Source organism: Lygodium microphyllum, chromosome 6 (genome assembly GCF_053477565.2).
Source record: "Lygodium microphyllum isolate KBCC chromosome 6, Lygodium_microphyllum_v1.1.10, whole genome shotgun sequence".
In the NCBI taxonomy this organism is placed as follows: domain Eukaryota; kingdom Viridiplantae; phylum Streptophyta; class Polypodiopsida; order Schizaeales; family Lygodiaceae; genus Lygodium; species Lygodium microphyllum.
The window spans coordinates 126,073,857-126,145,945 of record NC_141140.1 but is presented as its reverse complement, the minus strand read 5'-3'; the positions used below and the strand labels follow the sequence as shown (position 1 = coordinate 126,145,945).

The 72,089-nt window shown below is 39.9% G+C and overlaps 1 protein-coding gene across 1 annotated transcript; it reads left to right on the top strand.

The window, feature by feature from the left end:
• The first annotated feature begins 15,172 nt into the window (after positions 1 to 15,172).
• Positions 15,173 to 53,997, top strand: LOC148035093 (glycine-rich protein). The gene is made up of 4 exons (XM_087680048.1): positions 15,173 to 16,222; positions 16,976 to 17,181; positions 52,962 to 53,123; positions 53,210 to 53,997. Exons 1-4 carry the CDS (start codon positions 15,403 to 15,405, stop codon positions 53,633 to 53,635), a joined length of 1,614 nt encoding a protein of 537 aa, XP_087536174.1. The 5' UTR covers positions 15,173 to 15,402; the 3' UTR covers positions 53,636 to 53,997.
• The last annotated feature ends 18,092 nt before the right edge of the window (positions 53,998 to 72,089 follow it).

Here is a 72,089-nt window from a genome sequence, read left to right as displayed (position 1 = left end):
AGGAAGATAACAAAATAACACTCACTAGATTTAGTAAATACCCAGCAAGTAAATGATTAGATGATTAATGATTAGTGTTTAGAAACACTAATGTCAAGCTTAGTGAAATGCTTGAATGAAAGCAGGTTAGAAGTGGGCTTCCCAATGCACTTAGTGATGTCCATCGAGCATGTCCGAGAGCTTTTAGATTTCAAATAAGCTTCAGAGAAGATGCTTTAGTGATTAGAATCACTATTTGATAAAGCTCAGAGTAAAAAATTTGAAAAATGCCAAGCTTAGAGCTTACTGGCTATGGATACCATAGGATACACAGTTAGGGTTTGTCAGAGATCTCTCTCTGTAGAGAAAATTTCTAGGAACCCTTGTAGATGAGGATAGCCCACTAGGGAGCTATCAAAGTCCCAAGGTGGTTGCTGGGATCGCGTCACCTGATGCATGCACAGTAGTATGAATGCTGCGCTGACAGAAAACTGCGCATGTTTTGGAAAACACGCAATGTCGGGCTCAGTCGTGGACAATGTTGGGGGAAGACTTGAAGAGGAGTTGCGCCCTAATGTGGGGAAGAAATCTCCAAAAGAAAGCAGGAGCTGATATGGCCTCCTTTGTCCTCCCCAAGTCCTCCATCAGAGGTGGGTCTGGTTTGGCTATGGAGGCAAGAGGTAAAAGATGAAGATGATGGACAATCATGTGCACTTAGTGAGGCTGAGGGTATAAGAAGCTGAGGGGATCAGAGGAGGCTCTGATACCATGTTTGAAAGCAGAGTTGCAGCATTGGAATGTGTGCACAAGAGGGAGAAAGAGGCTCAAAGTACAAGAACAAATTCTTGTTTAATAAGTTGCTCAAGGTACAACTTGGGTACACTCTATCTCACACTTGATAGTGACCCATAGGCTGTTTATATAGCCTCTGCCAAGCTAGGGTTAGGGTTTCCCTTGCCCCTAAGGCTATTCACACCCATCTGCCCTCATACTCCCTTGCTTATAGTGGGTTCCTATGCCTATCTTTTAACATGCATGGACTAAATCTATCATTGAGTACTAGAAACATTGATGTATGCATAGCTTGGAAAGCATGTACAATGTTGTAACAATTAGGAACGAATTCATCAAAGGCATTACTTGTTTGTGAAATGAAGCTTCCCAAAAGAAATATAAATAGAGTGAGAAAAGCCAAATTTGTTGCATGTATCACTGTTAGACACCTCAAGTCTCTCCTTTCTTTTTAGATCCCTCAAGTTAATTGCAAGTCCCCTTGGCTCCTCTAAAGGCCCCTCCACCAAAACGACTTCTTTGACCTTCACTTTTTTCTTAGGTCTTTCCCATTGCAATTCTTGGGATTCATGGGAAGTATCATAGTGTATATGTTGAAGTAGTGGGTGCTCTTTTAAGGTACAAGAGTGCAATGTGTATGGTTAAGTAGTGGATACTCTTCCATCTGACGTAGCACCTAGATATGAGGGTGCAATGTATCGTTTTCACTTGGAAGTGAGATCTTGCAACTACATCACAAAGTATCACGTGAATCACTTGTGGACATGAGATGCACTAGTGAGGGGTCTAATTAAAATTGCATTACTTTTTGGATGGAAGTTTATATGGTTTTGATTGTTACTTGTATGCACATGGAAAATTGGCACATGCTTTTGTGAGAGTGCACAATGGAAAGGAAAACTCGTTTAGATGATGCCGCAAAGGCATGTGTATGTGCATTGGCTCTGCTTGAATTTTTCTCCCTGTGACATGCATCCTATGCAAGCACTAGTGGGACTAGCTCCTCCCAAGTGGCAATGTTTCTCTAAGGGACATGCATGCTTATGGTCTAGGATTTATGAAGCTTTGATGGAATCAGGTAGCAAGAGGGATAGTGGTAAAGTCCTTTAGATTTTTCCAAAGCTAGTCATAAAGCAACGAATGCGTATGATATATGTGATGTGATTTTAGTTGATTTATGGGTAGCATTATCACAAGGTAGGAGAACTTCTAGATTTCTTGGCCACATTTAATGATAGACATAAACCAAGCAAACTCATGGATAGCCTATAAGTATCCTACTCAACTTGCAAAAGGAAAACCTAGGTGATATGATTCGAATGGCAACCTAATATGGTGCACTTGTGGATAAAGACAAGATGAAGGTCATCATCAACTCTTTTAAATCATTATACTTACTTTCTCAAAAGTTGGAGGGTGCAAAAACTCACTTGTCACTTTCTTTCTCTATCCTCTTCCTATCATAAGGAGACTATGTCATTTATGGCTTGAAATGATGTTAAAGGGGCAAATCCACTATCTTATTTCTTTGAGAATAAAGTAAGATTAAATCTCTAACATGTATGTCAATGTGGAAGATGCACTTGTCACCTTTTGGCTTGAGCAATATAGGGGGACATAGTAAGCACATTTTTCTTACACTGATTACTTGGGGCACTATGGCCTAATTTAGGGCCTTTTTGGGGGGGGGAGAGAGAGAGAGAGAGAGAGAGAGAGAGAGAGAGAGAGAGAGAGAGAGAGAGAGAGAGAGAGAGAGAGAGAGAAGGGAGAGATGCCAAATTTTGCAAGCTAGAGAGAGTCAATTTTCATCAAATGCAACTTAATCTATATATTTCAATGTGAGACACACACACACACACACACACACACACACACTCTCTCTCTCTCTCTCTCTCTCTCTCTCTCTCTCTCTCTCTCTCTCTCTCTCTCTCTCTCTCTCTCTCTCTCTCTCTCTCTCTCTCTCTCTCTCTCTCTCTCACACACACACACACACACATTTATCTAGACTTACACATGGATTCATGTTATGCATTCATTTTTTACAATTCTTTTGATTTTGCAAGGGTCAAGGGTTAGCATGTGATCCATTCTCTCGAACACTTTTAGTAGTTAATATTTGGATGATGAGAATATCACATTGTTACTCGTTTAAGTGTGCACATGTAATCTAGCATGCACATATACATTCACATTCCTCTATGCTCTTATATGCATGTTTTGCAATTACATCCTGATATATTAGAACTTCAATTGTGCACACATGAGTGAAATTATAATATAAATATTCTTGCTACATTCAATTGTACATTATTGCGTGAACTTACTACAAGAGGGTATGGTATCAAACAAGTTGGTACACTAATAGATTTTTCATATTGTGTGAACTCACTACAACAAGGTGCAATATCTATTGTTTTTCAAACTATTCAAATAGTTAATATCAGTACATCGGTATTGTTTCACTATTACTCAATAAATTGCATACACACACACATGCACATATGCATTCACATTCCACCCCTCCCTTAGAGTCGATAATCAAAGAGATTTATGGAATGTTAAGGATTGAGGTGGTAAGCGAGATATGGAAAGGCATGTAGAGAGAATGTCATGTAGAGTCATTTGGGTTTTTTATAGAGGGGATGGAAGAATGTGTGTGTGTGGGTTTGGGATTATTTTGTTGCCAAAGAAGGGACCACCAATACCCTCATATTTGGTGAAGAAAAAATATATCCAATGCTCCTCTTCCCTCGGCTCTCTTCATACCTTTTATATATATATATATATGGCATGCATTTAATGCTCCAATATCACAGAATGGTTATATAAAGCTACATACCTCCAATGCCGCCCCACCACTCCCCTTCCAAGTTGTGGAATATCTATAGTGGGACACAAGATCTCTTGCCCCCTGGTAGCTTAATCATTCTTGTAGGTACGTACGTTGCTCTCTCTCTCTCTCTCTCTCTCTCTCTCTCTCTCTCTCTCTCTCTCTCTCTCTCTCTCTCTCTCTCTCTCTCTCTCTCTCTAAGTCTTTCTCTGTCACCCATATATGACATGCATATCCATACATGTGTAGATTGCTAGGGAAATGGACCCATCGTTAAGAGCTATGCCAAACCCAAGCAGGACTGAGATCCACATATATGTGGCCTCTCTCTTTGCCAACCCTAATCTGCACTACACAAATAACCAATTCTGAATGTCGAAGGAGAAAGACATTTACAATGGCAATGACAAATGTATTATTGTATCACCCATGTGAATGGCCAAATACAAAGCACACTAGTCCATTGCAGTAATCACCATGAGGCCAGCTAGGTATCTATTCTAGTCACCTTGGTCTCACAAGACTATCTTTACAAGGAAATATGCCTATGTCACATCCTTCCCCCACAGTTGATGTCACCTTGAGCCCTTGTAGCATTGAGAAAACAACAATCATTGTGGAAGCCTCACCAAACCCCCTTGGACATGGCAAAAAAAATACCATCCTAATCATACTTGATGTGGAAGAGGAGGGGATAGGGCCATCCTCTTATGTTATAAGTATCATTGAGTACATAATGTCTTCAGGAGGGAAACATCGAGTTTTCCATTGATTGCTTCAAAATACAAGTGTTCTAGAGAGTGGAGCAGATCTCGATTTTGTGTGATGGCAATGTGGCGTATGAGCTTCCATCAGTAACAGATAACATGCATCCTATGGAGGTTATGGAGTAAATTTACAATGGCCATTGTTGACAAAGCCCATATCAACATTAACAGCATTCCCTAGTATTGTTTGCCAAAGCAAATGCATTGGAGAACTAGAGAGTCCAAATACAAATTGCATTGGTCGCTCAATTTTTGGATCACCAAACCAGGAGGCATGGACAAGTATAAGACTCTTCATCTACAAAGTCTTTAAAAGCATTGCGGGATAGCATGTCCTGCCTTTTGTACCCTATTACGAGTAAATTACACAAATTAAGTTTCATAATATGCCATGTAGAAAAACTTAATACCAACACATCGACTACTAAAATGTTTGCTAATGTTTGCTAATGTATCAACAAAATGCCATGTACACCTTAAGCAGTAGTAAGGATGATGGAGGAGATGGCAACTAGAACTGAAATGTATCAACAACTTGAGTTTAGAGGGACAATGTGACTATAGCAAGGAAATGAAAGGTTGATAGGAAAGTGGGGTTAGAGGAAGCAAACACCTCTCAACGACTTGAGTATATGACAAAAAATATACCTAGAAGAAAGGGTTTAAGAAAACTAAACTTTGAGGATCCTTTTCCTTCCAACTAATCAAGGGTTTTGTCTCCAAATTCTTCAAAGGAAATGGTAGTGGAGATAGTCATTTGTGATATCATTTGGGCTATAAGAAGGATTCCCGCTTGTAGCGTGTGTGATGTCAAGGCTAGTTGGGAGCTAGACAAGGAAAATGCAAAAAAAGTAATAAAAAGCATGATGCATGGGATGCTTGTACCTTTGTTTGGGGCATCATGGAGTGGTCCGGCTCAAGAGAAGAAGCTAGTAATCAACATGGAATGAGGTGCCAATTCATGTGGTTTTGCAATGATAGTGTGGACCATACATGGAACATTTGATCTTCCATTCATCATGCACCACCTAGAGTTTCACAAGTATGGCTAGTGGCACAAGGCCCAAATTTGATTGTAGAAGAAATCCACATGTTAGAGAGGGGTGGGTTTGTTTAACAAAAGGTAACATAACAAGTGGACGCTAACGAGGGCTCACACAGATATCGGTGTAGTATTTCATAGGCTATAGGGAAAAGGATAGATTAGACATTAGCTCTAGATGCAACTATAAAGGGCCACCCAATGGTGAAGCCCTTGAAGCATGAGCTTTTCAAACTAGAGACACCTAACACAAGTGTCTTGTAGGAGTATTATGATGTGCATATTGCAAAAAAACCCACTAGGTAATTGCCAGGATTTCATGGACCGTGTAGCAGAAGAGAATGCATATTTGGCATGCAAGCACTTGCACTATGTGTACCTCTAAATGTTTGGAATGGATGCAAATGTAAACATGTTTATACACCAACCCATGCATATGGAAGAGAACTTGCACCTCATATTTGGAAGCAAAATAACTTTTCCAGTAGTGGCCATAGTGTGACTAGCAAAGCAATAAATATACTACCTTTTAGCACAAATCTATTTTATTTTGTTGAGAAAATAGAGTCATATCTCACTTGGCTAGAGCTAGAGATGGAGATGGAGAGAGAGGGAGGTACTTACGAGTAAAGAGAAGTATTTATTACAATGCATGTCATAATTTGATGTGAGGCATTATCTATCAATGTGGACTAATTGAATGAATGTTTCCATATTGCGAGAGAGAGAGAGAGAGAGAGAGAGAGAGAGGATAACAAACTGTTTATATGTAAAGGGAGAAATGGTCAAAGCAACTATGTCCGAGTAGACAGAGGGAGGGAGAAAGCGAGGGGCATAGAGCATAGATATATATTAGGTCTTTCCTTAGGATTTTTCAAGGTAGTTTTACCAAGGAAGAGGGATGTACTACGAGTGTGTAGAAAAGGAGTCGCATAATAGATTCTCTAAATTATCATACTTTGCCAGGAGCCCTCCCAATTGGCATTTTGACTTTTGATGTGCACGTTGACTTGCGTAACCACAAAGGAGGTGCATGTGTTATTTGACTAGGCTTTAGGCAAGTCTTAGCAAAGTAACAACTCAAGCATTTTTCAATCGAGGTAATGTTCACATGCATGTTGCAAAGAAGCAGGTACCTCAAAATCCTAATAACGATAAGGACTTTTATAATAGGCTACAAGAAGCCTTTGTTTGGGCCTATGCTCAGTATGCTTGGGCTAAGAAAGTTTGAGCAATCTTATAACTAGCAAGTAACTAACCATTCTACATGTTTGAAAATTGCATTTGTTGTACTGAGAGTCATAGCACACCCATTGGGCATGCGGGTTATAGTATACTTTGTTGAGACAAATGATGCTTAGATTTGCATCCTTGATTCCCTAGCAAGACATGTATTTTCTAACGTGAACCAGATGATTTGTCATGATTCCCTAGACAAGATGGCCTCAAGATTTATATTAAAACGTTAGACTTGCTTGATTGTATGAATATCAAATATGGAATTCCTTTATCTAAGCTATTTCTCCCTTTGGTTTAGTTGTTGATGTGGAAGGGCTTTTCATGGTTTGTTATAGGCTTCATTGTTTTGATATCATTGTTATTGTTATCGATAGATTATCTTATACTATAAGTTTTGCAATCTCAAACACTTTGGGTTGACATTGCTTTGTACTCTAATTTACTAAACCATCCTTGCCTTCTTCTATTCTTATGGATTATTTTAGTTTAGAGGATGCTTCTCTCTATTATTGGATCCATTATCCACCATGGAAAGCTCTTCAATAGCAACAACTAATCTCTCGACTTTTTCTTGTTTCTCACTAATCAATACACTAGTGTTACTAGGGACAATGAACCCATCTTATGGCAATGTGTAACAAACGCTCAAGCAAGGACATGGTTCAAATGCAAGCTGGGACAAGCCCTAGTTCCACAAAGTTTCTAGAAGATTCTAAAACATTCTAGAAGATATTTGCATCATCTCTTATGTCATTGTTGGTGTTAGCATGCCATATGTTAGTATGCAAGTCATGTTATGTGTCAATGTGCATGTCATGCTGTGTGGCATCCTCTTGTAATGACACGTGTCTCCCTTAACCCCCCTAGGCTATAGTATAAATAGGGGATCATGGGCTACAAGCCATTTAGTCTTGCCAACACCAGTTGTGAGGCTTCTCCGAGGGAAGTCCTCTTCCAGTTCTTATCTTATATCAGTCTTGCCTTGTAATTAACCCACACTCTCATGAGCATTCTCCTGTAATCGAGTTATCTCGCAATCAAGTTCTAGTTCAATATCTTTCGAGTTTTTCTCTTGTAAGTTGTGAGAGCAATCTCCTCACTCTTGAAGAGCACTTGGCATGCCATAATAGTTCACCAGAACTCTCCTATCTTGCCTAGTTGTGATGGAGTTTGTGATGGAAGGTATTGTTGCTTCTTTATGAAGCATCGAACAAATCTAAGAGCTTCAAAAAAGTAATGCAAGGCTACAAGCAAAGCAACCACAAGCTTTGGGCTTAGTTCTGTAAGGCCTACAATGACAACTTTAGGGAATTCAAGAGACAAGTCTACATTAAATAAAAGGTCCATTTGCTAACTATTAGCAACCTTCATGACCAACATAAAAAAGAACCAAAGGCCAATCTTCTAGAGAAATTTGATGCCACAAGGTCAAAATTTAGAGGTTTCCTCCAATAGGTACAATTGTTTATATGTATGCAACCAAATCGTTATCTGAATGATGCTTCTCGGGTTGGCCTCATAGGAACTCCTCTCAAGTATATCTCTCTCTTAGTTTGCCCCCTCGCTTAAGTAGGAATTCCCATTACTATATAAATTTGAGGCCTTTGTACAAGAGTTATTTGCCACATTTGGAGAAGTAAATAGAGCAAGAGTAGCTAGAATAAAGATTAGAAATCTATGCCAAGGGTTGAGACCCATCTCAGTATATGCATAACAATTTTGGCAATTCACATGCGATTTTATATGGCATAAGGATTATTTTATTAGTCAATTATTTCGGGGATTAAAAGATGATGTTAAAAATATTTTGCTTGCTATGCCAAAGGTGCATACACAACAAAATTTTATCTCAAGCCATTAAATGTAACAACTGCCTATTTGAGAGAAGACAAGAAAGATGTCCAGGAGCTGCCTTTAATTCAAGCAGATGAAGACTTTTGAAGACCCAACCAACCAAGAAGACCAAGTATTCAAGGCAAAACCTATGCAAAATCAAGCCATTGATAGTCCAAGAAAAATAAAGGTGGTGCATTAATGGATTACGCATGTATTGCGGCCAGTCAAAACACATAGTTAAATATCGTCCTAACAAAGGAAGGATGGAAATTCATGTGCCACTACTCCATCGCTATCAAGAAATCTCAACATCTAGCCTCAATAGAGACCATAAGACTAGACAAAGCTTCAAGAAACCCAATAGAAGGCCTCTTTCTATTTGTAGATCCAACATTTAGCTTTTTGTTACCAATAAAGATTTACTTGGAGGGAAGACTGATAGATGGACTTTGTTATACTCTAGAGCCACAAGATGCTTCATGGATGATAAATTTGCAGAGCAACATGGTATAAAACTTCTAAGGAAAACAAAGTTGGTATGTGCAGAAATAATTGACAATCAACCTTTTACTTTAGAGATGTCAGGTATGATACTCAACCCATAAAAGTTGCCCTAAGGAGTCTTGCATTAGATAGAGCCCTCAACATCATCGTTATTGGGATATCCTAGCTAGAATTACATCAGCTCGACATTAGTTGCAAGTTTAGAAAGGTTGAGCCAAGGCCAGTGTAAAATAATAAAAGGAAGAATTCTCCATCGATATACATTGGGGCAAAGGTGTTCATGCATTAAGAATAGAAGAATCCATCATTTTTTATTTATGCAATTCCAATGGAGAAGCCAAAGGGTGAAAGCTTGGACATACTTCTAGCTCAATATGCAAAGTTCAAGGATGTGCTTGAAAAGAAGAATGCAAATATGCTACTGGAACATCGACCTTATGTTTGTCCAATAGATTTACAAGAAAGAGCTCAACCTCCTTTCTACCACTGTCTATAAGCTATCTCAATATGAATTAGCTAAGCTTAGGAAATATGTTGATGAGAATCTTGCCAAGGGATTCATATGCCATTCAAAATCTCCAGCAAATTCTCCAATCCTATTTGTTAAGAAAAAAGATGGACCCTTTTGTATATGTATGGATTATAAAGGGCTCAATAAGATTACTATCAAGAATTGCTATCCTCTTTCCTTGAAGAGGAGCATGAGAATAATGTCAAAATAGTCTGAAATAAATTGCAAGAAGTTAGCTTGTATGCAGATCTAAAAAAGTGTTCTTTCCATCAAACTGAAGTTGAGTTATTGGGGTACATAATTTCCAAGAAGGGAATTTCTATGGACCCTAAGAAGGTACAAAATATTCTAGAATGGAGATACCTTCATTTATGGAAGATGTTCAATGCTTTTGGGAATTTGAATTTTTTTATTGAATCTTTGCTAAGGATTACTCTAATATTGTTGTCTCTCTAACCAACCTAACTGAAAAGGGCAATTTTGTATGGGGATCAAAAGGTTGAACAAGCTTTTCAAAGATTAAAGCAAGCCTTCATCTCAACACCTATTCTTGTCCATGTAGATCCATTGAAGCCCTTTATCATGGAGAAATATGTATCTGATTTTGCACATGGAGTTGTTTTGTCCCAAGTTGAGTTCATCTAGTACCTTTCTACCAGAGAAAGTTCTCTGTTGTAGAAATCAACTATGAAATTCATGATAAATAACCTCTAGCTATTGTGGACTCCTTCGAGACCTAATGACACATACTTAAAGGCACCCCTCATAAGATCACTATCCATATGGATCACAATAATTTTGAATATTTTTGACTTCTCATGTCTTGAATTGTCAACAAGCAAGATGAAATGGCTTCCTATCTAGATTTGACTTTGTCATTATCTATAGGCCTAGCAACTGATAAGGAAAGTGAGATGCTTTGTCTCGAAGATCATACCTAGCACCAAAAGAAGGCAATGAAGCCCATGACCAACAAAATTCAGTAATCTAGAAACTTGAGCAAGTGAAGTTAAGGGCAGTTTATCGGCAAAGCCCCATAAGACTTTGGATTTTTATCAAAGGTCAAGAAGAAAATTACAAAGGACTCATTTGCTAACGATATAATGAGGCAATTACATGAAGACCAATAACAAAATCAAAGGGATTTTTAGGACATTGATGGGCTGCTCTATTATAAAGGACTCCTCTACATTCCTCCTAGTCCTTTGTAAGTAGATATACTCAAGAAGAGACATGATCTCCCCTTAGTAGGGTACTTTGGGGTTAACAAGACAATGGAGTTGGTTTTAAGGGATTTTTGGTGGCCGTAAATCTAAAAACTAGTCAAGGGCCTTGTGCTTTCTTGTGACACACGCAATCAAGCTAAAGTCCCTCATTAGCAACCTAATGGGCTTCTTCAACCATTACCTATATGAAGCAAGCCATGGTGATCCTCATTCATGTAGTTCATTGTTGAAATACCTTCTTCCAGAGGGTATGATTCTATCTTGGTGGTGGTTGATCGATTCACAAAACTGGCACACTTTATCCCAACAACCAAGAGTATCGATGGAGAAGGGATATCAAGGCTCTTCCTAGACCATGTATATCGACACCATAGGTTACTTGATGATATTATCTATGGTCGTGGCCCCTAGTTTATATTTGGGTTTTGGAGAAGCGTCTTCAAACTTCTGGGAGTACGAGTGAATCTTTATTTAGCCAATCATCCATAGAGCAATGGACAAACAAAAAGAGTGAATCAAGTCTTGGAGCAATACCTTGGATGCACAATCAACTATCATCAAGAACAATTGGATGGATCTATTACCCCTTGCTAAGTTTGCATAGAATAATTCCTCCCGTGAGTCCACTCAATTCATACCATTCTTTGCTAATTGTGGTCAATACCCAAGGATAAACAATCATGTAAGATCAAAGGAGAATAATCTATCTACTATAGACTTAGCTCAACACCTCTTTGATATTCATAAAGAGTTTGAAGCATAGATCAAATAAGCTCAAGAGAAACATAAGCGAAATGCAGATAAGATTCACATATGCGACATCCATCATACATAATTGGAAGCCAAGTTTGGAATCTTCAACGTGATCTATGTTCTTCTTGCCCCTCCTAGAAATGGGATTATCACCAAAAGATTTTTGGCCAAGTAAATCAAGTCACCTATCATCTTCAGCTTTCCCAATCCATGAAAATCCATCCTATATTCCATGTTCCAGTCTTGGAGCTATGTCATACATCCAATATCCCTAGAAGAATTCCAAAGCTATTGCCTCCAATCATAATGAAAGATCACCAAGATTATGAAGTAGACAAAATCCCATATTCGGGAAATTCAAGAAGCAAATGATAGTATATTGTCCGTTGGAAGGGCTATGATGCAAGCGAGTGAACACGGGAACCGACTTCACATCTTCAAAGAGCTCCTCTTAAGGTTCTCAAATTTCATCTTCAACACCCAACCAAGCCAAGGATATATTCAAAAGCACACCATTGCCCCTTGTGGAACTCGATGCTAGAAGGGGGGGGGGGTAATATAACAGTCACTCAAGCAAGGAGAGCGGTTGGTTCCATGAAGTTTCTAGAAGATTCTAGAATATATCTACATCATTGCTTTATATCATCGTTGATGTCAACATGTCATGTGTCAATATCCATGTCATGCCACATGGCATCCTCTTGTACTAACATGTGTCCCTCTTAACATCTTTAGGCTATAGTATAAATAGGGGTCATGGGCTACAAGCCCTTTAGACTTCCCAATGCTATTTGTCAGGAGGCTCTTGCAAGGCAAGTCCTCTTCCAATTTTTGTCTTGTTTTGGTATTGTCTTGTATCGAGTCTTGTCTTGTAATCAAGCCATGCTCTTGTGAGCATTCTCTTGTAATCGAAATATTTTGCAATCAAGTTCTAGCTCAATTTCTCTTTCAAGTTCTTCTCTTGTAAGTTGTGAGAGTAGTCTCCTTCCTCTCGAAGAGCACTTGTTGAACCCATAACACAATGCACAAGAAGCATTAGTACATCTCTATAAGAAGGAGAGGATTTTGAATAAGATGTTGCTATAAGTGTTCCCTATTGTCCATGTGCTTGAAAAAAATTTGATGAGAAAGCGATAGAATAGCAATTTTAGACTGGCCAACATTGCTACTAGATGTTTCTTATTGTATCCTTGCCATACATATGCCCAAAAAGGCATTTGATAAGAAAATGTGAAAATTTATCTCTTGATAGCATGCCCCCCCCCCCCCCCCCCCCCCCCCCCCCCCCAAACCCAAAAAAAAAAGAAGAGGTAGAAAGGGTTATCGAATGTATACCTAATCCTCATGTGCTCTTTGCATCTAACTCTCTTTAAAAAAAAGGGACTTTGAAATGAGGGTAGGATGCCATGCCACCTAACCTAGGAGTTCTTGTAGAGAGAGAGAGAGAGAGAGAGAGAGAGAGAGAGAGAGAGAGAGAGAGAGAGAGAGAGAGAGAGAGAGAGAGAGAGAGAGAGAGAGAGAGAGAGAGAGAGAGAGAGAGAGAGAGAACTTGGCACGAGTTCTATTGTGCCACCATTGCCTCGTCCATCTCCACAAGTTGCTTACTTTGTTGCATAAATATAAATCAATGAATGAAGAGTGTCTAGTTGTATTGCACTTGGCCATGTACCATGACATTTAGCCTTGACATGCCATTTTGCTAGATATATCGTAGGTTACACCGATATAGGGGGTATGCAAGGCATGGAGCCAAGCTCTATGGTGGGAGTGCTTTGCGTAGATAGTAAGCATCTCTACTGCTTGACTATTAATAATGTAAGGGAGGAAGGGGATGAGTGGTTGGTGATGGGGTGCATGACTAAGGTGTCAATAGTATTGTGTCTTAGCTCATGCTCCAAACATATTATTACTACATATGAATGAATGATGGCACCATGCTAGCATGGCCAGTGGCTTTAATGCTAATATTGTCCTTGGTGACATTGTGCTTCCCTTGTGTTGATTGCCATGTCTATGCAAGTGGTGCATCAGTGATGACTTGCACTATAACATAGAGAAAGACCACAACCTTGGTCCTACTCTTTTGAATTTTATATGAATCTATCTCATTAAGGAAAAGATTGAGAGCATTAGGACCTAAGAAAACAATACTTTCATCTAACTTTGTCTTGATTTTGTAAATGAAAGTTACACCTAACTAATATGATATCGGACCTTAGATTAAAATGATAATGTCACATTACATACAATTTCAATCGTAAACATTCTCTTCTAAACCAAGTAGGAGTTTACAATTCAAATTGTTGTATAGTACAATTATAAATATGCACAAGAAAGTAGTCAAACCTTAACTAAGAAGAGTTTTTAATTTACATTAGTTGGACGAGGAATTATTTGCATCTACCTAAACATATATGTCACTTAGACGATGGTGAGGATTAATGGTTCTCGTTGTGAGCACCTATTGCTTTAAGGGGGGGCTCCTCTGAGAGGTGGTTATTATTACCATGCAACTATTGTTGATGGCATTGCACCACCATTGACTAGAGGAAAAGGTAGATGTTTTCCCTCACAACTTGGTTCGGTATTATAGGAGGAACCTAAGTGCATCAAATTATTTGTTGTGATGGTTTATTAATAGAGGATATATGGTATATTAGCTAGAGGGATAGGATTGCATCAAATTATTTGGTGTATTAGCTAGAGGGATAGGATTTCATCAAATTATTTGTTGGATGGTTTAGTAATAAAGGATACATGGTATATTAGCCTCACGAGATACTATTCCAATAATTGCATCTCCATCTTTTTGCACCACCAGGATGATGACTAAGCACTCTACATGGCACAAACATATCTAGCAGCAAAATCATAAACATATCTAGCAACAAAATCTATATTGGAGATATTGAAATTATCATCAAAGTAAAATTTATCTATTTGAAGGTTGGTTTAGTTTGACAAAAGCTTGCCAACATTGCTTATTTTTAGAGGGATTCACTCAAGTTTTCATTCTCTTGAAAAATCCTACTCAAAGAAAAAGGATAGCTAAGTCTTGGGATCTTATTGATAGATAAGTTTCTTGGGTTGTAATTCCTTAACGATACCTTGCTTGAGGTTTGAATTCTAAATTGATAGCTTAGCTTTTTAGATCCTAATTCTCCTAGGAAGGCCCTCCTTGAAGCATGTATGTGCATCTATTGAATATGCCATGTTCACGCACCAAATTAGCTAGATTCAACTTTGGTCCATCTTTTTAATGATCAGAGTGCTAGGGTTGACAACCAATGTTGGATCCCACCTTGATTAAAAGAAAAGCACGACTCATGTTCGAGTAGACTCACATGCTTCCAAATGAGTCTTTTTAGCACCTTCCAACCTAGCTTGTGATGGAATGGTTGATCAAAGCTAAGCCTATTTTTATTGGTTTTGCTATTATAGATTTTATTGCGGGCTCTACGATTAGATATTTTTTCCCTTGCTCTACGATTAGGAAATTTTTCCCCTTTGGCCTTTACTAAGTAGGGGTTTAGTGATTTACACGTTCACGTCCATGGTTTAGGATAATAAGCAAATAAAGCCCGGTAGATTAATTACATATGAGGACTTGGGAGATATATTAGAATAATCAAATAAAACCTTTTTCTAAATTTCAAGTAATTGGGAAATTGAATTACTATTGATTTTGTGCAGGGTTTAACGTGCTGCGATAGGGCTTCCTCAAGTGAGCTGCGTGTTTTTCATCCTCGACTGCCCTTAGGGTTTTCCGCAGACCTCCCTCCCTGCTCTCTGGACATCGCCATGGCCTTGTAGAGCTTCGCCTGCGCTCTCTATCGGTGTATTACAATCATCTACTGGTTGGCTGGCATCGATCTCCTGCCTGCTAACAGGCTAGGGTTTTTACTTCCCATCTTTTCAGGAGAATGGCGGGGAACGATGGTTCTGGTTCAGAGACATGCGTCAAAGAAGGACCTGTGCTCACCATGATGAACAAGCGACTCAGAGCTCTGAAAAAGAAGTACAACCGTATTCTCCAGATCGAGGAGAGCAAGGCCCAAGGGAAGACCATCAACAAAGAGCAGGAAGAGGTTCTGAAAACTAAGATTCCTGTCGCGACACTCATCGATGAGTACGAGAAGCTTCGGCAGCCCCTGCTGGTCGCAGTAAAAGAGGAGGTTGCAGAAAGGGAGAAGGAACTGATGGCAGCAGTAGTGGTTAACCGAGAAGAGGATGAACACGAGAGTACGCCAGAAGAGAAGCAAGTAGTGGATGACAGTGGGAAAGAGACTCTTGAAGAGGTACGGCAGGATATGGAGGGGCAAACTTCAGCCGCATGCAATGGCGATTCCGAGCCTGCACTCCTCAAGGACAAAGATCAAGCTCAGAAGCCGGCATTGTCCGATAACACGCATGACACTTCTGAAAGTGCAGTAGCAGACTTGCTGAGACTTCTATATTTCGCCCAACTGTTTGATCTAACGCCCCAAAGTGACCCGTCCTCACTTGTTGTGAAGGTCCATGAACGAAGCTCGTGCCTCTCTTACGATTTTGTGACAGAGGATTCAACTAGCCCATTAAGGGAGTCCGACCTTGATGCCATTTCTATTTTTGGCTCCATGGTCACATCTCGACCTCCGAATGGCACTTTATCTCACAGGGATGCCTTGCAACAGTGCATAGGACATGCCATTCTTTGGCTGCAGGCTTCTGACAGTACCATCAGGGATGATCTGAGATTCAGCTGTATCCTGGCATCTCCCTAGAGTTTTTTGATCGTTGTCTTCTTAACAAGTTTGAGTTTATGTCTAGTCTACTTGGTCAGAATTTCATCACATTATGCTCACTAGCCACCGTGAAGGAATTTGATTCAGGACCTAATAGTTTCATATTGAGGAACAACAGCGATGTTTATTATTTTAGCTCTTGATTGTTTGCCCACTCTTATGATTTATTCCATCCAGATAATGCAGTAATATTGTATTCTCATTTTCTACTTTCTTATAATGTCTCTTAAATTGCTTCAGGTTATCCAAGTTCAACCTGGAGTTGAGGCAGCAGAAGTGGGTAGTTAATCATCTAGTCTTTCTGTTTGTTGTGCATGCAGTAGTGTCATACCTTGTCTTTGTGTCAAACACAGAATTGGATTAATAGAGTTAACAAATTTCATGGAAACTCTGCGAGTCTAGCATGAATGACATAGCATATGTGTTTGGGCCCTGGGATCTATGTTTTTACTACTGCCGTTGTTAAAGCCTCTGATGGAAGACCATTGTAGCAAAATGTCTGCTCTCTATCTGACTGTGGTTTCTAGAATGTCTTTGTCTTAGGTTATGTGCCAAATTACTGTTCCAATGTTAGTGCCATTTTTTGTTTGCTGCTTGAAGAAAAGTTTATTTTGGAGGTTCTCCTTAGAGTCACAACATTGTAATTGATTTTCGTTTTATTAGTCTATAATGTATTGGGAACTACAGCTGATTCTTTGACTCATAGATTTAGATTCAGATTTGAGGGAAAGGCTCAACAGGATTTTAACTTCAGAGTATTTTGCAATGATACCCGAGCTAAAGAATGTTAGTGAGCAGGTAGCAGTCGCTGCTGCCACAGCAGCAGGACAGTATCCTCCACAATTACTACTACGGGAGACACTTGCGAGTGCTGGTACATTGGAGACTGAAGGGTCTGCAATGTATTTCGCTCATCAGGTACTTCTAGTTGAACTGTGTGTTGCACTTTTGTTATGGATAAGCTAAGCAATTTACACCATGTTCTAGTGTCAGCACATGTACTACCAGTTTTTAATACATACACATCTGTGGTCAAATATAATTATATACTCCTGTTATGAAAGGTTTTTGTCACGATCTGTAACTAGACAGTCTAGTAACAATTGGATTGGGTTTTAATATCTCAAATATTGGTGCATATGCATTTAGAGTGATCGAATGCTTTCATTTTAAATGTTTTTTGCATTTATTATACAAAGCTTACTTGCTATTAATTTGTAAGGGGTGATATATTATGCTATCAACGAGCTTTAAGTATATTCGGAATAGTTTTGAGCCAGCGTTGCCACAAAAAACAGTTGTCATTGGAGAAGTGCTACTTTCCTATTACCCATGTTGATTGTTGTTGAGAATAAATTTTATTCGTTAGTTCTATCACGAAACGATGCAAGAAGCATCACAAGCAAATAGATTATGGTGCGCATCATTGGATTCATACTCTAGGAATCCATGTGAAGAGATCCATTATTTTTAGACACAAATGGATGTTGTAAGGTTTAGTTAAATTGCGTTCCCTTGTTTGATCCATTGCTCTTGCATTTTTCTTCCCCCCTCAGTATTTTTACTCGAGTGGTTTTCCTCCTTGTTTACTTATTGTATTTTTCATCTTGGATTTATGCAAGAGAATTCAAATAAGACACAAGCTTAGGTCTAATTGGGGAAGAAAAATAGTTTTGATAGTTTGGAAGTTTGACTTTAGGCCATAATCCATCCAAAATCCAAGCTTAGGTACATTGAGCATTCAAGCAAATAGCAAATATTGAAACTTTGATATAGTTATTCAACTCTTGGTCTAGATGTTGATACCTCTATGTAAGGCACCCTCACCAATGAGGGTATAGAGAAGAAGCAAGGTTTTGGGTTGCTTGCCTTGTAGATTCAAGATGCTTTGTGAGGGTGTTATGCTATATGCTGAGGGCATGATGTTGATGATTTTAAGGATGCATATCTTATGCACAAATGCAAGAGTAGTTTGAGAAAGTGAAGGAGAATGCGGTTCTATGGTAGAATTATTTGAGAATGTGGCTTAAAGTTACCAAAATATTCTTTGCAAGCTACAATGTAGGCTGAAATTTTAGAGAGAGAGAGATGGAAGTTGGTGTAGACTTATATATATAAAAGCATATAAATGAGGGGTTTACTCAATATTTGCATGTTTTCATGTCTTTATAATAAGAGTCAATTTGCACCTGCACAAATAGGGCTATTATAAATTTAGGTGCAAGCAAGGGAGTATTATGTGGTCAAGGGTAATAACGAAACACAATTTTCATCAACTTAAAACTCTCTTATTTTATTATTGTGGATTCATCACTTTAGATGGAGAAGCTTAGAGGGGCTTTGAGCGAGTGGCTTTATTGTTGGCCTATGATATGGACATAGGACATTGTGATTTTGATTTCCTAGATAGGGATGGATGATGTTGAATACTAGTCAAGAGGCGGAACAAGTTTGAGGATCAGGAATCCTTGCAATAGAAATCGTGTTTCTTGCAAGGATGGTAAAAAAATAATTAAATTATAATTAAATAAACATTTTCTAAAGTTTGATTGTTTTATATGTTGTGCCTAGTGAACGTGTAATGAACCTTTGTAACGGGATAATAAAAGGAAGCTACTTTGATGCCTAATAGTATGGTAGTTTGACTATGATAGTAGGCACAATCAATCTTGAAATATGAACTTTGCAATGTTCTCGCACATGCTAAAATGTAGTTGAAAACCACTAATCATATCAAGCCCTAATGATAATAGTAATAATAAAGGGATGACTAAAGGAAGCTTGAGTAGCAAAACACTTCTGGGTTTGTTGATATGACAAAAAAATAGGAATATGCTCAAATCTTGAGATGAATCATTACCATTTGAAGGATCGCATCTTTTTGGAAGAATTTCATCTATTTAGTAAGCTGTTATATGAGTTGGATGCATGACCTCAAAAGACACATTTTTCAACCAATCAAAGTAAGGGCAAGGTTCCAAAATAACCAATGTATACAAGGTATTACTTTCAAAATGAAGATGCTTAAGATGTGAAGTTGGCCATATATAGGGATGGTAGCGCCACATGCACACTATTGTATGCCATTGGACATGTCAAAACTAGCTTTGAAAGGGAGCATACGAAAATTGGAGATAAATATGCAAGAATATGTTGTTTAAAAAAAGTTGACATTTTGACAAAGTACCATTGACGAAACAAAAGCAATGACTATATGATGTGTTTTTTGCAGTAAAAAATGTGGTTAATTATATTACTTGTAAGTATCTACAATCAAGTATATGTGCTGAATAGCCTAGTCAGAGTTGACTAAAAAACTCAAAACAATCATATATACAAACCTCTCAGGGCGGTTTTGGGGGAAAGGGATGGGGGAAAGAAGCTGTGGAGGAGTACATTGCCACCTAGGTTTGGTGGCTTGCATTGTGAAGAATAGGTTGTGGCCACCCCATGTAAGCAAAAAGTGATATCGGAGCTTCTAATGGGCCTAGGAATTGCCATGCACCTAATGCTAGTGGTTGTGGAGTGAGCGGATGACGGTGTCTAAAGTGTTGCCCTGGTGTTGTATATGGATAGACACGCACCTTGAGGCGCTCGATAATTTCCTACCCCTTTGAAAGGGATGTCGTGGCCTTTGGTACTTGACGGATGGGCAATGTGTCAAGGCTGACCGTAGTGCAAGAACTTACCTCAATGATGAAGATCGTCATGCATCTTAGCGTTGTGTAGTCGGTGATAGCCTTGGCTAAGTGCTTGCGAATAGAATGCCCTTGAGGAAGTGCCACATGATGGAGAATACAATAGGCTCCACATCAATTGGGTTGCCTGGCATGACCAAAGGCCATTGGAGTTTCCAAATAGAGTTGTGGAGAATGCTTGTAGACTTCATCCTACTACATTTGGGCCTCCTACTACATTTGGGCCAATGAGCTCCCTATTGCTTGGCCCCCCATGTGCAAGGAGTGAAATGTAGTAGGACACCCTCTACGGCCTCCAACTACCCCACAGGTGTTGCTAGGTCTAGTGAAAGGCATTTGTGATACTATGCTCCACCTAGTACCTTCGTCCTAAGTGTGTCCAATCCATCTTCTCTTGCAAGGTGCACTGTCTCTCTAATGGGAAGGATCTAGCCACTCCATAGATACTTCAATTTGTGGTGATGCTAGCCTTGCTCAGCTCTTGGCGATCAGTCTATATCACTTGGACCCTTGTATTTGCAGCTGATGGCAAATTTCAACATGTTGGCAGTGTCTTTCAGTCATCGCCTATAGTATTCAGGCCTTAGACACTTGCATTTCTATTGCCAGCACCTTTTGTGGCTGCATTTGCAGTTCTTAGCAGTCGTTGTCCTTCTAGGGGCTGCCTATTGGCTGCGCTTTGCAGCCCAACTGTTGCCATCATCTTCCTTTATCATTGCCATATTTAGCGCGATCCACACACATAGATTTGTGTTTGCAATTGCTGATCACATTCAAAGGCGGCTTCTTGCGTTTTGGAATTTGTACAAAGTACAATACACTCTCCCATCTCTCGTCTCTTTGACCCGGTCCTTGAGAGACATTGGAGTTTAGGGTTTTATATTCACTTTGCATAATGTGTTTACTACATTGAGCATCGTATTGATTCATTATTCAATCTTCAGTCTTCATTGTCTTTGAGATACTTTTGTCTTGGGTGAAGCTTGTTTGTGTGTAATGAATGATATTTGGGAGGATGGGGCAGAATTTGATACCAATCATCTTGGCCAGTGACTTACAAGCGATTGACAACAAGTTGGTTGATCGGCCTCCACTAGGACAACTTTAATAGTGGATATTGTCAGTTCATGTGTGAGTCTATTAGTTGGTTGTGTACTTTTCCAATGGTGAGGTGGTTGCCACATTTTGGGCATCTGGTTTTTGGCCATCCTAGCATTATTTATCTTGTCCAATTGCATTAATGAGGCCTCACTAATGCTGGTTGGTATGATCACATTTATGTTCTATTTGTAGGTGGTTGCTTTCTCCAAACTATCTTCAACATACATCATTATTGTAGGTCTTGTCGAAGAGAGAGAGCTAGTGCCAATGCCCACATATCCAATGACTCATTGTTGACTTTGTATCGTCTCTTATCTTGGTATATAGATTCTATTTCTTGAGCATCTTTGTCTTCAGTTCTTTTGCAGTGCTCTTTTTTTTATGTTTGTGCATTCTATTTCAATAGATGCTCACACTTCCATCATTTCACCCTATTTTAACAAGCTCCAAGTGGTCTCCCCCTTTGGTGAGGAAACTAGTAACATTCGTTTAGAATCAAAGATGTCTTGAAAAACATGTAGCAAGAGGCCCTTCACCACCTTTCAACATGGAAAGAAGAAAGCCTTGGACAATTTGGCTTCTCCAAGGTATTTTTATCCATCTTGTGAGTGGAAAGTCTAGGTTAACTCCTTAATGAAAGGGAAAAGGAGAGATCATCCTTTATCAAGGGATGGGATGGAGTCCCGAACTTCTTGTTCGCAATGTGTTACTTGAATTGAGATTGCCTCCTATTGTTTGTAGACGTCAATGGCGAGCTTCATCACCTGCTTTGGGTTGTAACAAATCCTCCCATATTGGTTGTGGAGGTTGTGCATTTGATCCCTTGAGGTGCATGGCTAGTGTAGCCGAAAGAATTGTTGGCACATCGTGTCCCATTTTCGTGTCCAAAAAGTACATGAGGTGTGGAAGAATGCTGATCTTCTATCCTCTAAGCCCACAAGAGCCATCTATGCTTGCAATCTTGAGTATGGAGTGTAGGATCTCTAGGTGACTTTTATTGCAACTTCTGAATGGTTGCGGGATCCCTTGGAAGGGCCCTCTACTCTCAGCACTGCTAAAATGAGCTTGGAGGGTTCTCTTGGCAAATCTTGCTCAATTGCCCTAGGGCTTGTACAATCTCCTTTGCAATTCATCAAGCATGCATCCACTAAGCTGCTCAATCTATCTCCTCACCTCCTCATGTCTTTAGGTCAAATTTGGAGTTTGATACGAGTAGGAATCTATGGCTGAAGCAAGGCCATCAAGTGTGAGGAGAATTGAACTATAGTTTGATAAGGTGGTTCTTGCATGCTGCCCTATTTGCCTTCCTTGAGTGCAGGGGGGGTGGATGTGTGGATTTTGAGGGAAGAGTGGGATGTGTGGATTTTGAGAGAAGAGTGGAATGTTGGGAAGAATCCCTTGGTGGGGGTGTGTTGACTTAGGTCAATGGCATGATATGTTGGGTCAGGGTGGTTTTTTATGTTTAGTACGATATGTTCAACATGCGAATATGTATGATATGAAATGCATCCAAAAATTTTAAGAATAAAATACATTGTTTTGTATGTTCATTAAAAAATACATATAAAACTCTATATGAAATCAGACTACACATATAAAATGTGCAACTTAAAGATAGATCATGAAGGGGCCTAGGCATTGTGGAGAAGAATGAGGAGAAAGGAGAGGGGGAGGAAGAGGGATTTGGGAAAAGGAGAGGGTGTAATATGTATGAATGAAACTTGAAAGTGAGAGAGAGAGGGAGAGGGAGAGGAGGGGGAAGGAAGAGAAGGTGAGAAAGGGATGGGGAGAGGGAGAGGGAGAGGGAGAGGTAGAGGGATAAGGATAGGAGGAAGAGAAGGGGAGGGAAAGGGAGAGGAAGAGGGTAAGGGAGACAGAGAGTAGGGTGATTGAAGAAGATAGTGGCTTGAAAGTTGAGCTCAAGAGAGGGAGATTGATGAAGATGGACATTGATTCGTGTGGTGAGATAGGGAGAGGGGGCTACCCTTTTATTAGGGTTGAGGTGAGAGAGGCCAGAAGAGGAAGGAGTATGAAAGAGGGAGGAGCGTGAAAGAAGAGAAGTTTGAATTTATAATAGGCTTGAAAAAGGGGAAAATGTCAAAAAAATGCACCAATGGACATTTTGAATGGTCATTTTTTTGGTATAGTTCGAATGCACGCAAACTATACAATATCATGCAAAACGAACGTATGGTGCGGTACCATACAAAATGTACCATACGCGCACAGAATGCAAGCCTTTGTCGGGTCAAGGGGTGGTGTTGGGGATGTCACAAGTGGTGCAGCAATGAAAGCATAAACAAGTGCTGTAATAAATTGCTGAACACAAGACAAGGAAAAGAAAACAAAACACAGAAGACTGCAAAAGAAGAGAACTCAGATATGTGATACTAGTTTGTTGGATCTTGACGGATCTGGATTGAGTGAGTTGAGGGTGAGCACGTCAGATATCACATAGAGAGTAGAGAATAGTAGAGACGAACGTATGGTGCGATATCGTACAAAATGTACCATACGCGCACAGAATGCAAGCCTCTGTCGGGTCAAGGGGTGGTGTTGGGGATGTTACAAGTGGTGCAGCAATGAAAGCATAAACAAGTGCTGTAATAAATTGCTGAACACAAGACAAGGGAAAGAAAACAAAACATAGAAGACTGCAAAAGAAAAGAACTCAGATATGTGATACTAGTTTGTTGGATCTTGACGGATTTGGATTGAGTGAGTTGAGGGTGAGCACGTCAGATATCACATAGAGAGTAGAGAATAGTAGAGAGGAGAGTGAGCACGACACACTTGATGTTAGGTACAAAGACGAGTGTACCACTTTTTAGGTTTTGATAATATATATAAAGTACAAGAGTGTGAGGGTGTGTTCACACCCAAACATTGTAAAAGGCACAGTGAGCCTTTATTCCCAACAACCTCCCACTTAAAGGCAACGTGCTTGAACGTAGAGAAAAGACTCAACTAAGGCTATGTATACACAAAGTTGAAAGACACATATACTATGTAACCCCCATCATCTAGCGGCAATGAGCAAACCACTCGCCTGGAAGACCCTTCGTGAAAAGGTTTGCAGGGTTATCATATGTATGTACCTTGTACCTTGACAAGCTCAATGCCTTTGGTGTCAAGTACATCCTTGATAAAGTAATACTTCACCTGTATGTGCTTTGTCTTTGCATAAAAGACAAGATTCCGAGCTAACATGATAGCACTCTGACTGTCACAGTGGAGGATAGGAACCTCTATAATATCAAGCTCTCTCACCAGACGTGAAAGCCATAAAGCCTCTTTGCATGCCTCAGTGGCAGCCATATATTTTGCCTCTGTAGTAGACAATGGGACACACTTTTGTAGCCTAGATATCCAAGAGACTGCTTGTCACCAGGTGGTGATACTTTTTGCAGTCGCTTTCCTTATTTATTTATATAAATATTTTATTATTCTTTCCTTTAGTTGCTGTCGCTTTTTACCCCCAGAGTTCTCTTGGATTAAGCCGGGATCTTTGCATGGCCTGAATCGGCATCCATTGGGACAAATTGGACTAATGGTTTGTCTGAGCCTTGGGATTGGTTCCATATTGAATGGGCACTGAAGAATAGAATGCTAGTGGTTTGGGACTGTGTGCTTAGCCATTGGAGATGGTGCAGGACAATGAGCTTGGCCAAGATAGAAGATGCATATGTGAGAATGCTCATGGAATAAAAGTCACCGTAACTGAGCCACATTACACTTTTTGATGTGGTTGCAATGATAAAAGTGCTCAGAACAACTTGAGGAATGCAAGGGTCACCATCCCTAAAATTTAGGGAGTTACTATTTTTGGATCCCATAATCTGTTCCTGTCATTATCTTTGTTTTTGCACGAGGATTAATTCTCTGGTTTGTGTCAAGGTCAAATTTTGCATCGATCATGGAGAATTTTAGACGAGAAGGTTTAATGGAAAAATTGTTAGTGGCACAAACGCGAGAGAGAGAGAGAGAGAGAGAGAGAGAGAGAGAGAGAGAGAGAGAGAGAGAGAGCATTTAAAAAAAACGTAATAGGCATAAGGGGCAGATCTGAGAATGAAGTTTTGAGGAGCCGAGGGTAGATTGTTGCAAGAACATCAGCCATGGAGAGTACTTCTTCGACTTTGACTTATGCACGGAGGTAGAGCTTGCTCCCTCTAGTGAACTCTCTCTCTATTCTCAAAGGAAATACTCTGTATGATGGGTTGATTCCATTGAAGGGTTTTTCAGCTTTGATTTAGTGCTGTTTGTGGGACTGTTCTAATGCTGAAATAATGCTAGGCTAAAAGGGATGTTGTTTTGGACATATTGGACAGTAAGAACAGTGAATTCAGAGATCTGGACAGTAAGAACAGTGAATTCAGAGATCTGCAGACTGCAATTCTGCACATGAATCATTGAGTTTTAGTCACAATTTGGACATGTTGGATAGTAAGAACAGTGAATTCAGAGATGTGGACAGTAAGAACAGTGAATTCAGAGATCTGCAGACTGCAATTCTGCACTCGAATTATTGAGTTTTTGGTCACAGAAAATGCTTTCCTAAAAGGGATGTTTTTTTGGACATGCTGAATAGTAAAGAATAGTGAATTCAGAGTTTTGCAGACTGCAATTCTGCACATGAATCATTGAGTTATGGTTATAAAAAATGCTTTCTTAAAAGGGATGTTGATTTGGTCATGTTGAACTGTCCTTATGCAGCTGGGATTTACTTAGAAAAGATGAAAACCAAATGTTCACAGGTTGTGTATTTTGGAACATTTCATTTTTGTAATTTTCCATCTTTTAATTGATAAAGAAATACTGAGAGGGGCGTCGGTCTTTGGGGCCAATCTGGTGTTGAGCGAGGGAGTGAGGTCTTTGTGTTTGTGTGTGTGAGAAAAGACCAAATATTAATTGAAGGAACTATCGCTTTATGTGAGTCATAGACCAGTTTCACTGCTATTCCTGTGAACATGAATACATATCTTGAAGTAGACTTACTGTTGTTAGGATGGCTAGCATGGTTTGCATTCGTGAATCCAACAACAGATGACTTCTACCTATCAAAATAGGTACTCAAATCCTTTCTGCTCTTAAGGTATCTCATAATACCCTTCACTGCTTCCCAATGCTTTTTGCTAGGATATGCCATGTATCTGCTAACCACTCCCACCGCAAATGCAATGTCAAGACGTGTAGCAAACATAGTATACATCAAGCTACCAACAACTGAAGCATAGGGTATATTGGCCATTTTAGCCTTTCCATCATTTGATGTAGGGTTGTCGTCTGCACTAAGTTTCACATATGGAGGCAATGATACACTAATGGCTCCCCCCACACCACCACAAATATTGAAACGCTATAGAACTTTCGTGACATACTCTTGCTATGGCAGATAAAGAAGAACCTTTGATCTGTCTTTGAGTATACGTATGCCAAGAATGTGATTGGTCTCACCAAGATCTTTCATATCAAAGCTATTGTGTAAACTCTACTTCAAGGAGTCCAAGGCATGAATATCCTTGCCTGCAATCAGCATGTCATCCACATACTAAACCAAGAGAATAAGGCTGCCATCAGTTGCCTTCTTGGTGTAAAGGCAGTGATCAACTTGAGAACGATGAAATCCTTGAGATTGCATGAATGTATCAAATTTGTGATACCATTCTCGTAGTGCTTGCTTCAGCCCATGCAAAGTCTTGTGGAGTTTGTATACCATGTGCTCTTTTCTTTTTGTAGCAAAACCTTCAGGCTGCTGCATATAAATCTCCTCATGCAGATCACCATGTAAGAAGGCGGTTTTTACATCCATCTGTATGAGTACTATGTCTTCAAATGCAACCAAGCCCAAGATGGTTTGCAAAGTAGTCATTTTGACTACAGGAGAAAAGATTTTATCAAAATCAATTCCATGTTGTTGCTTTTATCCTTTAGCAACCAAGCGTGCCTTGTACTTTGGCAAAGAACCAGAAGTGACTTTCATTTTGTGAACCCATTCGCAGGGTAGCACTTTTTGTCCTTTTGGCAAATGTACCAAATCCCAAGTGCCATTCTTCATGAGGGATTCCATCTCTAATAGCATTGCTTTGTGCCATTTCTTACTATCTTGTCTGTCCATTGCTTCTTGGAAGCATGATGGTTTACCACAATCTATTAACATGACATAATCAGCCACATAGTCTACATCTGGAATGAACCTATCTGGCTGTTTTTGCACTCTGGTTGACCTACAAACCCAATGGTCAAGATTTCTTGGCTGTTCAACAGCCTGCAAATCTGCATTAACAGCTTGCTGTTCTGCAGGTTCAGCATGTTGTATAGCTGGTTCAGGTTGTTCCAAAGACACATGTTCTTGTTGAATTTGTGGGAAATCATTGGCAAGATCATGATGATCATTTTCAGCATCATTCCTTGCATTTTTAGGAACATTTACAGCAGGTATTTGCTGCTGTCCGAGGTGTTGGGATAAAGGTCCGTTTAACCTCCGTGTTTAGTACATGCACATTGTACATGTGAATGCACCCTTACGTGCCCTAAGTATAAATACATTTTATTCTTTGTGTACCAACACAATTGTTGGTACACTCATATCGAATTGTACTTTCACTTTGCTCTCTCTCTCTCTCTCTCTCTCTCTTTCGAGCCGTCACACTTCCATGCTCACTCCTTTCAAACTTTTGTCACTCTTAGGTGAGCTCCACAACAACTGGTATCAGAGCATAGATTTCGCGAGCTTCCAAGACCATAGCACAGACAGCTTGAGCCACAAGGTCTGTTCAGCACAGATTGTGCTGAAGACTAGTAGTCGGGTGATAGGGCAAGAGTCAGGTGACCAACAGACGTGTGTTAGTGGGGCGATTGCTAGTGGGACTCGCGATGACCAGTAGTTGCGATGTGACAGGGTAGACGACTGGCAAACGTGATCAACGCGAGAGGGGCTACCATGCCAGTGCAACCACCGTGCGTGACGGTTGGCGGGTTACATGCGGCAAACGGGTCGTCTGCAGACAGGTTACGCGACCCGCTTGATGGGTCAATGGACCTCCACGTCAATTTAAAAAAAAATCAAGAATCTTTATTTTCTTTTCAAATTCTTTTAGAAATTCATTCTCTTGGCGGGAGTTTCACGTGGTGGAGGCACATGTCACAGATCTGTGGAAATTTGGCCCCAAAAATTTAGGGCTTTTTCCAAATTTGACATCGTTTATGCCTATCAGTGATTTTCTAGTCAGAAATTGCAGACATTATGTGTGGTGACCTCAATTAATTTGGGGATCATGCCAAATTAGTCAGAATTTTGCTATTTTGAGTAAAATTTCTTGACAATTGGATCCCTGAAATTGGGGCTTTTCATGTATTGGCAAAATTTTGCTCAGTTGGGTCAGATTGGTTAACATTTATGCAAATTTGGACTTGAAATTTTGGGGATTCGTGCAAAATTTGATAAATTTCTGCATTTTTGCTCGTGTGGTGGGTAGTTTGTGTACAAATAGCAGATATTTATTTTTGGTTGAGGAAGAATAACAAGGTGTTTGCTGGTTCAGCTTGTGCTTTTGCATTTCAAGGGCATTTACTCTTGTGTTTGTGGTAAAATGGCTGCAATCTCTTCTAGTTCAGACATCAAGAGTTTGATGGAAATCAAATGGTTTGATGCTCATGGTGTTGACATCTAGAAAGATCGTATGCATGGCGTTTTGTTCCTATAGGATTATGAGGATGCTTTGTAGGAAGATAAACCTGCACTAATGTCTAGTGCAGATTGGGCCAGAGTAAACAAAAAGGCAGTGACTTACATTAAGATGGGTGTCACTGATGACATCTTGACTGACATTAAGGGTTTAGATAAGGTTATGCAATATGGGAGAAGCTGAAAACTACATATGAGATCACCACACCTGTTAATCAGGTGCATTTAATGCGCAAGTTGGGAAATATACGACTGGATGAGTCAAAGCTTGCAGTTGAGCACTTGTGTATTTACAAGGATTATAAATAAGCTTAAAGATGCAAATTTGGACTTTGATGATAAGTTGAGGGCGATCTTTTTGATCATGACACTGTTCGATTCTTGGGAGACCTTGGTGGTTTCACTTAGCAATAACTCCAATCTCTCATATCATGGGGTGAGGGGTTCTATCTTTAATGAAGAAATTAGACGTATGTCTAGTGGGGAAGGCAACAACTTAGCTTATAGTATAAGAGGTTGGGTTGAAAAGAAAAATGCAAATGCAGGACAGAGAAACAAGAGCAATAGTAAAGGAAAGGAAAAGAGTAACATTACTTGCTATCACTGTGGTCGAAAGGGCCACAAGAAACTTGATTGCAGGTATTACAAGAAGGAACAAGAGAGAGAGAAGAATGCAGGAGATAAAAAGAAGAAGGAAGATAAGACAGATGCATCTGAGGCAACCAAAGGTAAAGAAAAGGCCAGTGTGGTCTCTAGTGTGGTCATAGAGGAGCTTTCAGACACAAAGGCTGATGTATTTTGTGCAGTTGATTATGATGCCCTTGTATGTCACATGCAGGATATACAGATTACCAAGGTTGATGTGATTGATGCACTTTTGTCAGTTGATGATGTGGTTACTCAGACTTGGATTGTAGACTTTGGTGCCTCTTTCCATGTAACTCCTTGCTTGGAGTGTTTTGCTGTGTTCAATGCAGGCATCTATGGAAAGTTGTATCTTGGAAATAACCATGCTTGCAGCATTGATGGGATTGACACTGTACACTTGTCTTTAGACAATGGGCAAGAGCTTGTGTTGAAAGATGTCAGATATTTGCTTGGCATTAAAAAGAGTTTACTATTTGCTGGTCAGCTTGACTTGCATGGCTATATTACACTGTTTAGTGGTGGTTTGTGGAAAGTGACAAAGGGTTCCATGCTGATTACAAAAGGAACCAAGAAGGGCACTTTGTATTGTTTGCATTGTAAAGTCTTGAATGGCAAGTTTCTTGCAGTTGCTGAAATTTACAGCTATGTTGAGTTATGGCATAAGAGATTAGGCCATATGAGCCAAAAAGGACTTGATGTCCTTACCTCTCTGAAGAGGGTTGATGGAAAAGGCTCTAAACTTGACTTTTGTAATGAGTGTCAGTTTTGGAAAGCAAATAAGAAATTCCTTTTACTTTGGTGTCTCTCGTAAGTCCAATATCTTGGACTTAGTGCATTTTGATGTATGTAGTATGCTCGTGAAATCGTTGGGTGGTGCTGCATATTTTATCTCCTTTATAGATGATTGTTTCAAAATGATTTGGGTATACCTGTTGAAAAAGAAAAATGAAGTGTTTGCTGTTTTTAAAACTTTTCATGCATTTGTGACCACTCAGACAAGTAGAAAGTTGAAATGCTTGAGAACTGATAATGGAGGTGAGTTCACATTAACTGAATTCAAGCCCTTTTGTGACTTGCATGGTATTTAGAGGGAGCTTATAGCCCTTTACAACCTGTCTTCAAATGGGGTGGTTGAAAGATATAATAGGACTTTATGTGAAAGAGTGTGGTGCATGCTGTCCATTGCTAATCTCCCTCATGACTTTTGGGGAGAGGCACTCAAAACTGCGGTTCACATTTGCAACCGCTCTCCAAACAGGTCCTTAAATAATGGCATCCTTGAGGGGGTTTGGTCTGGCAAATCGGCCTCATATAACCATTTACGCACATTTGGCTGTGATGCTTTTGTGCATGTTAGGATGAGCTAAGGAACAAACTTGACCCAAAATCCACCAAAGGCGTTTTCAAGGGCTATGGTGATGAGGGTGAATTTGGCTATAGATTGTGGTTACCTCAGTCCAAGAAAATTATTCGCAGTCGTAATGTTGTGTTTAATGAGGCAAAATTGTTGAAAGGTACTTTAGCCTCTAATGAAGATACGAAAAAGATGAAATTTTAGAGTTTGCAGCACCTATTACTTTAGAAAATGAGCCTCATGGTGCTGTACCACAGGCTGAATCTGATGATCAATTGGTTACTTTTGAGCAAGATGATGATGGACAGCAAATAGGAGCACAAGGAGGTCATGGACAACAAGATAGGCTTGCTGATTATGAAAATGCAGATGCTGATAATGAAAATGAAGGTGTTGTACAGCATGAACAGCATGCTGAAAATGGCTTACAGCAGCCAATAAATGCAGGACAACACCACGTACACCACCATTGTAGTCAGAGAACCACTCATGATGTGGTGTGACGTGAAAGGACGCACCTGAATCAAGTATCCAAGTGTGCATCTCATCTTCAAAATCTGCAATCAATGCTTGTGCACTCAAAGAAGCAGCAAAAAGTACATCACCATTACTGTCAATATCATAAGTGACTACATTAATCTCTTCTATTTTCACATTGCTCTTCCTTGCAGGTTGGTTGTCCTTGTTTTTAGCTTTGTTGGCTTCAGTGTTTTTGTTTTTGCCCTTCTCTTTCTTCAATTGAAAATAATCCCGTTTGTAGTGTCCTTTTTTGCCACAATGATGGCACTCCACATTTGTTGCGTGCTCTATTTTCAGAATTGCCCTTGTGCTGAATCTACTTCTAGTGTGTAATGCATTAGAAGACTTGTTTGCTGAGTTATTTTGCCTATTGAGTTCTTCCACAACAAAGAACTCTCCACATCATAGTATAACAACTAAGCATTCGAATTATTCAAAGCTGTCTTGAAAGTATCCCGACTTTGAGACAAAGTACATAGCAAGAAAGTAGCCTTGAACTCTTCGTCAATATGGAAATCCAAAGTAATCAGTTGATTGAAAATTGAGTTAAACTCATTCAAATGTACAGACGTGGTTGTACCTTCTTTTATACGAAAGTCCATTAAAATTTTCAGCCAATAAACATTGTTGATTGCACTTTTTTGAGCTACAAAATTTCAAGCCTTTGCCACATATGCATATGTTGAATTCAGCTTCTCAATGTTAAAGAGCAAGTTGTTTGACACTGAGAGCTCAATAGTAGAGCGAGCAAGCTCGTCCAAGTCATCCCACTCGTCTTGTTTCATGTTTGTGGGTTTGATTCCCTTTGTTTTGATGGGCTTTACATGTTTCTTCTGCACCAAGACATTGTAGCATTGTTTTTGCCAAATGGCAAAATTATGTGCATCCTCAAGCTTCTTAGTGTGCAAAAGATTATTGCTGTCATTGTTTCCAGCCATAATTTGCAGTCCCAAATTGACCAACTAGTCATCAAAGATAAGTCCAAATGTGATAGAAGTAACCACGGTACATAAAAGTACCAACCAGCAGTGAGAAAATCCCGAGATTGCAGAAATTTCAGATCTGCAAATAGATTTTCAGAGTTAAAAGGATGTCTTTTGCTGCACTCCTCAAGCAATTACTGATACATTTAGAGAGCAAGCCACCAGTTACATGTGAAATCTCCAAATTTCGCTGCAATTTTTGCTTTATAAGCATTTCTAGGCACAAATTTGACAATTTTGATCAAAAGCGCAAAATTTTTAGAGGCTAATTTGTCCAGATTGCATCAATACATGTACCCAAGTGCATGTACCAAACATTTGTTGAACAGATTGAAGGGATTTTGCAAAAGCCCCAAATTTTTGGATTTAGAGTACACACATTTTAGTAAAATTGAAGAAATTCCACTGAAATATGAGAATACCCAAAATTTCTCGGATAGATGCACATCAAGTGTGCAATTTTTAAGTCTGATTGTCTTGTTCCGTGCTGAGATTCCCAAAATGGAGAAAAGTCCCAATTTTCTTGGGCAAAATTTCACTTTGTGCCTTTGTGTGTGAGTGCTCTAGAGAGAAGGGAAAAAAAGCCAGATATTTTTGATTAAAAAACATTGATTGCTATCCTGTCGTCGCTTGGCCATCATGGACTGGTCACCACGTGCCAATCTCGTGGCGACTGGTCCTGGTCGTCGGTCCCGTTTGCTTGGCTGCGTGTTAGCTGTCGTCCGGTTCATCAACCTGTCGCGTGCCTGTTACGTGACTTGTCGTGTATCTTGCGGCCTTGCAACTCCTTCGACAGCACTGACATGCACTGCGACACTTGCAACCCCTGCTCGCTTGTGACACCTGCAACTTCTCCTACTCGCCTGTTCACGGCCTAACGCTTGTCACTAGCTCTGATACTAGTTTGTTGGAGCCTGACAGATTTGGACTGATTGAACTGAGGGTGAGTGTGTCAGATATCACATTGAGAGTAGAGACTAGTAGAGAGGAGAGTGAGCACGATACACTTGATATTCGGTACAAAGATGAGTGTGCCACTTTTTAGGTTTTGATAATATATATAAAGTACAAGAGTATAAGGGTGCGTTCACACCCAAACACTGTAAAAGGCACAGTGAGCCTTTATTCCCAATATCTAGGAAATGGGATCCATATATTAAACAAGACACAGCTGCGTGCAACAGTGAGTCATTGGCTGCGTGGGCATTGGTGTTGGTTTCTTTCTCCAAAGGAAGTCCACTTGAAGAATGATGATGATCGAGGAGGAGAAGGAGGAGTCCCACAAGAATAGGCCATAAATAGCAATTGGTTGACTAGCATTTAATGCCTGTAGATTGGCATAAAATGCCATAAATGCTACAAATAAATCACTAAAATAATGCCAAAATAAAAGACAATGTGCCCAACCTTGACAGGCATGCACAAACAGACACATGAGTTGACAATCTTGCTAACATCCTCTCTCAGATCATGGGTGATTTGATGCAATACAATGATACAATGATAAGGACTCATCACAATCCATACAATATAGAACCAATAGAGTAGAACCATGGATACCCAAGCAATGGGTGATCAAGCCACCACCAAGGTGCCTTGAAGAGAACTTGATGTTGATGTTGATTGTACTAGCTCTTGAAAATGGCCACATCACTTGGACTAGAAAGTAGTAGAGGAGGAGGCCGCCAAGCCCTTTTCTCGATTTGAAGAAGTGGATCCCTTTCTCTCCTTAGATGTCTCCTTAGTTGGAGGATCGAAGTTAGGGTCTGAGGAAGAGGAAGACTCGTTGGAGGAGTTTGCATCCCACTTCTTCTTCTTCTTCTTCTTCTTCTTCTCCTTCTTTTTCCGTGGGCCTCCTAACTCCTTGCAATCCTTCTGCAAATGTCCCTTCTTGCCATAGTGGTAACATCGGGTCTTCGACTTCTTCTTGTCACCCCTCTCCAAAGTTGTAAAGGCCTCATTGGAACCTCCATAATGAGACGGAAGCCTCCCTTGTGAACGCAAAGCCTCATGCTCAAGTAGCATTGAGGACATATGAATGAAGCTCACAGGTGTAGATGAGTGCTCGCAAAACATTTGCCACTCCATCAAACTCTAGGGGACGCTTGTAGAATGCTATTTCCACGAGATGACTACATGTGTCGAAGCTAGTCCTATACCTGTGTAACACGGAGTAAAAAGGATTGAATAGTGCCGTTAGACTCAAACTTCATTTGCTAAAGCTGGCCATAAAGGGTCATTGCATGAATGGTGGAAGGTGCTTGGTACAACATCTAAAGCTGTGGCCATATATTTGGAGATGTCTTGCAAGAGGTAACTCCTGATAGGACTTCTTTAGAAACACACTGAAGTAGTGTAGAATATGCATTTGCATTGTTCGAATCCCATGTAAGCATAGTTTCCTCATGGTTGTCCTCATCAAAATCATTTGGAGAAGAGAAGATAGAGGAGAGAAGGAAGACAGAGGGAGAAGGCAGCTAACCAAACAGCATAGACTGCATAAAAATAGAGTTCACATGCAGTATTTATAAGCTGACCATGAAAAAGCAACTGCAAAAAATGAAAAACAGCCAACAAACATTGTAAGTAAAGAGCAGATGTTGTTGTGCAGCCTCTAGGAGTAAGATGTGCAAAAAATGCAGCAGTTGCCGATGAAAACACAGAGTAACCAGCATTAAATGAATGCAGCAGATAGGGAAAATGCAGGCAATTGGTGGAAAAATGCATCCTTTAGAGGATGAAAGATAGGGCGATGGCAGCAAGCAGCAGTTGCTAGGTCAGCAAGGGTGAAGACAGCTTGTAATTAACAGAAAAGCACTCAACAGGAGCCTAGATCTTGCAATCTAATACCATGTCAGAAGTGGTGTAGCAATGGAAGCATAGACCAATGTTGAAATAAATTGTTGAACACAAGATAGAAGGGAAAGAAAAGAGAACAAAGAACATTGCAGAAGAAGAGAACACAGAGATGTACTTGCTACTCGGGAGATGAAATCCATATACCAAACACGAGACAATTGCGTACAACAGTGAGTCACTAGCTGCTCGAGCATTGGCACCAGCTTCTCTCTCCAATAGAAGTCCACCTGAAGAATGATGATGATTGAAGAGGAGCCCCACAATAAATAGGCACAATATAGGCCATAAATAGTAGCTAGTCGACTAGCATTAAATGTTGGCCGGTTGGCATAGAATGCCATAAATATCATAAATAAATCATTAAAATAATGCCTAAATAAATGATGCGCCCTACCTTGGCAAACATGCATAGACTCACTCATGAGCTGATAATCTTGTTCACCGGGGATTGGGGAGTAGGTGGCTTGGGGAGGGGTGAGATGTGTGGATGTCATTGGAATAGTGGATTTCTACGAAGAACCCTCTAGTGGGGGGCATGTTGATTCATGGGGGGGCGGTGGGGAGAAGGGTGATTTGTCGAGTTAGTTGGTGGTGGGGAGGGGGTGAATGTATTGGTGGGGATGGGGTGGGTTGTTGTTGGGTGTGGGGGTTGCGTGTGCTCACGTGGTGAGGGGGGGGGGGGGTTTCTTGTTGTGTGCAGAGGGGAGTCTTGTATGGGGCATTAGCATGGCCATTTGCCCTCGGATGTTGTGGTTGCTTGGTTTCTTGTTAATAGGGGATTGGGTGGCTTGGAGAGGGGTGGGATGTGTGGATGTCATTTGAAGAGTCGATTTCTATGAAGAACCCTCTAGTGGGGGGGGGGCATGTTGATTCATGGGGTGGCTGTGGGGAGAAGGGTGATTTGTCGAGTTAGTTGGTGGTGGGGAGGGGATGAATGTATTGGTGCGGGTAGCGTGGGTTGTTGTTGGGTGTCGGGGTTGCGTGTGCTCATTGGAAGAGTGGATTTCTATGAAGGATGCTCTAGTGGGGGGCATGTTGATTCATGGGGTGGCAGTGGGGTGAAGGGTGATTTGTGGAGTTAGTTGATGGTGGGGAGGGGGTGAATGTATTGGTGGGGGTGAAGGTGGGGTGGGCTGTTGTTGTGTGTGGGGGTTGTGTGTGCTCACGTGGTGGGATTGTTATTGTTGTGCATAGAGGGGAGTCTTGTAGGGGGCATCAACATGACCACTTGCCCTTGGATGCTGTGGTTGCTTGGTTTGCTAAAGCCTAACTTACCTTTGACCATTGCATTGGACCTTGTGAAACCATCATCCAAGCAGTGGCCTTGGTCCTAAAGCATGTATCATCAAAGCGGTGGCCTTGGTCCTAAAGCACGTGCACTCAGAGGCTGGGTGCCCAAAACTATGGCAGTGAAAGTATTGGTGGGTCCATGAATCCATGTCATGTCATGAGGATAAAAGCCAATTGTAGAACTCTGGATTGTACTGGAGCGTGGCACACGCATCTAGTACTCGTGGCAGTATCACAATGATCCCTTGCCTAAATGAGGGGCTATTGTGATGTCCTTGGACATTCGGATGGGCGGTAGTAGTAGCGGTCACAATAGTTACAAAGCTACTTAGTGCGAATGCGCTAACAACACTTTGGGATTAGGGCAATTGAGTTCTATTTATAGGACTCAAGGGCCGATTGTGTACATGGAGTGTGTGATCACCACCCTTGGACTCTTTGCCTAGATCCATATACCACAGTGGCATCATTGGGATGTGGTGTGACCTGGAGTGCTACTAGATCCTAGGATGTGGGGTGAGCTCTTTTGGCTGTATGGTTGGGAGGTGAGTAATGTACGTTCTTGGATATGGCATCCAATTGCAAGTTGACACTCTAATATCCAATGAAACATCCCCCTAGGTTCCAACATGCACACAAGATACAACACAAACCGTAGAGCGGTATTGACAAAACTGACGAGGCTTGACAGAAAGGAGCGGTAATTGCCAGTTTGGGGGGGGGTTTGACTTTCATACTATAGTCGATTCCCTTCTTGGTTTGTGAATGTGGAGGACAAGTCATGCATTTAATAAGCGTGGGTTGTAGTTGCCCTTGTACATAGTACGGACCAATTTGTTCTGTGTGATTTGTATCTATAGTATCCTACGGATTTATAGGAAGAAACAAGGCACTTTTAGGCACTCTGTTTGGTGTGTCCTTGCGTTGCTCAAATGTGCTTTGATAGCCCATTTGTGTAACTGTGATGTCTTATGTCGCACTTTAGGGGGTGGTAAAGCCTTGGATACTACAACCCTCCCCCCTTTTCAGCTATGTGCTCCCCCCAACCCCCTTGGATTTCATCTAGCCCATTTTAATTGTTTGATTTTTCGCTGATTGTTTGACTTTTCTTGGATTCCTCTTTTCTCCCACTCTCTTGTCTCATCTACTAAAGACGGTTCTCTCCATATTTCCATACCAAATCAACAAGCATTTACCATTTTCATCTCCCTCTTCTACGCATCACTTGGATCTTGATTCTTAGTGGTGAAGCTCTCACTCTCTGCTCTTTCTTCCATCTCTCTCTCTCTTCAAGCATCGATCTATTTGGGCTTAAGTCTCTCCCACCCCTTCTCTCTTACTCTTCAATAGCAGCAAAGAAACACATTTCTTTAAGTTCAAAACTTATAAAATATTTTTGAAATCTTTTTTCAAAAGACCAAGAACATGGTTTTTTTGAAAAAGTTATTGGGCAATGTGAAATACGATTATGATGATGAGTAATGACTAGTAAGGGCTCAAGACTTTGGATGAGAGGCTTACTTTTTTGGGATTTTGTTTAGTTATTGAACTTTGTTAATCTAGTAGCTATTGTTGTTTTGAGAGTCGATAATTAAAGGACTTTAGTCTCATTTATGAGTTATTTATGATATACTATTATTCATTTTGAATTTCGATATTTTGTTTTTGGAATGAGACTCATGATGTTGCAACTTGACTTGCAGTCCGCATGAGCAGCACACTCTGCATCCGTAAAGCCAGCAACAGATGCCTTTTGCGTTCAAAAGCAAATGCACAACTCCTTTGTGCCTTTGAGGTATCTCATAATACCTTTCATTGCATCCCAATGCTTCTTGCCAAGGGTTGCCACGTATTTGCTAACCGCTCCCATTGCAAAGGCAATGTTAGGACGTGTAGCAACCATAGCATACATCAAACTGCCAACAGATGAAGCATATGGTATCTTGGCTATTTCAGCCTTCTCATCATCAGATGTAGGGTTGTCCTCTGCACTAAGTTTCACATATGGAGGCAATGGAATCCCAATTGTTTTCCTCCCCTCCATATTGAAACGTTGCAAAACTTTGGAGATATACTTCTGCTGAGATAGATAGAGTAAGCCTTTCGATCTATCTCTGAGTATTTGCATGCCAAGAATGTGATTTGCATGACCAAGATCCTTCATGTCAAAGCTGCCATGAAGTCTTTGCTTCAATGAATCCAAGGCATGAGGAACCTTGCCAGCAATCAGCATGTCATCAACATACAAAACCAAGAGAATCAAGCTGCTATCTGCTGTCTTCTTGGTGTACAAGCAGTGATCCACTTGACTTCTATGAAAGCATTGGGACTGCATGGATGTATCAAACTTATGATACCATTCTCTTGGTGCTTGTTTCAACCCATGCAGACTCCTTTTGAGTTTACATACCATTTTTTCTTTCCCTTGTTTAACAAACCCTTCAGGCTGCTGCATATATATGTCTTCATGTAGATCACCATGTAAAAATGCAGTCTTTACATCCATCTGTATGAGCTCCATATCCTCAACTGCAACCGAGCCCAAAATGGTTCTTCATGTAGTCATCTTGACTACAAGAGAGAAAATCCCATCAAAGTCAATTCCATGCTCTTGCTTGTACCCCTTTGCAACCAATCTTGCTTCGTACTTTGGTGAGGAACTAGAAGTGACCTTCATCTTGTAAACCCATTTGCATAGAAGGGTTTTTTGCCCTTTAGGCAACTGCACCAAGTCCCAAGTGTCATTTTTTTCAAGAGATTCCATCTTTGATAACATGGATTTATACCATTTCTTGTTGTCCTGTCTGTCCATTGTTTCCTTGAAGCAAGACGGTTTACCACAATCTGTCAACATGACATAATTAGCCACATTAATTGCACCAGGAACAAACTTGTCAGGTTGTCTTGTAGCCCTAGACGATCTCCTAAGCCAATGGTCATTGTTTTGCAGGCTATTCCTGCAAATTTCCATTTTCAGCATGCTGTCCTGGCATTTCGGCCTGCAAATCAGCATTAAGAGCTTGCTGTCTTGGCTGTTCCTGCACATGTAATGGCTCATTTTCATGGGCAATAGCTGGCTGATCATTTCCAGCATCATTTCCTGCATTTACAGGTTCATTTACAGCAGGTATTTGCTGCTGTACAACGGGCACATTTTGCTGTCCAAAAGGTATTTCTTCTCGAAATACAACCCTACGGACCTCCTCAGTCTTTTCGGGCTGTTTGTGCATGCGATCTTCCCGAAAGATAACATCATTGTTGCGTACTACTTTTCTTTTCTCGAGATCGCACAATTTATATTGCATTTTACCCTCGTCACCATATCCTAAGAAAATGCATTTTCAAGACTTTGGCTCAAGTTTGCTGCGTTTTTCTTTACAAATGTGCACAAAAGCCTCGCAGCCAAACACTTTCAGACGAGCATATGAAGATGGCTTGCCCGACCACGCTTCTTGGGAAACTCCCCCTTCCCCAAAGACCTGTTTGGTGACCGATTAATCAAGTGAACGACTGTCATAACAGCCTTTGCCCAAAAACCATGGGGTAATGTAGCATGAGACAGTATCGTACGGACCTTATCCTGCATGGTCCGATTCATACGCTTTGCAACTCCATTTTGGGGCGGATTATGAGGGGCAGTGAGCTCCCTCTTTATCCCTCTGGTGTCACAAAATGACTGAAAGGCCTTGGATACATATTCCCCACCATTATCGGAGTGAAGTCACTTAAGTGTCTTATCTCTCTGATTTTCAACCAATGCCAAGAATTTTTTAAACTTGTCAAGTACTTCATTCTTGCTATGAATAGGGTAAACCCATACTTTCCGTGTAGCATCATCGATAAAGGTGACAAAATATTTCTTTCCCCCCAAAGATAATCCTGGCATTTGACATACATCTGAATGTACTAACTTTAGAGAAGAAGATTTCAAAGAAAGAGACTTTTTGTGAGACGTTTGTGCATGTTTGCCATAAATACAATGATCATAATGCTCAAATCAGCATAACGAAGACAAGGCAAGTAATCCAAACGAGAAAGCACTTTCATTCTTGTTTGATTCATGTGTCTCAATTGGCCATGCCACAAAGAAACGCTTGGCTACTCGGTCACAACAACAACATGGTTACGCACACTAGATACATGAAGTGGATATAAAGTATCACTCTTGCAACCTCTGGCAATAACCCTAGATCCCTTACAGATCTTCCATTTTCCATCACCAAAGGTGGTATGAAAACCATTATCATCTAGCTGCCCTGTGCTAATCAAGCTCTTCTTGAGCTGAGGTACATGCCGTACATGCTGAAGTGTAAAGACAGAGCCATGCTGAAACTGTAACTGCACATTGTCAATACACGCAATCTCACATGCATAGTTGTCCCCAAGATGCACAACACCATGTCGACCCCCTGTATAGGCCGAGAACCACTCACGATGAGGGGTCACATGAAAGGAAGCACCTGAATCGAGAATCCAGGTATGCATGTCATCATTTATATCTGCAAGTAAAGCATGTGCACCAAAGTGTGAAGAGACAAAGAGTATGTCACTCCCACTGTCACGGTCATGAGTGACTACATTCACCTCTTGAAGTTTTACACTGCTCTTCTTAGGCTGACTGTCCTTCTCTCCCTTGCTATCATCTGTATTCTTGCCTTTTCCTTTCTCTTTCTTCCATTTGTAGCAGTCACGTTTAAAGTGACCCTTCTTGCCACAATGATGGCATTCAACACCTTTGCCATGTGATTTACTGCGTCCCTTGCCATCATATTTGCCCTTTTGTTGTGATCTGTCCCTAGGATGCAAAGCATTTGAAGACCTATTGGATGCATTGTTTTGCTGATTCATCTCTTCCATAAGTAGAGCACTCTCTACATTAGCATACAAAAGGATTACATTAGAATTGCCCATAGCAGTCCTGAATGTATCCCAACTCTCTAGTAGAGTGCAAAGCAAGAAAGTAGCCTTAAATTTCTCATCAATCATGAACTTCAAGGCAACTAGGTGGCTGAAAATGGAGTTAAACTCACTCAAGTGAGTAGACATTGCTGTACCCTGTTTCATACGCAAATCCATAAGCTTTTTCAGCCAATACACTTTGCTTGCAGCACTCTTTTGTGCATACAGTTCTTCCAGTCTAGTCCATATAGCATATGCAGAATCCAAACCTTCAATGTTGAACAGCAAGGCATCAGAAATTGATAGCTCTATTGTTGAGCGTGCAAACTCATTTAACTCATCCCAATTGTCTTGTTCCATGTCCGCGAGCTTTGCCCCTTTGGTTTTGATCGGCTTTGCTTGCTTCTTTTACAACAGGATATTGTAACACTGCTGTTGCCAAACTGCAAAGTTATGTTCGCCTTCAAGCTTCTTTATGTGCATGAGATTCCTGTTGTCATTGCTGCCAGCCATGATTTTCAGCCCAAATGTGACAAAAAAACCAGCAAATACAGGCCCAAAATTGTCATGTGAGTGACCAAGGTACAAACAAGTACCAATCAGCGATAAATGACCATGTAGAAGCACAGAATTCAGATCTGTAAATAAATTTTCAGAAGCACCAAACCATGTGCTACAACATTATGCAACTGATTACAGCTGTTCTAAGGGCATATGCATCACATTACATGAGAAATCCCAAAATTTGAGCTGCAATTTTTGTTGTACATGTACCCATGGGCATAAAATTTGACACGAATGGTCAAAAGCCCCAAAATTTTGTGCTCAAAGCATCAACCACACATCTGCATTTTCTCTGTCATGCATAGAACAGTCCAATTTTGCCAAAATAGAGCAATTTCAGTAAAACCCCCAAAATTTTCCAAGTATTGATGTCCAAATTGTGTGGAATTCAACCTGCATGTACAATGACTAAATGCTGCACAAATTTTGCCCAAACTACAAAAGCCCCAAATTGCACGGGGTCCAATGAGCCTCAATGTCGAGAAATTGGGTTAATTTCAGCCCAATTTGTGCGTGTACATGAAAAGCCTTAAATGTCGGGGACAAAATGTCACAAATTCTTGCAATTTCTGAGACAAATTTGCTTTTCCCGAATCAAATTTCCCAAATCTGGAAAAGCCCCAAATTTATGGGTCCAATGTTGAGAAATTTTACTCAGATGAGCAAAATTTCAACAATTGTGGCGAAATTCCCAATTCAAATACGCACAATGTTTGCAATTTCTGACACAAATGCCTCAATTTTGCCTGAACATTACTCAGTCTGGAGAAGCCCCAAAATTTTGGCACAAATCTGAGTTTTGTGCTTACGCACACGAACATCGGTTAGAGGGACGGAATTTCAAAAGATTTTTTGAAGGAAAAAAAAGATTGGATGACGGGTCCATTGACCCATCAGGGCTGACATTGCCTATTCGAACCATGCGGGTCCCGTCCGTCAAGTAGTAGTTGCAATCTTGTTGCGCAGAAACAGGCGCTCGACAGCCGCGTGTGATGCAGACACTGGCTAGCTCACCGCTAGTCGTCGCCACGCGGGTCAATGCCCCACTGGTTGTTAGCATAGCCATAAAGCCACCTGTCAGTCACGTGGCTCCTGTCCATCAGCACCGTTGGTCGTTAGCGTGAACCGGTCGATTGCCCTTTGCTCCTGTCGGCTGCCTCTCTTGCACACGAGCCTGCTTGCAACTCCCCTGCACTTGTCGACTGTCAATTGCTACTCTTGAGTCCACTTGGGACTCTTGCAACACCTTGGCAATCTCCTTGCTAGCTATGATACTAGTTTGTAGGGACCGGTTAGGCACGAAGATCGAGATAGACTGTCGTTACGCGCTGTGAGAGACAGAGAGAGTGAGAGACAGAGAGAGTGAGAGAGAGCAGAGTAGAGAGTGAGCACATTCTTTAGGTACAATGACGAGAGTGTGCCTTTAGGTTGTTATATATATATTTAAAAGGCACATTTAAAAGGCACGAGGCCTTTATTCCCAACAAAAGGTAGGATAACAATACCGTATGTGGAAGCATAAACAGATGCTGTAATAAATTGCTGAACACAAGGATAGAAGAGAGAAACACAAGACATTGCAAAGAAGAGAACTCAGAAGAATGCTCACAAAATGGAATCCATAAATCAAACATAAGAATGATGCATAGAACAACGAGTCACTAGCTCACAGGCAATGACATTGGTTCCCTCTCTCCATAGAATGTGTAGGTGATAATGATTGAATGAGAAGGAGAAATTTGAATATAAAGGTTAATGCTGGTCGGCTAGCAATAAGTGCCCAAATACATATGATAATGACTGCTTTTAAATGCCTAACATGCCTAGAAATATCAAGCATGAGCTAGATTCACATGAGTTGACCGTACAACTAACACCCTCTCTTCAATCATGGGTGATCTGATACAATGCAATGATACAATGATGATAACTTATCATTTTCCAGAATAGGAGTATAGATACCGAGACAATGGCTGATCAAGCCACCACCAGGGTGCCACAAACAAAATCCAAGGTCGATGTCGATCGTACAAGAACTCGGAAAATAGAGAAGAGTCATAATAGATCTTTGTGTTTGTCAACAATGTCTTGTAGTAGCATACAAGACGGTCTCATTAAAAATGCCTTTAAACATATGTGACCATGGAAAGACCACCAAAGTGTCTCCTCATGTGAGCTCGGACTAGGAGTCAATCTTACTCTCTTTCAAATAATAGCCCATCATGAACTTGTATGTCAAATCGAGCTCCAAGATTTGAACATGCCATACTTTAGTTGATGCGTCAGAGATGTGCTACTTTGGGACTTGTGCACTTACATACTTGTATAGATGAGGCGCATTTGCCCCATCTTGCTATCCGTTTACACTTCCTCTATGGCATAGAAGAGTTGTGAGGGATGATTACAACACTTGTGCTAGAAAGCAAAAGGAGGGGTGGCTAAGTCCTTTCCGCAGTTTGAAGAAGATGATCTTCTTGTGCCTCGGCTTGGGCCATGGTTGGAAGCAAAAGGAGGGGTTGCTAGGGCCTTTTTGTGGTTTGAAGAAGATGATCTTCTTGCGCTCCATCTTGGGCCATGGCTCGAAGCAAAAGGAGGGGTTGCCGAGTCCTTCCCATAGTTTGAAGAAGACGATCTTTGTGCCCCTTGGCTTGGGCCATGGTCAGAGGATCTAAGTTGAAGTTTGGGGAGGAGGATGACTTAGTAGAGGAGTTCGAGTCATACTTCTTCTTCTTCTTCTCCTTCTTTCTTGAAGTTGCTAACTCTTTGCAATCCGTGCATAAGTGCCCCTTTTGTCTACAGTCATAACACTGGGCCTTCTTCTTCTTCCTATCACCTCTCTTTGAAGTTGTAGAGGCCTCATGGAAACCACTAGTCTTCAATGGAAGCTTGATCGACATAGCTGCCAAGAGTTTCAGAATGGTGAAACAAAAACACGTTTTGGAGTCGTGAAACAAAGTTTTGGCCCATGTTTGAAATGACAAAACAAGGAAACATAAGTTCAAAAAGTACAGCTATAAAAATAGAAATAATATAGTCATAAAGTATAGCTATAAAAATAGAAATAATATAGTCATAAATATAATTATAAATATTTGGTGGAGTAGCATCACTTGTTAGTTGAACCTCTACATTAAAACACTTAAATTCCTCAAGAATATAACATTATAACTTAGAAGAGAATCAAGATTGACAAGTTTAAAGCCTGCATGAATCATGATTCAGCTTAATACGGTAAATTATAACTTGTTATAGACAATAAACTCAAGATTGAAGCTCAAAAGTGAATAGTTATAGACTCATATTATGTCGTATACGCTCAAAAAAGAGAGTACTCATGAGTCGAAACTCAGTAAATAGTGAGTGAAAAAGAAATACATCTATGATGTATGATGTATCACAATATCTCATGAGTCATCCAAACGGCAGTGAATTATAAACGTGAATCTACATGATCAACTAATAACTAGTCTATGAATCATTATTTTATGATTCGTCATCTAATGATTCATAAGAGTCATGTAGCATCCATCATCTAAAGCCATCTCTGTTTTGGCATTCTTCGGGCTAATAGTAGGAGCACTAGTGTTGCAAGTAGAGGAAGAAGAGGCATTATCATCATCATCAACCATTGAAAATGTAGAGGCAGAAGTAGCTTCACCTTGAAGTGAAGATCCTCTTGCTCTAGCTGATGTACGCCGAGACTGTGTCCGATATGCAGGTGCAGACATCTTCTTATATAGCATATTGTAGATGTCTTCTCTATGTTAATCTTATCTACATTTACCTACTTTGGCTAAAGTGTATACCTTGAATTCTCAATCACGCGCAAGTTACAATGGCAAAACCAATCTTCAAGATGAGCAGTCTTCAATAGTTCAACTTATTTCTTTTTATGTTGTGAAACAATGCCAATGTGCTCCGATTTCTTTGAGTAGGATTATTACCGCAATCTTGCGAGAGAATATGGGTAGCCATTCTTTTTTGCCAATTCCAATAAAAGAACGATAAGAAATTGAACACACTTATTTATGTTGCAAGTTACAACTTACATGTATCATTGTATGATGTAACATGTTTCTCATTTAAACTTTACTCACCAATTTGGAGCACAATTCCATATTCCTCCCACCAAGATAGAGGTTGGAGTTGTCTCTCACGTAACTTTGTTATGGGGTGTGTAAATGTGAGTGTGATTACGAAACTTGAGGAGATCATCCCCAAGTTGCTTAATGATGGAAACATCTCCATTAGTCCACTTACAAAGATAATGTTGTAGCTCCTCTTCAAGTTCCTCGGTTGCATATTGATCCTCATTGTGCCAAAGAGGATGCAAGCAATGGAAAACAGCATGGATTGGTTTTTTAAGCCAATCATATCTTCTCTTCTGTACCATGGGAATGTTAAGTATCACAACAGTCGTTCAAAAGCAAGTAAAGGTAGAGGCTACTTGGGAGATCACAAGATTGTTTATTCAGTGTGCCATGCCTTTCCATGTTGCATGTACAAATAGATGGAACTAGACCGTTGGGGCTATTAGTTGGATTGGATGTGAGTGGGAGAGCTCCTCCTATGAGGCTTTGTGCAAATATAAGCTTCTTAGAGAGAAACAAGTTGTAGAGCTAGAGATGCAACATTTGAAGACTACTTGGTAGAAGTATGGTTGTACTAGCTTGTGTGATGGATGGACAGATATGAGGAGAAGGAATGTGTATAATTCCTCGTCCTCTTGCAAAGGGACCATGTTCTTGGGTGTCATTTTGGAGATTGGTATAGAGAATGTATTGTAGGTTCTCACTGACAATGGCAATTACTATGTGGCTATGGGTGCTTTGTTAGAGAGTGAGTTTGCTAAGATCATGTGGGCTTCATGCGCATCACATTGTTTGAATCTACTCATGGAGGATTTGGAAAAGGTTATATGAATAGATGATCTCTTTAAGAGAGGTAGAAGCATGGTAAAGTTTGTGACAGAGGCCTAGAGTGCTTGTCATTTTTAGGGCAAATCGTGAAGCCATTAGCCATTCACTTTGCTTAAATATTTATTGTTGTGGAGAGACTTGTTAGAGTTTGCCAAGGTTTCTTGATAATGGTTCTCTAGAGAGTGGGCTGTATGAGACGATAGGGAGTGCCTAAGGCTTTTATATGTATAAGATGATAGGGACTAGCCTAAGACTACATTTACACAGTTTTCAGGATAACTGATATGGAGGGTAGTACTCTAGGCCTTCTGTACGAGTACCTAGATTGGATTGGAGAGGCACTCGAAAGAAATATCTTCATGTCTCGAGACAAATGAGCGAATTATTGACTATTCATTCTAATTTCACCTTTTTAATAAGATGTATGAATCTATGATCTATTATGATTCATAATTTATGTTGCTATGTGGTCCAATGATCCTCTTGTAGCTCTTGCTACCTCTGGGTGATACGTGTGCCAATTGATGAGCTACTATCACCTTGCATACCCCTAAGATGTGGCAAAGGGGTCCGTAAAGTAGTTGGATCCTCAATAGAAGCGCATGCACTTGCCTTTGTGGTCTGTGAAGCAGTTGGATCCTCAACAGAAGAACTTGCACTTGTCCCAGTGGCCTTTGCATTGCCACCGATATCCATGTACACTCCTATCCCTCTTTGAGGCACTACCACCTACGGGAGTAGGTGAAATCGTAGAATGTGTACTTGGTTGCAAAGTATCATCCTCATGTGGTGCACTAACTGCAAGGTGTTGCCATCTTCAATGCTCTAAACTAGCATCACATCATCAGATATATCATTGCAATTATCAACATCCTTACTACTATTACAACTAAGATGATCCTTCACTTGTGTAATACTCCTTGTGCGTATGACATGGCCGTAGTTGCAATTCCACCCCTTCGAGCCACTGCTACCTCCATAGTCTTTAATGATGTGCGTGTGGCTGCAAAGTGTGTCTGTCATGAGGGCATGTATTTTTGAAACCTTGCTTAACATGTGGATTAATTTTTGATCACATGGTTAAGTAAATGTTACACATGTGAGGTGTAAATGGGGTTAGAGTAAATTTACAAGCATGGGACTCGAGGAAATCACGGGATATCAAAGGCAAAAGTTGTTATAAGTTATGCCGCACAAGTACGTGGTGGTATTTAGTGGCAATTTTTGGCCTAGGTCATTTATTTGGCCATTAAGCGTCAATTGTTGGTGACACTAGAGAAGTGGCGTTTAATGATACTTAACACCAATTTGATGGTCAAAGATGGCGGAGAGATACTCGAGAATGGAAGCTGCCTAGTAATTTTAATTATTGACCAGTCAGATGATTTTTGATGACATTGAAATAAATATGAGATTGATTTTTAATATTTAAAGACTGAAAATTAATATTTAATTATGGATAATCTGGAAAAACCATTTGGGAAGGTTGCCGCTTGTAAAAAATGCCCATGTAAGACTGAAAAACGTCTTTAGAGACTAGAGAGAGACAATTTAGTGGATTCAGCTTGCAAGAGAGGGGGAGGAGATGTTGTTGGTGTGATTTGTCTCCAATGGAAGACCTTTTGAGGCAGCTAGGAGTAGGAGAAGGCCAATCCATAGCAGGTGATAGCATCTACAAGCTGTTGAGATAGGGCAGCAGCAGTAAATGACAGTTTTTCTTTAGTTCTTTGTGAAGAAAGTTTGAATTTTCTCTCTCCTCAGTATTCTCTCTCATCTGCCAGTCTTTCTACAGTGTTGCTTTGAAGATTACAACATTGAGATCACCAGAGGCTGAGAAATTTCAGATTTCTCTGTTGTAAAGCCTAATCTACAGTAGAAATTAGGGTTTAGCAGTAGCCTCAAGAAGCATGCCAGAAGTTGGAAGCTCCAAGACTTGGGTCCAATAGGGTTGAAGCTGTTTTCAGTCAAATTCAAGTGGAGGGACTATCAAATCAATGAATTTGGGGCATTTTCCATCTACATCAAAGTAGGTGAAGGCCAATTGATTGCCGAATCAAGGGGCGAATTAGATTGAAGGCTTGCTAGTCATTTTGGGCAGCAAGGGGAGTTGGAATACCATAAGGGTTTGGGAGAATCCCATTGTACAGCAACAACTTCTTCAATTAAGCTAAATAAATATCGAAAGGGGTGTCGGTTTTGGGGCTAACAAGGTGTCCAATTTCCAAGATTATATGGTAAAGTGCACATTTCAGTTTTGTGAATTTGTTAATTGTTGTAAATAGTGCTTAATCAGGTTATTTATCTCCTTATCCAAGGAGGAAGGTTGGTTACAGAGTTTCCTTGGAAGGGATTGCATGTGGCACTTCCAAGGGGTGTGATTCATCATAGTTATACCTTGTTGAAAATAGGGAAAACTGGCAGCAAAAGTGGGAAAAACTTACTCAAATCAGTGTGGACAGTGAAGGATGAATAGAGGGGAGGAATTGCTTGTTGGAAATAGTGAAAATTAGCACCAAATCTAAGGGAAAACAGCTAGAAATAGTATGGATAGGAAAGGAAAGGGATTGGGAAGTTGAAGGACGAGGAATGTGGAGTTTCAAGGATAGGATATGGAATTTCAGGGCTGTAGACAGCAATAGATGTGAAAGGGTGAAAGCAAACAATAGGTAGGAGGAGTGATGAGTTGAGAAAGAGGATGGACAAAAGGAGAAAGAATGTGGAGAGCTCACGTAGGAAGACAAAATGATGTGCTTGATCCAAAATTGACTCAAAACCTTGTTTGCTGAAACCTTCTTTTTGGCAATTGTGCTCAGTAGGAAACCCAAAGATGTCTCATGCTCAAGTAGCATTGAGGACATCTATAGAAAATTGATGGATATTGATGGCGTCTAAGCTCGCAAAGCATTGGCCACTCCATTAAACTCTGAAGGAAGCTTGTAGGGCATAAGTCTCCATAAAATGAGCCTCTGGAAAGGCGAACTGCATGTGTTGAAACTGGTCATGTACTTGTGTGACACGAAATAAGAAAGATTGAATAGTATCCTTGGAGTCAAACTTAATCTAGTCTCGTACAATATGTGAAGCTTTATCCGAATTGCGAGAGAAGTCTTGTTGGTAGTGACTACCAAAAGAACCGCTTTGGACCATTGCAATGTGCATACTTTGGACCATTGCAATGTGAGTGTGCATGGGAAATTGTACACTACTAGTTGTACCAAGATACATTTTCCCATACATTGCATGCATTACTAGCTACCATACTCGAATACATTGGGTCTTGCACACCATGCATTGCTGTTGCATATGATAAGGAGTTGTGTCAAACATCCTTGTATGTGGTCCTTGACACACCATAGCATGGAAACTAGTGTCACCACCAAAATAACTTGGCTGCCCCATAATTGCATGCATGCCCTGTTGTCCAAATAACATTGGATTGGCACCTCCAAATTGGCCTTGCATATGCATCAATTGCCCCATTGGCTTTATTTGCTTGTATGCTCACTACCCACATTTAGAACATCATGTTGTTATATTGGCTCTTTGGTGCATCTTGTTATCTTGAAGCTCTCGAAGGCGATTTCCTCTTTTTGCCTTTGTTGCCCTTCTTTAAGGGGTTCAAAAAGTGTATGAGTTGAGGATCATTTGCCAATTGCATTAACTTTTCAGCTGTTGTCCTCAATTGATCTTTACACTGGTCATCAAATTCTTCTTCCTCTTGCAAGTTATCAGCTTCAAGAGATTTAGAAGGACCCACCTGTTGTCCTATTCCCTTATTCTCAGCTTGCTATGTATGCTTCGTGCCTTGTCCAAGATTAGGCATTACATTTTTTCCAACACTTTGTGAAATTTTCAGCATTAGAGCAAAGTTTTAGAGCTTCAATTAGGTACCATGGGGCTTGTTTGAGCAGCCATGAAAGCTGCCACCTACAGCTTAGGACCACTAGGAAGATTGCCATCCCCTTGTGTATGTTGTCATCTGTAGGAGAAGGACCTTGGGCTGTTGTTACTTGCTCTTGGAGGGCTCCAAATTGCTGTCACATGTTGTAGAACTGATCCCTAGCGGTTGCAAATCACATTAGCAGCCTCTCCTTGCACTTTAACAGCCTCCTCTCTCACACTGGTTGGAATAGGCTTCCACCAACCCCTAAAAAGGTTTTTTCCACTTGCATGGGCAAGTTTTGTCAAGTGGTTGTCTTCTAATCTCATTTTTCAGCGTTATTTAACTTACTAAATTAATTCTTAGAATTTAATTTAATAATTATTCCAGTTTTTAAAAATTTAATTTCACCGATTAGTAATTAAATTAGCTAGGCCAATTCGTCTTCCGAGTGTCTCGAAGGAATTATTCACTCTTAGATTGACATTAATTAATTAATAAATGGCTAGTCTTTAATGTCACCCCACTAACATTAGTCGTCAATAAATTGATCTAGATTGAAATTTGACATTGGGTATACCTAGTACTCATATCTCGAGGTCCTAGGTCCCACACTATGAAATAGTTAACTTACACCTCACATGTGCAAGCGACATTAGCACGTTTGATTAACTTTTATCAAATGCTAAGCAAAGCAATAAAATTTTCACATCCTTTTGACAGTTGGAGCATTAATGCAACTTGCAAATAGGGTGATTTGAAGAAGATAGCTATTGCCATGCTGAAAGGAAGGGCCATGAGTCAATAAACAATTAGTAGAATTGGATGCAGCAATGGAAGCATAAAAAGATGCTGTAATAAACTGTTGAACATAAGGACAGAAGAGAAAAACACAAAAGAATACCGCAAAGAAGAGAACTGAGAAGAATGCTCAGGAAATGGAATCTATATACCAAATATGAGAATGACGCGTACAACAGTGAGCCATTGGCTCGCAGGCAATGGCATTGGCTCCCTCTCTCCTCCACATCGTTTTTATCGTACAGTAGTGTTATTGTACCCTTCGTACTTACAACTATGACATGGATAAACTCTTTTCTTAGCCCCTTTTATATTTTCTTTTTTGAGAGGAAAGAAGAACCAAATAAGGTTTAACCTTTTTTCTCAAAACGTTTTGGTAATAGACCTCTTCCATTGCACAACTAAAATTCTCTTTGCTTGCCACAAAAAAAGGCTCTAGTTCTGCATTAAATGCATATAGTTTTTGATTTTTTTGCTCTCCACTTTCGCCCTTCCTGATCCCCGAATTATCATCTCTCTCCATCTCTCCAAGACTTTCTTTCTTTTCTCTATTCCTTTCTCTTACCAATACCATGGCTTCTAATGGGATATCTCCTTTTGATTTGCATGCTCCTATTGAACCTTAACACACGGAGGATGCCTGTCCTGCTTCTCCTAAACCTGAACACACGCATGTGTAACATCCTGAAGCCTCCTCTTCTTTCAAATCCAATAGAGATTCGTCCCTTGTGGCAATTCTTCAATCTCAAGTCGAAGAAATGAAGTGGCAGTTGGCTGAGCCACGCACTCCCCATTTTCCGTTTGTGCCCATAGCCATGAGCTTGTAACATCTTATGTTTCTTTCTCTAACTAGAGCTCTTGGCTATGCTGTATTTGTTTAAACCCAAGCATGTGCAACCAACTTCTTCTTGAAGATGTGCCACAAGATTGTGAACCCTTGGAGCAAACGATTAAGATCTAATGTTTCCTTCTCCTTATCCGAGTCCACTTGCTAGGGGATTTCAGTTGTCACTGTAAGAATCCACAGTCTACTTCAGAGTTGGTGCCTTTGAAGATAATCTATGTATTCAAATGCAAAATTGCAGTACTAGCATTTTTTCAAGTTCCCTGAAACCAAGTGTCACAGTTTCCGAAGGTTCTAGGTCTCTAAAGGAGTTCTAGAAATCATAGCTTGATAGATGATCATTGAATTTCCTTCCAAGTCTTGTGTGCTTACACTAAATATGACAACAAAAGAGGTGGAATGCGAAGAGATATCCATGCCATTCCTGTGGTTAGGTTTTTTTTTTTTCCCTGGGGGGCAGAGGCGGGGAAAGGGGGGGAGAAGGGGAAGAGGTTGCAGTCTAACATGAAGCTCCAAAGGTGTTAACTGGAAAATTGAAGTTTGCTAGACAAGTATCTGTTTTTGGACTAACATGAAGTGGCAAAGATGTTGACTGGAAAATTGAAGTTTACTAGAGAAGTACATCAACACGTTGAATATCTGTGCAACTTGACAGGATCCTGCCACAGGTCAACAGCACCTTTTTCAATCGAGAGAGAACGTTCCTGCTTCAGCAAGGACAGATGGTGGCAGTTTAGATGTATCAGGCTCTCAGTTAACTGCTAACTCAGTAGCATCTTATGTTCCGGAGGACAGCATTGGGGAAGATATATCTCAGGTCTGTGATTCAATTTGTTACGGAATACGTAAAGCTGCTAGACTCTCAGAATGTAGACTCTTGTTATTCTAACTCTGCTTTCACAGGTTGATGGTGAAGTTCTCTCTTCTGATCTACCAGCTGCTTCAAGTGAAGCACAACAGGACCAGCAGGTTGTTCCACCAAGTGAGCCTTCACAAAATGAGGAGGCAGAAGTTTTAGTGGAGGATCTGCAACAGCGATCTCATGTTCCCAATGTGAGTGTAGGTCCGAGGGGTTATCAGGGATCTTCAGGTGGTGCACGGGGCCATAATTATGGCTCTGGTCCTAGAGGAAGGGGTTATCAAAATGGCCGTGGGCGTGGGGGACGTGGGGGTTATGGTAATGGACGAGGACAGCACTATGACCAGGGGGCTTATTACTCTAGAAACCAGTATGGAAGAGGTGGTGGTCGTAGTACACGTGGAGGACCCATGTACAATGGGTATGCAAATGGACAAGCTGGCAGAGTTTCAACTAATGTGCCAGTTTGATGTTGCTTGAAGGTTCCTAAGTAGGTAAAGATGGTGTAACTCTCAATATATGGTCTATGCTGTGCAATGTATGCATCCCAATCAATGCTCTGGATTTCTTTTCACGACTCTATTTTGGTCGTTTGGCCTCTGTTTTTGTAGTTGCCTCCAGTAAAAATCGCTTTACCTGCATGGTTGATCAGGCCTTTCCTGCTTTGCCTTGTCACGGATCTTATTGCACGTGGACATTTAGAATTCTTGAAAATGAGCATCAGTCTCCTCCATCTAGCAATGTTATTTATGAAACGGATATTATTTGTTCACCATAAATGTACACTGCTCTTAAAAATTTCAGGGTGTATTTTTGATCGCCCCTCTAGTAAAACTGACAATTCTCACCTCATTCACAAAGAATGGCTGATTTCTTGACCAGTGAAAGCTACATTTCACGCTTTTTTTTAAATGAATGCTTTAGTTCAGAACCTGCATGAGTGTTAGGTACTGTTTCAGAGTCACTGCTGCTAATTGCCTTATCATCTACCTTGTGTGACTGACTTTTACATCTAGTTTATATGCTACCCCCTTTTCCTAGTATGGTTACTACTCAGTTCCTCGGCTTTGCTTGCTTCATGATTTTCCATGGTACCATCCCCTTGAAATCTTTATCTTCTAGCATGGTCTTATTTTGCCCTTCAGCTTGTATGTCTCTAAATATTGTTGGCTCTCTATTCTACTTGTGTTTTTTTCATGCCATTCATGCCATCCCTGCAGGCCTCTTAAACTCACATGGCATGCAATTTTCTTTTGCTTCATTAACTGTTGAAAAGATCGTGTTTGTCATATATTTTTGATTTGCCTTCTTATTTCAATTTCCTTTTGTACTTATGTTTGCTTCCTTGTTTTGATTTTCTTTTGCACCTCATCTTGCATTGTGGTCGTTATTTTGTTGACTTCATCTTCATATTTCTAATTGGTTATAGTCACCTTTGTTGTCGGCTTTCCCTGTAGTTCTACTAAGCATGTAAGCACTATGGTAGGCGAGTCTTTCAAAATTGCAATCTCCACTTTCAAGTTGCGAACTTGTTGATGCAGATATTTGCTCCATGGATTTAGCACTAGATTTGGCTCAGGTGATGATATCGAATCATCACGAGACCCTTGAGTCTTTGGGCACATCTTGCTATTAGGGGAAGAGCTAAGGTTTGACCTTGACTCGTAGGTGTTGCCCTTGCATTAAAGAGGGGGAGATGATGAGGGAGGTTAAAATTTATCCGTTCACACATACACACGAGAGAGAGAGAGAGAGAGAGAGAGAGAGAGAGAGAGAGAGAGAGAGAGAGAGAGAGAGTATTATGGTGAGGAGGTATAACTTTACCATGCCAAAGCTCTGTATATATATGGATTGTGAAATTTTGATGTTTTTTAGAAAAGGTCGGTTAATCAAATCTACCATAAGGTCATAGAGGATAAGAGATGGGTTATCGAGAAAGGCAATAAAACTTGGTGTGATTGGGATAACAAAGTGAAGTGGTAGGATAAATTCATTACCGAGGAAAAGTTTGTGTGGAGATCGCTTATTGAAGGCCGTTCCACTGGGGATGTGCCATGTGGTTGCAAGATTTCATGTGGAAGATGTGTCTTTTGTACATGTGATGGGACTTTGCTTCATCTCTTTATCTCTTGCACTTTAGATAGACAAATTTGGAGTCTTGTTTTTTGTGTGGGGACCTCTGTGACTTCACAATAGATGCCCATTTGGTCTTGGTTTTTGGGCAAGATCCCTTCTTCCTTTGCTTTGCAATTAGATCATCCGTCTCTTCCATTTTCTTAGATGGACAACTCGTTTGCACATTTAGCGTACTTGTAATGCCTTCTTTTTTAATCTAGGCTTGGATGTATTCATGGTTGTGTGGCATGTGTGTTCAAGGATTATTGTTATGGTAGATCTCTTGCATGGTTTAAGCGAACTTGGTCCTCCTTGATGTGGTTGCTACTTGGTGGGATAATGTTTGCTTTGGTTCTATTGTGTTGGTAACATGATGTTTGTGTGCTAGGTTTGGTAGTTTTTTGGCTTGATACTAGAATTGCTAGGATTTCCTAGTTGGACAGAAGGTGTGCTTCATATACCTTGTCACCTTTCTCTTTGGTTGACTTGAAGGCTCCAACATGATGTTTGTGTGCTAGGTTTGGTAGTCTTTTGGCTTGATACTTGACTTGTTAGGGTTGCTTGGTTGGATAGAAGGCGTGCTTCATGTGAGCTGTCACTTTTCTCTTTGGTTGACTTGAATGCTTGATGTAAATATCTCCATACATTAATATATACTTATTCACAAACACTTAAAAAAAGTTGATTGGCAAGAAACTAATAAGTGGGAAGGGCTTAGTTAAAGAGGAATAACTTTACTTGATTAACTTTATTATACATAAGAGAGAGAGAGAGAGAGAGAGAGAGAGAGAGAGAGAGAGAGAGAGAGAGGCTTGAATTAAAGAGTGTTATGCTTAGTGTGGTTGTAATTTGTATCTTGTGTTGGTGGTATATGTGTGCTCTGTCTTGCTTGTTGAATGCTTATTGCTATCTTGACTACTGTTGCACGAGGCACTCGTTCTTGTTGTGTTTTGTGTATTAGTAGGATTGTCTTGCCAAAGTCAATTTAGAGGTTGCCTTGCCAAAGTCAAACAATCTGGAGTGCTACATAATATTAATATGGTTAAACGCTATCCTAGGCAACTAGCTTAGAGGTGGTTGAAACCGTGTTTTGACTAGTTATATAGTTTGGGATTCCATATTTAATTGTGTTTGATCTTACGGTTGTATTCTATGTGTTTTCACTGAAGAGGGCATTTCAATGTTGATTTCATACTTATGCTAGACTTCATGCATTGTTGGGCTTGAACTTGTGGGATAATGGGCATCTTAATTGGTTCATCTATCCCTTCTTCCCTATACTTTGTTTGATCTTCGAATTTCCATTATCGCACATTTGCATATGAACAAAATGATTTGAATAATTGGATCATGTATCCCTTCTTTCCTATACTTTGTTTGATCTTCAAATTCCCATTATTGCACGTTGCATATGAACAAAATGATGAGCTCTAAGCTGTTGACCTACGCTTTAAAGAGCTCTTATGGAAGCTTTGATTTGTGTAGAAATGAGTACCTTGAGGCATATATCGATTGGGGTTTCCATGATGTTGCTTATGCAATGTAGGCTAAGTGCATTTCCAAATAAGCATTAACAACAATTGCATCTAATAGCATATTCTTGGAGGTATGGCTTAAGGTTCATAATATATTTCAAGGTATGGTCTATATGCGGGTTGCCATATTAAGGTAGCTCTAACTCTTCACTTTGAGAAGGGAGAATTTATGCAAGACATGAAAAACAATCTAATTAGAGTAGGATAGAGTTGCATGTTGTTGGGCTATTAAGGTCAAGATTAGTGCTTCTTATATGATCTTGATAGTTCTATTTTATTTGTTGCTAGTCGCTAAAGCAAGATTGAAATTGATCTATCAACGATATGTTTTTTAAATCCAAGGATGGTGATAGATTTTTGCCATTTTAGTGCTAAGCTATCCTCGAGAATTTGAGATGGTTATTGCCCTTTCTATGTGCATGCTTTTAAGATTTTACTTTTTTTCCCAATAATAACTTAATTGTGAAGCTTGGTTAGTGTGGTTACTATATCACTAACATGAGTAAAGGGAGATTGTTGGGAGAGTATGTTTGCGATCCCTAACATGCTTGCACTTTTTATGCAAGAAAAACATGCAAATGCTTTGGCATCATTAATTCTGTTGTTAAACATTAAAGACTAACATGGAGCATAGTGTATTAGGCTAGTAAATAGGTAGTCTGTAAGTTTACTTATTGGTGAAATACTTGGTTGGTCTAGAATTTGTAATAGATCACATAATTCCTAGCTTCAAGCATGCCTAATCTTCATTAGGTCTCTCTTACATAGCACTTGCAAGGTGCGATTTGATATAAAGGAAGTCTTACAACATTGAAAATGATTGATTCTCTAAGAAGCCTACACAAGAGGCATATTGATGAAAAGCATGTTGCCAATCGAATAACAGATATTGTTATCTAGTAGAAGTTATCTCACCCTTAGACCTTGGAAATAGTACTCTCTATTCTTGAATTTCATTCTTATGTTAGTAAAAGTTTCCAAAGAAAATACCTTGTGTTGTACTATGAGGTATATTGCAAATTCATTAATAGAGTAACTTGAGTTGTGATATACAAGTAGAGTTTGTCAATCTCAATTTCAAGTAGGAAGATTAACTTGTGCTACATCATCTCAAGTAGCCTTGAATGTGCATCTCAATTTGTAAGTAGGTTTGTCTTCCATAATGCCCTTTAATTTTTACACAAAGGTTATGCCATTCTTTAATAGGTTGAACTTCAATATGTTGAAAATTTGGATGGTTAGTTTGATTCTATTGTAGGAAACATGCACCTACAAACATAGTCCACCACCTCCATGTATAGATCTTGTTTAGCTTAATAATCGACCTACAAATTACTATGAGAGTCTGTTCTTGACCTATAATTTCTATTATTTTAGATGCATTTTCTCATTCAAGAATGCCTAGGTTTAATAGTTGTTACTAATGGATACTAGGCAACATGAAGAAGGCAATATTGAGCTATAGGTGAAATTGAATGATGTAGTCAACTCTATATTTTGTCCTAAGTGGAGGTATGCAAAGTTATGTACTTGTGATGACACAATATGTTTAGAAAATCATTAGCCTTCCAAAAATTTATGCTAGAGAACCAATTTTCTAATATTCTTACTGTGTCAACACTAGCACATGAAACTATGTTTAACTTAATTTAAGAATCTTAATTTAAGAATTGATATGTATGATGTGCGTATGTATATATCTACTATATCTACTCATACTTTGGTGCTCTTGGTATGTTGTTGTTTAACGATCTACTAGTCTATCTTAATTTAAGAATCAATATGTATGAGGTGCATAGGTATATCTACTATATCTACTCATACTTTGGTTATCTTGGTATATTGTTGATTGACAATCTACTAGTGAAATCACAAGATCCATGTTCAGTTATCGTAAACTCCAAAAAGAAAATTTACCGCATTGCATGTAGAAGTATGTATATGGAGGGACCATTAATGAAATGGAAAATTGTAGCTCTTGGTTGCATGGTGATGCCACAATGGTTATAGCAAATATTGCCTAGTATGCTTGCAGTGCATGTCAAAAATGACAGTGTACTTGATCAATATTGTTGGATGTTGGTTACAAGGAAAATGATCTCCACTTGTTGATGCAGCTAAATGAATCTCATAATAGAGATAACATTGCTTCTCGAAATACCCCACCATACAAGTTTTTTGCAAACGATAGCACTATTAATTAATATAATCAATCATTTAGTGTACTAGTTCATACAATTTGATTTGTTGAGCAATTAGTCATGGCGTGTGTTTATTCATCAATAGTATTGTATATTGATTTGAGCCAATTGTCTCCACTTTTGATGGAGGCAAACATCGTGAGCGTGTAGATAGCAATGCTACTTGCAATAACCCATTATACAAGTGGTTTGTAAATAGTTTGAACATTGCTATTAGTGTACTCCATCATGTTGTTGTATTCCATGCTTTTAGTTTGATTGCCAAGCTCATGCTTTTGGCACTAACATATTCTTTTCCAAATGTGCTAACTGTCTAACACTCCTTGCCCTTAATAAACACTACTTTACCTTATTTGTATCAAAGCTTGGCTAATAGTGAAAATGCACCTATCAATACATGTAAATTCATAATTATGAGGCAATGGAACTAGCTTTGTTTCTATGTTAACATACATGGTGCTAGATAGGCATAATTGTTAATTATCTTATATGTTATTCGTATGCTGTAGGGTGGAGTGATAATCAAATGGTTAAATTGTTATAAGTGAAACACATATTAGACATGACGCTACCACATACAAACCACTTTTTTTGAAATATATTCAAAATGAGGTCTCTTCAAAGAAATGCTTTTGAAAATCTATGCCTCCCATCCATAATTTAAAATTGAAAGCCTGCTTATGAAGCAGTCAACGCAAAAGGATTCATTTGTGTCAAAGATAAATAGAATTTCAAAACAATTTAAAATTTGATTGAAAAGAATCTCATCATCAACATGTGATTATCTTTGGAGCCATCCTACGGCATCGATGCATCCATTAGACATGCTTTAACACATTGGGTGCACCTATTGAAATCAACAACTTTTAGTAGCAAATGTTGTTCATGATAGTATTGCTGAGTTAATATTGCGATGAACCATTAGATATAGGAGTTTCCAATCAATTGATACATGTACACACTATAAAGAAAAACAATAAGAAAATCAAACATGTACAAGCCATTTCAAGTATTTGCCTCAAGTAGACCCTATCACATTAGAATGTAACTACATTAAAAGACTTCAAGCTTTGAAGACATAATTGTGTGCAAGATGATAGGAACATCTAATGTCATGATTGGCTTGCCATGGTCAACCCAACAAATTTGGACCACATCTATTCATCATAAACATCCATAGCAACATAAACAATATTCTCCTCCCAAATATATGTTAATACATATATAGAAAATCTCAATCTTATATCTTCACAATGTGGGGAGGAAACATCGACATTCCATACATAGTAAATGCACACATTGTAGCAAATTATTATGCATGTGGGATCACTAGTCAAGATAGAATAAACAGAAAAATTTGTGAAAGATGTTCACAGCTACTTTGAAAATAAACTTCATGCATTAGGCTGTCTTGAAGCAATTGGTTACATTGTGCTAAATTGTGATGACTTAGCACTTAATAAGCAATCTACATTCACTTATCATTGCCACTCACAAGTTGTATGCAATTGTTCCGATGTGTAGGAAATTGATAAACACTTTGTAGTCAAGTATGTATTATAAGCTTTGCAAAAGGTAATAATGCAAAGTTCCTTATTGATTACTATCGTGCATTTTGTTTACATCCCATCCACAAGGCCTACAATAGTGAATAACATAAATTGGCATGTTAAGTAGAGATACAACATCGAAATAAGTGAAACATGTAACATCTACAAAACGAACATTTGTACAATAGGAGGACCAACACTTAACACATTGACCACCACATCTAATAAATACTTAGAAAAGAATAACATGGAGTAGGATTTAAGAGCTAACTCACACAATTAGTGGATTTAAGAGCTAACTTACACAATTAGTGAATACCAATGAAAAGGCAACAATAACATGGGGTCGAATGTCCTTGCGCTTACACACAGTCTTATGTCTGTAGGAGGGCAGCTTGATGATGCTAGTTTCATGTCTCTTTTGGGGATTTTGCCTGGAAGATCACACGTGGCAGACTTCTGCTTGCTAGAGGAGCCAAGGTTGGCAGTCTCTATCCTTTTGTAGTTGATGGGTCTTTTGTTGACCATGTTTTGTCAGTGGGTTCCATCCCACATGTGTCTCTTTGGCATGCCCGTTTGGGCCATATGTCCTTGAAGGGAATGAAAATGCTTTCTAGTTTGTAGTACTTACCACCTGTTGACTATGTATGTTTTGATTCATGTGAGCATTGCCTATATAGCAGATAGACTAGGAATACACATTAAAAGTCTCGTAGGACACGCATGAGTGAGCCCTTGGCATTGGTACATTCGGATGTCTGTGAGCCCATGCCTTGTGAGTCTATGGATGGTGCAAAGTATTTTGTGACATTAATTGATGATTTTTTTGTGTAAAGTCTGGGCTTATTCAATTAATCTTAAGTTAGATGTTTTGACTGTGTTTCAAAGATGGCTTGCATTGGTTGAGAACCAGACTAGGCATAGGCTTAAACGCCTTATGATTGACAATGGGGGAGAATATGTGTCACGTGCCTTTGAGCAGTTATGTGATAAGAGGGGTATTAAGCGTCAATTGACCACCCCCTAAAATGGTTTGGCTGAGCGAATGAATAGAACCATGCAGGAGCGTGTATGCAGTATGCTTAGCCATGCAGGCCTACCGCAGAGCTTTTGGACTGAGGCAGTCAGTACAAACGTGCATATCATAAATAGATTGCCTTTTAGTGGTTTGGATTTCCAAGTTACAAAGGAGATATGGACTGGGAAACGTCTGTCTTATGCGCATCTACGTGTCTTTGGATGTGAGGCATTCTGCCTTGTGACAAGCGTAGTAAGTTGGATCTTAAGAGTGTCAAATGTGTTTTCCTTGGCTATGGAGATGCAAGTGAGATAGATTACCACCTTTGGGATCCGCAAGCACGGAAAGTCATCCGCAGCCATGATGTAATATTTCATGAAAACAAGATGCATCAATAGCCTGAGAAGGTAGTAGAGATACGCAGGGTTATATTCTAGGAGGAGCCACGTGCTCTTGTTGCACAGCTAGTTGGACAGCCTGCATCAACAGTTGGCACACATGGTCAAGGTGTTGGACAGGATGTTGGACATACAGCAGAGCCTGCAGTGCGATCGTCTAATAGAGCTAGACGTCTACTTGATGATAGATTTGAGCCCTCGATGCATTATGTCTTGGTTATAGATACAGGACAACCTCTCATCTATGATGAGGCTATGCATAGGGGTAGTAGTCACTCCTGGGAGAGGGCTATGTAATTTGAGATGGACTCTTTGCATAAGAATATGAGATGGACTCTCTGCATAAGAATATGACTTGAGATTTGGTTGCATTGCCTAAGGGCCTTCTTGCCTAAGGGCAAGAAGGCTTTGCCGTGCAAATGGGTGTACAAGCTAAAAAGTACCCTTGGAAACCCCAAGCCGGCCTATAAGGCAAGATTTGTTGCTAAGGGTTTTAAACAGGAGCATGGAGTTGACTTTGATGAAGTTTTTTCTCTTGTGGTCAAAATGACCACCCTACGCTTGGTTTTGGTCTTAGTCGCGTAGCTTCTTGGACATGTATCAAATGGATGTCAAGACTACATTCTTGCATGGGGATTTGCATGATGAGATGTACATGGAGCAGCCCAAGGGCTTTGCAGAATCTGGTAGGGAGCATCTAGTGTGCAAGTTGAAGAAAAGTCTTTATGGCTTGAAGTAGACACCTAGGAAATGGTATCATAAGTTTGATGCCTTTATGCAGTCACAGGGCTACATCAGGAGTGCTATAGATCCAAGTAACAAAAAAGTACTGCCAGTAGAGAATTGCAATTGTATATCCCCAATGCCAACAATAGCAAGTGACCTATCATCACCCAAGCAAACTGAACCAGAGACAGTGCGATAGGACTGAAACCACACACGGCATGGTGCAACATGAAATGAAGCACCAGAATCCAAAAGCCAGCACTACGCATACATAGAGTGAACCTCAGTCAACGGCGTAGCATCACAAGAACTAGCTATAAGTATGTACTCCCCATCGGAGTTATCGGTTTACATGACATTTATTTTCTCGATTTTCACACTGGATTTCATAGGTACCATGTTGCGATATAAGGACTTTTCATGTACTTTGTCTTTCTCCTTCTCTTTGCGCTTCTCATTGCACAACTGATGACATTGTGGGCATATATGACCCTTCTTGCCGCAATGATGACATGCCACATTAGCATTTCTACCAGGAGACTTGCTGCGTGACTTATCACGTGACTTAGACCTAGACTTATACGAGTCTCTACCACAGCCATTCCCACGGTCATTCTTTCCATTACCATATCTGTCTCTAGCAGTCAAAGCATGCGACACACAAGAGGCATCCAAGTTCTTATGGTTGATCTCTTCCTGTAGAAGAGCACTCTCTACATTAGGCAAGTTCAAAATAGTAGCAGGAGCATATAAAGCAGTGTGGAATATATCCCATGACTCACTCAGAGTCCCAAGCAAAAACAATGGAGTAACCTCATCATTGAAGGTAATGCTTGCGAAGTCAAGTTCTTGAGAATAGCATGGAATTGTCTCAAATGAGCAGACACCGTCATATTCTCCTTCATGCGCATGCCCATAAGTTACTTCAGCCAATACATCTGACTTGCTGGACTTTTCTTGTCATAGAGGTTCTTGATCTTATCCCAAAGTTTCCAATCACTTTGTGCTTCCTCAATCACATTGTAATGAACCTGTTCAGTGAGAGACAAGATAAGGGTGGACTTGCATAACTCATCAAGCTCCATCCATTCATAATCAATCATAGTTTCAGGCTGCTCTCCATGCAACCTTAGTCGTTTTATCTGTGATTTCTGCACCAATACCTGCCAAACTTGGCTCTTCCAATAGGCATAATTTATACCATCAAGCTTAGTGATGTTGAAGATAGCAATGTCAGTGGAAGAAGATGCCATACTACAGTCCAAAATGCTGCAGACATGTCAAAACTGCTTGCTGTTTTATGTTGTAAACAACCAAAATACCACCAAAACCAAGGCAAAATGACCATGAACTAATAGCTAATGATACTGCCCACCAAGTACCATCAAAAGTGCATAAAATCAAGATGATTCAGCATGAAAAATACATCACAATCCATGCATAACTACTTGCTATAATAAATTATAGTGAGGTACAATGAGAATAAACTGTAGGCAAAATGAATGCACCAAGTTAACCATAGACTGTCAAAGCATAACCAACATCAAGCGGGCATAAATCAACATGTGATAGTCATATAGACATTGAGCAAACACCCAAGTATGTCAAAGGAATTCGTCAGTAAGCTGGCATACCCCCTATGTAATAGGGCAAAGTGTACACAACAATGGCAAGACTTGACACAAATAGGTGGATGCTCAAGGAGTGCAAATCCCAAATCAGCCCAAGTACATATGTGAGGATCATGGCATATCAACCATGCAACATCCAAGTGAAGATCCTAGTCTTAAGTGTCTGAATGCTCAAGTAGCATAAACTCACTTGCTCTATGTTTGTCAAGCGTATCAAGACACTCCCACTGGCACAAAAGTTGTAAATGTCAATCAAGAAATCTCGGACAAAGCATGTAAGAGTGCACCAGTGATAAGTGTCCAAGATCAAGCATCAATGAGATATCCTGAGCATATAGGTTCCGTAGCATCCATAGACATCACGTACATCCAAACTGTAACTCTAACAAGCCAAGAAATAGCCAAAGTAAGCTCCGAGAAATCAAATGTCAAGCCCAAGTAAGCCACAGTAACAATCAACTCCAAGACAATGTAACTAGTATGTATAGAGATGGCATAAGCCAAGTATGTCAAGATTGGTCAAACATAAGCAAAGTACATGCCATAAGCATATCAAAGATGGAGATCAAAATGCTGTGAAGTGAGCGCAAGCTCAACCAATGATCCGAGAGAAAATCCAAGCTCTATGTCGATCCCCAAGAGTCACTACATCAATGTATACATCCAAGACATAGCCCGAATCCAATAGGCATATCCAAACATAAGCAGCTTCAACCCTAAATATTCCAGTAGCAAATAAATATCCAAAACTAAGCAAATAGTGGCTTAATCCAAGCTCAAAACCATAGGCATACTTTCCCATATGTATAGGCACCAATCGGGCATAATCAGGCATTAAATGACCATGTAGCATAAGTATAAAATGTAATGACAGGGGGTTGTCCTATTTGGACTACTTGTGGACTGTGTAAAATAGTCAATGACTAAGCAAATTCATCCCCAATAGGATCTCACATCATAGGCATGCATTCCCCTAGCATTCGGAGAGCATTCAAGACCAATTGGGCAACCAATGTTAATGCCAAAGTGGTCCAGACATAAAATGCTAATGTGGTACTATTGTGGGCTTCTTATAACAAGTGTATAATAGTCCCAAATTTTAAGTAAATCACATCAATGCTCAATGCCAAGGCTTGGGATCAAATGCCAAGCATAAACCAAGTGTATAATGCCCAAATGAGGCTGCCAATGATTGGGATGAGCTATCTAGGGGTTGCCATAAAGTGGCGCAAATTCATGCTGATTGTATGGGGTTTTTTCTCACATTTTTGTGCTGGTCAAGGTGGTAGGAAGCTCAAGGGGGTGCCAAAGAAGGCACACAATAAGCCTAAGGTGTCCCACAAAGGCATATGTCAAGATATGGAGCCAGCAAGATACAATGGTTCTGTCCCCTTCTTCTTCTCACACTTGTAGACCTATAACCAGCATGAAACCTTGAAGAAGATGAATAAATACCTTTGTTGGAATGCCTTGAGGGCGCCCAAAGGAGCCGGGTAGGTACTCGGAAAGATGGGGAGTGATGGGAGCTTGAGAGACTTAGCTACGGCTGTCGGGAAGGAGATCCAATGAGCATAGGTAATCAATAAGAAGCTAAAGGAGTCATGAACCAAGTTTGAGTAGTCATAAATCCATGCTCTAATACCCGTTGATAGGTGAGAAGGATCGAAGCTTGCTTGGAAGAGCTATGGTGAGAGAGCAAGAGTAAGAAAGAGAGAGACACAAAATGGGAACTCCAACAGTCACAATGTGTGACCGAGCCTTTCTTTATTCAAACTGTCACTAAAAGAATAAAGAATAAAGTGATGGCGACGGGCGCTCGCCATCTGTAGTGTGTAATGGTAGGTACTGTCAGTATAGTAATACACGGGTGGCTAGGCAGAGGCGCCTTTACCCCCAGTAGAAAGACTCAATACATACCTCAAGAGGAAGAAACAATGGTTGCCATGAAATCTTGTGTTGAAGCTTTGAATCGAGGCTGAAGCAAAGGATAAAGAAGCTCCTTGAATGGTTAGCTCTGATACCAGTTGAAAGGTAGAGCTTGAGTGGAAGTAGACAAGCAGAAGCAAGAGAAAATCAAGAGCTATGGCAGATGGAGCAAGAGAGAGAGACACCAGATGTGGAAACTCCAACAGTCTTCCCTTATTCAATAGTCATGAAAAGAATAAAGAATGAAGTGACAATAATGAGTGCCCTTCACTTGTAGTGTACAAGTGTGTGGGTACTATTAGTGTAATGAATACATGGGCACAAGTGGGATTACCCACAACATGTCTAAGTCCAAGGTAAGTAAGAAGGATTCAACAAAGACGCCAAGGAGAATAGCTCAAGTAGCGCATTTGCCGATGAGGGTAAAGCATCTTAGCAAATGAACCAAGAGACCCAAGTCCTTAAGACCCAAGGCAAAGGCTTGAAAGAAGGGAAGAAGTGCACAAGGAGCATCTGAATGGAGTGCTTCCCATAAAGGCATAACACAACATGGCAACAAATGAGCCATGACACCTTGAATAGTCTTGAGAAGTGTCTATATATTGTATCTTTCTATTTCATGAATACAAGGACTCTCTATTAATACATTGTGTTCCTTTCTACTATGCCATTTTTGTGCCTTTTGATAGGTTTCAACTTAAAGTCTCATGAAGGTTCATAATTGTGGGGAGGCACTATAGTTCTTACCCAATGTAACTAGCTTGTAGCTAATACTAGTAGGTGAGGCCAACAACTCATCCAAGATATGAAACATCACCTCATCATCATTCGATCGAGCTCCTTGTGTAATGAAATCCTATCGTCTTCTTCTATCCCTCAAAAAATCATGCTCCATGGGTAGTGAACCAATAAATACATATAAACACTAGTAGCCAAGAGAGAAGCATATAATTGTTGGACCTTGTTGAGGGCATATAGGGCTATTGTAACTTTGTGGACCTAAGCTCTTTTAGAAGCTTTGGCTTTGCATTCAACATTATACCTAGCTTGAACTATCTTTAAGACATTCTCTACTTCAACCATGTCTAGGACATCAATGTCTTCAAGGCTTGTCAAGAGAAGTAACAGATTTCTCAAATGACATATCCTAAGCTCTGCTTGTGTGATTGTTTGCAAACTTGCATGTATGCTTATCTAACACATGGTGCTATGCTAGCACTTGAATGTATAACAGGTGCCACATTAGCACATAATGGAATTTACAGGCTTTAAAGGCCATGATTGCTAGTAGCAAATGTTCAAGGATTCTCTCTCACCTACTTTTGAAAGTGAAGAACAAACTCAAATACACAACAATACTTTTTCGACATCATGTTATAAGAACATAGAACCACATTGTAAATTTATGCTTGCTAATTGTAAGTGGTGTTTGTAGGAACATGGAGAACTTTTTAGATGTAAAATGATTTTGTATTAATTGAATATCAGGGCTTACATCGATATATGCAATAATTGAAGGATGCCCAAACCCTTGACTATGATTTACAACAAGTGGTCCCATTACCATGCATTGCAATGCCATCCGTCATGTCTTGTTCAAGCATTCCAAATGTAGCAGGCCATTTGCAGAGAGGGCAGCTTTAGTTTGATAGCAAAGATGGATTTTGTACCATATAGTAGCTAGAATTATGTTTGCCATCATCTTTTCTTTGAGAAGGGTTGGTACCCAGAGCAATAGGAACCACTTATAAAGGAGATCTTAGTTTGTTTGATCCACTTCTTATACATTCTTTGTATACTTTAAGGACCATTAATGAATATGAAGGGAACTACTGTCATTCCATCCATCATGATAATGGAATCATCAACCATTGAGGCCACTTTAACGTATTCATCATTAGTTCTAATTGTTGGATAAAGGCTAATGGCCAATAGCCGAGTGAGAACCCCTTGTATTTGTACACACTATACAATCATATATAAGTGAAGATAACAAAGAATAAGGGACCTCGCATCCCACCATTGCTTCCCTCTCAATTGGTAACATAGCAACATTTGGTGTTCATAGAAGATCATGCTTGGAGAGAGGAGTGCGAGGAGTGAAGCTTTGTCATAACGGTTGAGGATTCAAGCTTCTTTCTTTGAAATTGATACTTGCCACTTGCATATTCCTAGATGTATTATTCTTATCATCGGGATCATCATCGGGATCTAGATCTAAGTCAAGTAGGTGCTTGAACGATTAAGGCTCGATTTGGGGCTACAATTGCCCTCTTTGATAATGATTTGATAGCCATTTGTGGCTAGATTTGGAGGAAAAAAACTTAGCTTTGGATACTCAAGAAGAGATCCTAGTACATGGTTTTGATGAATGCAAGCATAGGGTTAGGTTGCTTTTCAAGGGGTCTACTTGGATCTAGCAAGGGACTTGCTTAAGCTAAGGTATGCTTGTTTTCAAAGTAGGGGGTGTGCTTGTGTTTGTATAAATAGCATATATATATATATATATATGATAATTTGTCGAGATAGTGATGTTTATGGGATGTGCTATCGATCCATGCACTCTAAGAGGCTATTTATATTAAAAAAAATCTATATTGATACATTTTTGTTAGTCAAATGCTTCCCACATTTTTCATTATCTGGAAGCTAGAGGGCATCCATTTTATCACAAAAACTTTCTACTATTATGTTGACACTCTCAAAGTTTGTGTATTCTAATGTGAAGATATTGTATTATGTGCATATGGTGTATGGAAAAAGCTTGGTGACTTGTATGAAAAAGAAAGTTCAATCTCACAAGTTTATTGATTGAAAAATCTCATTGATCTCCACACGGAGGAGAGGGATTTGATGTCTAATCACCTCAATGAGTTTTAAGACCATGTTTAGCCAACTGACATATCAAAAGATTGTCTTTCATGATTCCAGTGAGGGCCACCTTGCTTGAGAGTATACTTTTAGGACTACCATTAGTAACTCCACACTTGCAGGTGGTCTTACAAGTGCCAATGTTGACAGCAACTTGCTCACCAAGGAGGTGAATAGAGAAAACAATGCAAGGTCAAAGAGCTCTAGTGCACTTATGGTGAGAGGAAGGTCAAATACTAAGGAAACTCTCGTGAGAGAGGTAAATCACGAAATAAGTCATAGTGAAAAAGATGTAGAATACTATTATGTAATAAGAAGGGACACATAAAAATGGATTGCTACAAGTGGAAGAATAAGCAAAAAGCCAAGAAGGAAAATGAGGACAGCGACAAAGAGAAAAGCAAGGCAACAATTGACAAGATTAATGCATGTGGAAGTGATGATGGTGATGTCTTGTTTGTATCCTCTTTTGGTGGTGCATTCTTGGTTGCAATGGATAATGGCACGTCTCAAAATTGGCTTATGGATTTTGGAGCAGCATTTCATGTTACTCCACATAGGGCGTGGTTCTCTACTTATAATACTAGAAAGAGAGGATGCGTTTTGTCTTGGAAACAACTATGCATGCAACATTGTTTGCATTGGGAATATATACTCGTGTTTGCCAAATGGTTTTTCTTTTATCTTGTAGGATGTATGGCATGCTCCAAACTTAACAGAGAGTTTTATTGGTATAGGAGAACAACTTGATGTTTGTGGTTATAGAGTGATATGTGGTGATCATGTGTGGAAGATTTGCAAGAGATCTCTTATTGTGGCCACAGGGACGAAATATGGTAGTTTGTATCCATTGTATATTTCTAGTTTTAAAGACCATGTTCTAGCTATCATAGAAGAGCTATTTTTTTCTTTAAGACATCCTTATTTGGGAAATATATTAGTCTAACTGAAATGAAAGCTCTAAGCTACTCGAACTATCTTCATTGTCTAACATTTTATGATCTTGGTTTATTTGAGCATTGTCTCTTTGGAAAGCAGAAACTTGTCCAATAAGAGAGGTAGTAGGAGTAGAAGACTATCATGTCTTGATTTGGTTCATAGCAATTTGTGTGGGCTAATACCCACAATTTCATTGGGTAGACTATTGTACTTTGTCACTTTTATAGATGATGCCATAAGGAAGGTTTTGACTTATCCTCTTTGTAAGAAGAGTGTTGTGTTGGATGCATTTCAAAAGTTCTTGACATTTGTAGAGAATCAATTACACAAGAAGCTTAAGTGCTTGAGGACTAGTAATGGTGGAGAGTATACCTCCATGCCTTTGTGAACTCTTTTGCAAGCCATGTATTAAAATAAAGAGTTGACAACTCCAAATAATCTTGCCCAAAATAGTGTAGTTGAGAAGATGAATATGACCATTTAGGAAAGGGCTTGTAGTATACTCTCTAATGTTGGTCTTACTAATGGATCGTGGGCTGAAGTTGTACAGATAGCAATGCATTTGATTAACGGGTCTCTTAGCAAGCCTTTGAATAGCAAGATGCTAGAGGAGTTATGGTCTGGCAAGAGACCTACTTAAGATCACTTCCGTATTTTGGGCTTTGAGACATTTACATATATACCTAGGGACAAGTAATGTAAGCTTGATCCTACGTCTAAGAAATGCATTTTTGAAAGCTATGAAGAACCATGTGAAATGGGCTATTGCTTGTGGGATCTTGAATCAAAGAAGGTAGTAAAGAACCATGATGTTATCTTTAATGAGGATAAAATGCATCATCCACCCATTAAAACAATTGAGATTCATAGAGTAGTGTTTCAAGTGGATGGGTAGCTAAGACGAGTAGATTATACGATTTGTTCAACATGATACATGGCTTGGATAGCCAACAAATGCTAAGGTGAGAGTGCCACAAGATGATGGTACAACCTCATCTTTTATAGGATAGACAAATGGGATAGCTAGAGGGTCCTATTAAGCCAATCATATGCAAAGTCTATGTGAGTTTCTAGACCACTAGATAGATATACTCTATCTCTAGATTGTGTCATGTTTATGGATTATGGTGAGTGTTTTTGTTATGTGGATGCTATGACTAGGAATGATAGTCATAAAAGTGGAAGAGGGGTATGCAGTCAAAGATGGATTCTTTGGACAAGAATGCTACTTGGGGATTAGTTCCTTTGCCTAAGGGCAAACATGTATTGCCATGTAAGTGGTTAGTTGAATGTATCTCCATTTGATGCATTTCTTGAATACAAGGCAAGTAGTCACAGAAAAGCACTCAAAGGGGAAATTTTTTTTTTCATGGATGAGGATCTTACTCTCACCCAAGTGGCACATAGGAGAGAACACGCATATAGTTGAGTTTCCTTCTTTTTAGTAGCTCACTCTATCTTCGCTTTTTTTGGCTTGCTCGCTTCTTCATTTTTCACCTTTCTTTGTTTTGGAGACATTGATGGGCTTTTTGGGACTAGAGAGAGGTGCTATTCTTGGATGGGAGATCTCTCTGGAGTCTCCCCTACTTATTCTTCCCTATCCATTTCTCCCACGGCTTCTTAGATAATGGTGGTCAGCACCTCCTCTAAACCCTATCAAGGATGCTTTTGATGCAAGTGTTTTCTGGTGTTTGACTCGGTTGTGGTGGTGGGCGATGGTGGCGCGGGCGACTCACCCCTACAGGTCTTTGGCTCAAGGACAATGCCTTCGGCTGATTATTCGATCATTTTGTGGATATAGGCATTTAGATTTACTTCATCTAGGGCCCCTATTGCATCACTTTTGAGCATTGGCATTGGGATCTGAGCCACGAGGATATTATATCGGTGTCTGGAGAACAAGGCATGCACCATCTTGGTCTGCAATTGGATGGTGGGACCATAGATATCTACTAGACTAATCTCGTCATTAGTGTGCACCTTTGTCTTCAGCATATTCAACACGCTATAAGCA

Bases quoted from the DNA above. Each gene is read 5' to 3' on its own strand.
- LOC148035093 (XM_087680048.1), top strand. From the start codon at position 15,403: ATGGCGGGGAACGATGGTTCTGGTTCAGAGACATGCGTCAAAGAAGGA. The intron at 16,223-16,975 runs GTATCCTGGCAT...TCATAGATTTAG, and splicing joins GGATGATCTGAGATTCAGCT to ATTCAGATTTGAGGGAAAGG. The intron at 53,124-53,209 runs GTCTGTGATTCA...CTGCTTTCACAG, and splicing joins TTGGGGAAGATATATCTCAG to GTTGATGGTGAAGTTCTCTC.